The sequence below is a fragment of the Triticum urartu genome, chromosome 6A, assembly GCF_056163025.1.
Source record: "Triticum urartu cultivar PI428250 chromosome 6A, HENAU_Tu73, whole genome shotgun sequence".
In the NCBI taxonomy this organism is placed as follows: Eukaryota; Viridiplantae; Streptophyta; class Magnoliopsida; order Poales; family Poaceae; genus Triticum; species Triticum urartu.
The window spans coordinates 117,347,476-117,419,564 of record NC_141878.1 but is presented as its reverse complement, the minus strand read 5'-3'; the positions used below and the strand labels follow the sequence as shown (position 1 = coordinate 117,419,564).

Sequence of the window (72,089 nt, the reverse complement as noted above, 5' to 3'; positions counted from 1 at the left end):
CATCGAGGTCCCAATCTTTAGAGTTGCGTTTAATTCTATCCAATAAATTCCATTTAAATTCAATAGTCTTCATCATAAAAGAGCCAGCACAAGAAGTATCTAGCATGGTGCGATTGTTTTCAAAAAGCCAAGCATAAAAATTTTGAATGATCATTTCTCTTGAGAACTCATGATTGGGGCATGAATATAACATTGATTTAAGCCTCGCCCAAGCTTGAGCGATGCTTTCTCCTTCGCGAGGCCAAAAATTATATATATAATTGTGATCACGATGAACAAGATGCATAGGGTAATACTTTTGATGAAATTCCAACTTCAATCTTTTATAGTCCCATGATCTCATATCATCACATAGCCTATACCATATCAATGCGTCTCCCTTCAAAGATAAAGGGAAGACCTTCTTCTTAGCAACATCATCGGGTATACCTGCAAGCTTAAATAATCCACAAACTTCATCCAAATATATTAAGTGCTCATCAGGATGCTTTGTTCCATCTCCTGTAAAAGGGTTAGCTAGCAGTTTTTCCATCATACCCGAAGGAAATTCAAAAGGAGTTTCATTTTCAATAGGTTCAGTAGGTTGAGGAGCAACTCTTTGCTCTACTGGACGGGGTGAAGATACCCCGAACAAGCCCCTCAAAGAATTACTTTCCATAGTAGCAAGTGACAGTAAATTTCAGCACACTATATAAATTTTTCCTTACTAAATTCCACCTACCAAAGGCGCTACACTCCCCGGCAACGGCGCCAGAAAAGAGTCTTGATGACCCACAAGTATAGCGAACGAGGAGCAGAAGGAAATGATAAGCGGTTTTCAGCAAGGTATTCTCTGGAAGTACTGAAATGAGTGGTAAAGATAGTTTTGTGATAAGATAAATTGTAACGAGCAACAAGTAACAAAAGTAAATATAGTGTAGCAAGATGGCCCAATCCTTTTGTAGCAAAGGACAAGCCGGAACAAACTCTTATAATAGGAAAAGCGCTCCCGAGGACACATGGGAATATCGTCAAGCTAGTTTTCATCACGTTCATATGATTCGCGTTCGATACTTTGATAATTTGATATGTGGGTGGACCGGTGCTTGGGTGTTGTTCTTACTTGAACAAGCATCCCACTTATGATTAACCTCTATTGCAAGCATCCGCAACTACAACAAAAGTATTAAGGTAAACCTAACCATAGCATGAAACATGTGGATCCAAATCAGCCCCTTACGAAGCAACGCATAAACTAGGGTTTAAGCTTCTGTCACTCTAGCAACCCATCATCTACTTATTACTTCCCAATGCCTTCCTCTAGGCCCAAATAATGGTGAAGTGTTATGTAGTCGACGTTCACATAACACCACTAGAGGCTACACAACATACATCTTATCAAAATATCAAACGAATACCAAATTCACATGACTACTAATAGCAAGACTTCTCCCTTGTCCTCAGGAACAAATGTAATTACTCACAAAGCATATTCATGTTCATAATCAGAGGGGTAATAATATGCATATAGGATCTGAACATATGATCCTCCACCAAATAAACCAACTAGCATCAACTACAAGGAGTAATCAACACTACTAGCAACCTACTAGCACCAATCCCGGACTTTGAGACAAGAATTGGATACAAGAGATGAACTAGGGTTTGGAGATGAGATGGTGCTGGTGAAGATGTTGATGGAGATTGCCCTCTCCCGATGAGAGGAGCGTTGGTGATGACGATGGTGATGATTTCCCCCTCCCGGAGGGAAGTATCCCTGGCAGAACAGCTCTGCCGGAGCTCTAGATTGGTTCCGCCAAGGTTCCGCCTCGTGGCGGCGGAGTCTCGTCCCGAAAAGTTCCTCCTGATTTTTTTCTCATCGAAAGACTTCATATAGCAGAAGATGGGCGTCGGAGAGCCACCAGGGGGCCCACGAGGTATGGGGGCACGCCCTAGGGGGGGCGCCCCCCACCCTCTTGAGCAGGGTGTGGGCCCCCTGGCCTTCATCTTTGGCGAGGATTTTTCTTTATTTATTTTAAGATGTTCCATGGAGTTTTAGGACTTTTGGAGTTGCGCAGAATAGGTCTCTAATTTTTGCTCCTTTTCCAGCCCAGAATTCCAGCTGCCGGCATTCTCCCTCCTTATGTAAACCTTGTAAAATAAGAGAGAATAGCCATAAGTATTGTGACATAAAGTGAAATAACAATCCATAATGCAATAAATATTGATATAAAAGCATGATGCAAAATGGACGTATCAGGTATCATTATAAGATGATCTCTCACTAAATTTCAAGGTATAAGTGTTCTCCCTGAGTACGCACCGTTGCTACAGTTCGTCGTGCCGAGACACCACGTGATGATCGGGTATGATAAGCTCTACGTTCACATACAATGGGTGCAAGCCAGTTTTGCACACGTAGAATACTTGGGTTAAACTTGACGAGCCTAGCATATGCAGATATGGCCTCGGAACACTGGAGACCGAAAGGTCGAGCGTGAATCATATAGTAGATATGATCAACATAGTGATGTTCACCATTGAAAACTACTCCATCTCACGTGATGATCGGACATGGTTTAGTTGATATGGATCACGTGATCACTTAGATGATTAGAGGGATGTCTATCTAAGTGGGAGTTCTTAAGTAATTTGATTAATTAAACTTTAATTTATCATGAACTTAGTACCTGATAGTATTTTACATGTCTGTCTTGTTGTAGATAGATGGCCTGTGTTGTTGTTCCATTGAATTTTAAAGCGTTCCTAGAGAAAGCTAAGTTGAAAGATGATGGTAGCAACTACACGGACTGGGTCCGTAACTTGAGGATTATCCTCATTGCTGCACAGAAAAATTATGTCCTGGAAGCACTGCTAGGTGACAAACCCGCTGCAGGAGCAACGCCCGATGTTATAAACACCTGGCAGAGCAAAGCTGATGACTACTCGATAGTTCAGTGTGCCATGCTTTACGGCTTAGAAGCGGGACTTCAACGACGTTTTGAACGTCATGGAGCATATGAGATGTTCCAGGAGTTGAAGTTAATATTTTAAGCAAATGCCCGAATTGAGAGATATGAAGTCTCCAATAAGTTCTACAGCTGCAAGATGGAGGAGAATAGTTCTGTCAGTGAACATATACTCAGAATGTCTGGGTACCACAACCACTTGACTCAACTGGGAGTTAATCTTCCTGATGATAGTGTCATTGACAGAGTTCTTCAATCACTGCCACCAAGCTACAAGAACTTCGTGATGAACTACAATATGCAAGGGATGGATAAGACGATTCCCAAGCTCTTCACAATGCTAAAGGCTGCGGAGGTAGAAATCAAGAAGGAGCATCAAGTATTGATGGTCAACAAGACCACCAGTTTCAAGAAAAAGTGTAAAGGGAAGAAGGGGAACTTCAAGAAGAACAGCAGGCTAGTTGCTGCTCAAGTGAAGAAACCCAAGTCTGGACCTAAGCCTGAGACTGGGTGTTTCTACTGCAAAGGAACTGGTCACTGGAAGCGGAACTGCCCCAAGTATTTGGCGGAGAAGAAGGATGGCAAAGTGAAAGGTATATTTGATATACATGTTATTGATGTGTACCTTACTAATGCTCGAAGTAGTGCCTGGGTATTTGATACTGGTTCAGTTGCTAACATTTGCAACTCGAAACAAGGGCTACGGATTAAGCGAAGATTGGCTAAGGATGAGGTGACGATGCGCGTGGGAAATGGTTCCAAAGTCGATGTGATCGACGTCGGCACGCTACCTCTACATCTACCTTCGGGATTAGTATTAGACCTAAATAATTGTTATCTGGTGCCAGCGTTGAGCATGAACATTATATCTAGATCTTGTATGATGTGAGACGGTTATTCATTTAAATTAGAGAATAATGGTTGTTCTATTTATATGAGTAATATCTTTTATGGTCATGCACCCCTGATGAGTGGTCTATTTTTACTAAATCTTGATAGTAGTGATACACATGTTCATAGTATTGAAGCCAAAAGATGCAGAGTTGATAATGATAGTGCAAATTATTTGTGGCACTGCCGCTTAGGTCATATTGGTGTAAAGCGCATGAAGAAACTCCATTCTGATGGACTTCTGGAATCACTTGATTATGAATCACTTGGTACTTGTGAACCATACCTCATGGGCAAGATGACTAAAACTCCGTTCTCCGGAACAATGGAGCGAGCAACAGAGTTATTGGAAATCATACATACTGATGTGTGTGGTCCAATGAACATTGAAGCTCGCGGTAGATATCATTATTTTCTCACCTTCACAGATGATTTGAGCAGATATGGGTATATCTACTTAATGAAACATAAATCTGAAACAATTGAAAAGTTCAAAGAATTTCAGAGTGAAGTGGAAAATCATCGTAACAAGAAAATCAAGTTTCTACGATCTCATCGTGGAGGCGAATATTTGAGTTATGAGTTTGGACTTCATTTGAAACAATGCAGAATAGTTTCGCAACTCACGCCACCTGGAACACCACAGTGTAATGGTGTGTCCGAACATCGTAATCGTACTTTACTAGATATGGTGCGATCTATGATGTCTCTCATTGATTTACCGCTATCGTTTTGGGGTTACGCTTTAGAGACAGCTGCATTGACGTTAAATAGGGCACCATCTAAATCCGTTGAGACGACACCTTATGAACTGTGGTTTGGCAAGAAACCCAAGTTGTCGTTTCTTAAAGTTTGGGGTTGCGATGCTTATGTGAAAAAGCTTCAACCTGATAAGCTCGAACCCAAATCGGAGAAATGTGTCTTCATAGGATACCCAAAGGAGACTGTTGGGTACACCTTCTATCACAGATCCGAAGGCAAGATATTCGTTGCTAAGAATGGATCCTTTCTAGAGAAGGAGTTTCTCTCGAAAGAAGTGAGTGGGAGGAAAGTAGAACTTGACGAGGTAATTGTACCTTCTCCATTATTGGAAAGTAGTTCATCACTGAAATCAGTTCCAGTGATTCCTACACCAGTAAGTGAGGAAGCTAATGATGATGATCATGAAACTTCTGATCAAGTTACTACCGAATCTCGTAGGTCAACTAGAGTAAGATCAGCACCAGAGTGGTACGGTAATCCTGTTCTGGAAGTCATGTTACTTGACCATGACGAACCTACGAACTATGAGGAAGCGATGATGAGCCCAGATTCCGCAAAATGGCTTGAAGCCATGAAATCTGAGATGGGATCCATGTATGAGAACAAAGTATGGACTTTGGTTGACTTGCTCGATGATCAGCAGGCCATAGAGAATAAATTGATCTTCAAGAAGAAGACTGACGCTGATGGTAATGTTACTGTCTACAAAGCTCGACTTGTTGCGAAAGGTTTTCGACAAGTTCAAGGAGTTGACTACGATGAGACCTTCTCACCCGTTGCGATGCATAAGTCCGTTCAAATCATGTTAGCAATTGCCGCATTTTATGATTATGAAATTTGGCAAATGGATGTCAAAACTACATTCCTTAATGGATATCTTAAATAAGAGTTGTATATGATGTAACCAGAAGGTTTTGTCGATCCAAAAGGTGCTAACAAAGTGTGCAAGCTCCAGCGATCCATTTATGGACTGGTGCAAGCCTCTCGGAGTTGGAATATACGCTTTGATAGTGTGATCAAAGCATATGGTTTTATACAGACTTTTGGAGAAGCCTGTATTTGCAAGAAAGTGAGTGGGAGCTCCGTAGCATTTCTGATATTATATGTAGATGACATACTATTAATCGGAAATGATACTAAATTTCTGAATAGCATAAAAGGATACTTGAATAAGAATTTTTCAATGAAAGACCTCAGTGAAGCTACTTATATATTGGGCATCAAGATCTATAGAGATAGATCAAGACGCTTAATTGGACTTTCACAAAGCACATACCTTGATAAAGTTTTGAAGAAGTTCAAAATGGATCAGGCAAAGAAAGGGTTCTTGCCTGTATTACAAGGTGTGAAGTTGAGTCAGACTCAATGCCCGACCACTGAAGAAGATAGAGATAAAATGAAAGGTGTTCCCTATGCTTCAGCCATGGGCTCTATCATGTATGCAATGTTGTGTACCAGACTTGATGTGTGCCTTGCTATAAGTTTAGCAGGGAGATACCAAAGTAATGCAGGAGTGGATCACTGGACAGTGGTCAAGAACATCCTAAAATACCTGAAAAGGACTAAGGATATGTTTCTCGTATATGGAGGTGACAAAGAGCTCGTCGTAAATGGTTACGTCGAAGCAAGCTTTGACACTGATCCGGATGACTCTAAGTCATAGACCGGATACATGTTTTTATTAAATGGAGGAGCTGTCAGTTGGTGCAGTTCCAAGCAGAGCATCGTGGCAGGATCTACATGTGAAGCGGAATACATAGCTGCTTCGGAAGCAGCAAATGAAGGAGTCTGGATGAAGGAGTTCATATCCGATCTCGGTGTCATTCCTAGTGCATCGGGTCCAATGAAAATCATTTGTGACAATACTGGAGCAATTGCCTTGGCAAAGGAATCCAGATTTCACAAGAGAACCAAGCACATCAATAGACGCTTCAATTCCATCCGCGATCAAGTCAAGGAGGGAGACATAGAGATTTGCAAGATACATACAGATCTGAATGTTGCAGACCCGTTGACTAAGCCTCTCTCACAAGCAAAACATGATCAGCACCAAGACTCCATGGGTGTTAGAATCATTACAATGTAATCTAGATTATTGACTCTAGTGCAAGTGGGAGACTAAAGAAAATATGCCCTAGAGGCAATAATAAAGTTGTTATTTATATTTCCTTATATCATGATAAATGTTTATTATTCATGCTAGAATTGTATTAACCGGAAACTTAGTACATGTGTGAATACATAGACAAACAAAGTGTCACTAGTTTGCCTCTACTTGACTAGCTCGTTGAATCAATGATGGTTATGCTTCCTAACCATAGACATGAGTTATCATTTGATTAACGGGATCACATCATTAGAGAATGATGTGGTTGACTTGACCCATCCGTTAGCTTAGCACGATGATCGTTTAGTTTGTTGCTATTGCTTTCTCCATAACTATACATGTTCCTATAACTATGAGATCATGCAACTCCCGAATACCGGAGGAACACTTTCTGTGCTACCAAACATCACAACGTAACTAAGTGATTATAAAGGTGCTCTAAAGGTGTCTTCGATGGTGTTTGTTGAGTTGGCATGGATCAAGATTAGGATTTGTCACTTCGATTGTCGGAGAGGTATCTCTGGGCCCTCTCGGTAATGTACATCACAATAAGCCTTGCAAGCAATGTAGCTAATGACTTAGTTAGGGGATGTAGCATTACATAACGAGTAAAGAGACTTGCTAGTAACGATATTGAACTAGGTATTGAGATACCGACGATCAAATCTCAGGCAAGTAACATACCGATGACAAAGGGAACAGTGTCTACCGTTATGCGGTTTGACCGATAAAGATCTTCGTAGAATATGTAGGAGCCAATATGAGCATCCAGGTTCCGCTGTTGGTTATTGACCGGAGACATGTCTCGGTTATGTCTACATAGTTCTCGAACCCGTAGGGTCCACACGCTTAACGTTCGGTGATGATCAGTATTATGAGTTTATGTGTTTTGATGTACCGAAGGTAGTTAGGAGTCCCGGATTTGATCACGGACATGACTAGGAGTCTCGGAATGGTTGAGACGTAAAGATCGACATATTAGAAGCCTATATTTGGACATCAGAATAGTTCCGAGTGGTTCGGGCATTTTTCTGGAGTACCGGGAGGTTATCGGAACCCCCCGGGGAGTATATGGGCCTTATTGGGCCTTAGTGGAATAGAGGAGAGGGAAGGGAAAAGAGGGAGGCGCGCCCCCCAAGCCCAATCCAAATTGGGAGGGGGGCCGGCCCCCCTTTCCTTCCTCCCTCTCTCCTCCTTCCTTCCTCTCCTACTCCTACTTGGAAGGGGGCGAATCCTACTCCCGGAGGGAGTAGGACTCCCCTAGGGCGCGCCATAGAGAGGGCCAGCCCTCCCCTCCTCCACTCCTTTATATACGGGGGAGTGGGGCACCCCATAGACACACAAGTTGATCATTGATCTTTTAGCCGTGTGCGGTGCCCCCCTCCACCATAATCCACCTCGGTTATATCGTAGCGGTGCTTAGGTGAAGCCCTGTTCCGGTAGCAACATCATCACCGTCATCACGCCGTCGTGCTGATAAAACTCTCCCTCGAAGCTCTACTGGATCGTGAGTTCGTGGGGTGTCACTGAGCCGAACGTGTGCAGATCACGGAGGTGCCGTACCTTCGGTGCTAGATCGGTCGATCGTGAAGACGTACGACTACATCAACCGCGTTGTCATAACGCTTCCGCTTACGGTCTATGAGGGTACGTAGACGATACTCTCCCCTCTCGTTGCTATGCATCACCATGATCTTGCGTGTGTGTAGGAATTTTTTTTGAAATTACTGCGTTCCCAACATGTCTACATCATGTCATCGTTCTTATTGCATACTCCATTTCCCCATGAACTTAATACATTAGATGCATGCTGGATAGCGGTCGATGTGTGGAGTAATAGTAGTAGATGCAGGCAGGAGTCGGTCTACTAATCTTGGACGTGATGCCTATATAATGATCATTGCCTGGATATCATCATGATTATTTGAAGTTCTATCAATTGCCCAACAGTAATTCGTTTACCCACCGTTCGCTATTTTCCTCGAGAGAAGCCACTAGTGAAAACTATGGCCCCTAGGTCTCTTCTTTAATATATTTGCCTTTGTGATCTATTTCCCTTTGCTTTTATTTTCAAATCTATTAAACCAAAAATAACAAAATATCTTGCTGCAATTTATTTGATACGATATCTATTTATCATATCTATCATATTTTTATCACGTCCGTTTGCCAATTTTTGGCGCCGTTACTCGAAAGGGATTGACAGCCACTTTTACACGTTGGGTTGCGAGTATTTGTTATTTGTGTGCATTTGTTGTTTACGTAGTGTTTCTTGGTTCTCCTACTGGCTCGATAACCTTGGTGTCATCACTTAGGGAAATACCTACCGTCGTTGTGCTGCATCACCCCTTCCTCTTTGGGGAAATACCGACGTAGTCTAGTAGACATCAGTTATCCTTGCCAGATGTCCAGTTTTGGCAGAACGTAGCGGTGGCAGGTCCTGCTCGGTGCTCGCCAGTGGTAGGTTAAAGAACTTGTGGCGGGCGTGGGTAGCACCCGCCACTTCAACTAATTTTTTCAAATATCAGCGCGGGACTAGACAAAAATTACGTCTGCGTGGTCGGCCGCAAAAGCTACCCATGCCTACCAAATTCACAGTGAGCGCCCCCCCCCCAACGCCATCGGGCTCCACCAGCCCCCCGCAAGCACCGGCAACGCACGCAACCGCCGTGGCCCCTCGCACGCTCCGCCACTCCCCCTATCCCTCTTCCTTCTCCACCCAACGGTGCCCCACGCGCCATCGGCTGCCCCTGCTCCTCGACCCTCTCTCCACGGACCCCTCTGCCGGTGCGCCTCCGCTCGCACCAACGGACAACCGCGTCAGCCATCTCCACATACACATCCGCCGGCGCGCCTCCGCCCGCACCAATAGCTCCTCGACCATCTACACACTACTGCCCTTGGTTGCTTGAATTCATTGCTTTCGCACACACACACACGCATAAACACTATTCTGATCAGGAGATGAGAATAATATTCTGATAACTACCTAACCTGTACTAGCAGTACTAGTTGAACCTCCCTGGTGCTAGGTTGAACTTCCACAAACATTGTCCAAATGGGTCTTGTGATATACCGTTGGAAATCTGTGGACACAAGTAGATCTAAGTTAAATTTTTGGCAAAATCTAAGCGATTTAAGAGCAGTTTTGAAAACTATTTTTTCTTCATACAAAAAACATGAATCGTATTTTTGATGCTATTTCTAAACCGTTTATTGGAATGAGGCAAATAATACGACATTGGACAGCTACTTCAAATCCGCTCCTTCCACATGTAGAAAGTTTTCTTTAATTCCATATGGTTAAAGAGTAATTTCAAAAATCATAGAATTTCACAAATCGAACAGCCGAGTGCGTATTTTCGAGGCCATTTCTAAACGGCTAATACAATTAAGGCAAATGATATAACGTTGGAAAGCTTATGAAAATGTGCTTCTTTTTCATGTACAAAGTTTTTTAAATTTTTTGAACAGTTTAAGAGTAATTTAGAAAAGGGTCAAAGTTGCACTGAGTTAGTATTTTCGAGTTAATTTTTCAACCGTCAGTGGGAATGCAGCAAATGATATGGCGTGGGAAAGCTTGCAGAAATGCTAAATGTTTTCATATATAATGTTTCTCCCAATTCTTTACGGTTTTAAGTATATTTTGAAAATGGTTAAAAACATTTCTGGACGTAATTTTTGCAAACTTTGTCAGAATGGGCAAATAATATATCGTTGGAAAGCTATTGAAAATCCGAAACATTTTAGTATATAAGGTTTTCTCTAATTCCCTCGGGTTTTTAAGTAATTTAGAAAGTGGCAAAATCATGTTTTCTGCCTTCATCGCGAATAGACATGCAGTGCGTGAAGTAGTTGAACTTCTGGGGCAAGTCTGTTTGAACTTCACTCTATTTTTGACATGTTGTTTTTTGACCGTAACTTCAAAACCACTTACCGGAATTAGGCAAATGATATACCAACGCAAAGTTGTTGAAAACACGCAACTTTTCCGTGTTGATCAGTTTTTCATGCTAACAACGGTTCAAAAGAATTTTTTTAATACAGGTATACATGAAAATTTTTAACCGTTCATCGAAATGTAGCATATAATATACGGTTGGAAAGCTTATGAATGGGAGCAATTTTTTTATGTAGACAGGTGTTACAAATTTGTTGCCGTTTAAGAGCAGTTTTAAAAATGGCAAACACGATGTTGTTTTTGCCACTCCTTTTTAACATGTAACTGAAGGTCGAAGTCACATAATATAATTTTTGAACCATGCAGGGTGGAGCACGTGAACTTCTTGCAACTAACATTTTAGTCTTTTATTTTTTTTGACCAAAGAACAGTAGGGTAAATTCCCTACTGTGAGTCATTTTCATTTATAAAGAGAGTATCCAAATTACATAATCAATTGGTTGTTGGGGGGCAACCAAGAAGATACAATCTAGGGGGAGGAAAGTAAGGAAATTATTGAAAAAATAAATATTGTCTACCCATGAAGACATGCCCTCTTTTAGAGTGGGTTTAGCCCTCAGCATCGTCATTTTGAAATATCTGACAAAGTCAATCTTGCAATCATTTATTGAGCAAGGTATCCCTTCAAAGACCATGGTCATCTAGCCCGGCCACATTTTAGTCTTTTAGTTTTCTATTCTTTTATTCTCATCTAAAACGCATTCTGTATAGTAGTTGAACTGCTCGCTATTTTCATATTGAACTTCGGACACATATTTTTTGTTTGTAATTCCTCACCCATTCCTCGGAGTTCCACAAATGATAAATCATTATAAACTTGTTGAAAATACGTACAAAAAATTAATACGGTTAAACTTTTCTTTTCGAACAACATACACCAATTTATTTTAACCATTTATTTTTCAAATAGAGCATACAATATACCCTTGGAAAGTTGTTGAATAGAGAACAGCTTTTTTCATGTTGAGTATTTTTGTTCCAAATTCGTAATGGATTGAAAGAATTAAAACATGGCACACAACATCTTTTTTGTGCTTTTTGAACATGTAAACACATGATGAACCTCTCTAACAAGAATTTTTTACTTCCGAAGGAAGAGCACCTGAACTTCTAGCAACAAATTTTTTTAACATTGCCTTTTTTACTTATTTTCTCGTACGAAACACACACCATGCAGTATGTGAACTTCTGGCTGTTATCACTTTGAACTTCTCTCTGTTTCACTTTAGTAACGGAATAAATCTAAGTTTTTATAAATATCGAACCGCTCTAACTTTTTTATTTGAACTTCTTTGTGTGTTTTTTATAAATGTGAAAATTGGAGTTTTGTTAGAAACATCGAACTTCTTCATTATTTCAAATAGATCTTATTGGTCTTATTATTTAGTAACCAGGAAAAGAACCGAGTTTTCAAATAAATATCAAAGTGCTCTCCTTTTAAAATTGAACTTTTTGGCTTTATTATTCAGTAACGAGAAAAACTGAGTTTTTAATATGCATTGAACTGCTCTGTTTTTAAAAATTGAACTTCTTGGTTTTAATCTTCAGTATCAGGGAAAATCTAAGATTTTTTATAAACATCAAACGGCTTCATTTTTAATTAGGACTTCTTGTGTTATTCATTAGTAAATGGAAAAGTCCTAGTTATGTAGTAAACATCGAACTGCTCACTTCTTTAAATTTGAACTTCCAGATCTTAAAAAAACAAGGTAAATCCACGTTTACAAACTTTGTGAACTGCTCAGTTTTTTATTTGACCTTCTTGGTTTTGGAATAAACCCTTCGAACTTCTATGTTATTTAAATTTGAACTTCTACATTTTTTTAGTAAAATGTAGAAACACCATTTTTGATAAACTTTTCAAACTGCCCCATTTTTTATTTTTGTACTTCTTGGTTTATTTTATAGTAATGGGAAAAATCACAGGTTTGTAATAAACATTGAACCGCCCTATTATTTAAATTTGAACTTCAAGGTAATAAATATTGAAACGTTTGTTATTGAAATTTGAACTTCTAGAGTTTTTTTATTTAGAAATGGTGAAAATATACACTTCAAAGTGTTATGTTATTTTTAAACTTTCGTGTTATTTTTGCTTGAACTTCTTATGATCTCCTCGCCAGCAAATTTGGATTTTCCAATTTTTATTCATCGAACTACCGTGTTATTTTATTTTCAAATTTTTGTTTCCATTCTTTAATAATGAGTAAAATATGATTTTATATAATCATAGGACTGCTCCATCTTTTCAACTTGGACTTCTTAGTTTTATTTCTTAGTAACAGAAAAAATCCTAGTTCTGTAGTAAACATAGAACAACTCCTCTATTTTAATTTGAACTTCTAGTTTGTTATAAGTTGGAAAAATCCATGGGAATTGTTTGAACTTTTTTGGATTCTCATTTTCTTTGACCTCTCCATTTTATTAATTTTTAACTTCTAGAGTTGAAGATTTTTCTGGATAAGGACTGACTTTCTTCTTCGTTTACACACATAGTACTGCTCCTTTTTTAAGTTGAACTTCTGGATTTTCCTCAGTGAAATGGCTTTCCTTCTTATTTTGTAAACTCAGCTTCGGGGTGGACTGTTGCGACGCTCAATGAGCAGGCAAGCATCCATGCAGTGGGGCAATGCCCCTCTGCCTGTTATAGCGAGCATCAACAGTTTACTAGTAGTAGCAATAGCTTGTGCTTTGAGAACAAGAAGCCACGAAGTGGAGACAGGGCTTGAGGTCTGCAACCCCTGCTCCATTTTTCTTTTGCATTTTTTCTAGAGGATTTTTGAAACTGAAACCAACATATCAAAACCCCAGTTTTTTGCCCCCACTGGTACTATTGAACTTCTATGTGCCAAACTATTTTGTTTACCTGGCTGGTGAACCTTGGTCAAAGCTAAAGTGGAATTGGCAGAACACACAAACAGACATACACACATATGTGGAGAGGGAAATTATATGTGCACACACTTAGTAATACATGAACCTTATGAGAAGTAATACATGAACTTCTTTGTACAGACTTTTTTCTCACGTTCACATGCACATTTGTTTTTCAAAACAAAAGCTCAAGAGAATACAATTTGGCAAAAATGGAAACATGCACACATATATATGTGGTTGGGCAAAATAACAAATTGCGTGGATATGGTCATGAAAAGCCGCAAGTAACTCTCAAGAAGCGGAGAGGTTCTTGAGGAGGTGAATGGTGACTAGCACCCAAGTCTTTTGTGTGCTCTATTTTTGTGGTGACAACGGGAACAAAAGGTCTCGCAGCTGGGGATGGCGACAGAAACAGCGCCATGGGCATCTTTTGTTTGACCTGCCATGAGAACTCTGCTTAACTTGTCGATGAGTAAAATCTCGATGACCCAAGAAAATCAAGAGAAGCAAAGATAATGAAGGAGTTCCTCTTGTAACATGTGGGGAAAACATCTCTTCAGAATACTTTTTTTCAGAAGCCAAATATACAGAACCAATTTTTGGGCAAATTCGAAGAAGTTCAAATCCTCATGGGGGAAGAGTTCAGTGTAGAGATGGAGGGGCAATACTTCACACTGAAGAGGAGCCGCGTGGCTTGAGTGGAATGCCATGGTTGTCCTTCATAGGGGCGGCGTCGATTGAGGACCGGGAGGGGTGAGGGCATTGCTAGTGGAGCGCCGGGCTGGGTGGGGTGTCGAAGGAGGAGCGCTGGGAGGAGAGTTGTCTGCTCGCAGGGAGGAAAGGCTCGATGGAGAAAGAGGAGCCCGAGGCAGGAGAGAGGAGTCGTCGCCAGGTCCAGGTCAAGCACGGGCGGTGCCAGCCGGATCCAGGCCGCGGTGGAGCGGCTGTACTAGGATGATGCCGACTCCTGGCGCGGGGTCCGGTTCAGGCGTCCGGGTGGCGTGCGGCAGGTCCAGTGAGGGGTGGTCCAAAACAGCGGGGGCTAGGCAGCGGGAGGGTGCGGGCGTCGCCGGCGGGTCGATCCGTATGCGACGGCTGCTTCGCGCGGAGGCCTGGGACGACCCCGGGAAAGAAGGCAGGGGAAGAGGAGGAAGGCGGGGAGGGGAAGCGGGAGGCGGGGCGAGGGGTAGGGTAGGGGCAGGGCGTGGGGAGGGCGCGCGATGGTGGGGATTCCTGGGGAGGGCGCGTGGCGGCGGGGAGGTCCGGGGAGGGCACGTGGCGGCGGGGAGGTCCAAGGAGTGGGCAGGACGACTGTTGTAGGGTTGAGACGCGAGGAGTGGGGAGGTTGGGGAAGAGTCGGGCTGGGTGCGTTTTCCTTTTCTTTTAATTGGGTGCTCGGTTCAGGTTTTCAGATTTTGGAAGAACCTCCGCGCCTCCTATATAGGGCGTTGTGATCAGAATAGTCATTCTTTTTATATTAAACCCATTAAGCGTCGCATGAAGGGTGGCCAACCAGCTATCCCATGTGGCGCAAGCTGGTTGGCCGTGGTGAGAAATCTTTTTGATTTTTTAGATGAAGGTGAGGATTATTTTTTAAATATATTTTTTCTTTTTAGATGGAGTTGAGGCCCTATGATATTTTTTAAATGGAGGGCTATGCAAAGTGGCGCTCGCTGGTAGGCTGCGGTGTTTTTTTTGTTCTTTTTTTCTTTCCTTTTAGATGAAGGTGAGGATTTTTTTTTCTGGGATGTTGATGTAGACCGAACCTCGTGGCGAGATCCCATCCATTGTTGCGGCCCGACTTTTCACGACACTCCTCCTTCAGCGGTAGTAACCTCTCGCCCACGCACGCGATGTAGGTGAAGTAGGGGGGTTGAACCTTACGGTCCAGCACGAGAAAACCATTCTCGATGATGGTACTCACGCACAAAATAATTTCCTTGCAGAAATCGCAACAAAGAGGTTTTCTAAAGCTTTCTCAAAACTTAGGGATTTTTAGACAGCTTCCCCCAAAACTCGATACGGGTATTTACCCTAAAGACACATCGTGTTTATTCATAAAATATAACCTGCTTTCAATGCATTTTGGCTTTATATACTAGCCGACCATCTAACTTGTCTTGAAAAGCAAACCGACATTCTATCTCTAACTCAAATAAAATCCGGACTCTCCTAAAACGGAAAAGTACTTTCCTTTTACATCTCAGCAAGTTATTTATTTCTATCTATAACTAACAAACCGATTGTAGAATTAAGTGTGCCATATTTTCTGCCTGCATGGCTGGTGGGCCTCAGCCAATTTTCTTCAAAAAAATAGACTCCACGCGTCCCACGTTCTGCATGCACCTTCGTTGAATTTCTTTTTGCACGGCAAGAATAAAAATAGTATATCTGCACATTTTCCCTTAACTTCTTGATCACCTACTAAAAAATAGGAATCTTGAAATACACCAATATCATGCAAACTGAACCCTCCAAAATAGTATTTGTACGTGTGGGAGTCTTGTGATTTGTTTCTCTGGCTAACCAACATGCATACGTCCACCCGATCCTTCTTTGCTTGATTTGTACCTAAGACATGCAAGGCATCAACATACGTGCATCTATCTTCAGCTAGAGTTGCAACCTCCTGCTCGTGGTTCTCCTCAGATCTAATGTTTTTTGCTATGTACACACCTCTGGCCTCTAAACCATAGACCTGTGGGGAAAAGTATCAAGAACATTGGAAACGCTCATATTAGCCCTGGCCGTATCATCTTCTCCCTCTTGAAACGAACCGTCCTCGGTTTTGGCTCAATCTCCGCACTAATATTTTGATGTACGGATTGAACGTTAACCATAGAATTTTTTGTAGTCTCGATCATATTCTCTTCTGCATCTTTCTCTTCTTTCAACTTCTTCTGATGGTCTCTCCTCCAAGCAGTAAAACGATCCTTACCCATGGGCACGAGGACATACTTCTTACCCATCTTGACGGTATATGTCTGTGTTTGGCAATCGTACGCAATATCGTGCTCTTTGTACCATGGCTTTCCCAACAATAAGTGACATGAAACCATGGGTGCCGGAATCACGTCACACAAAACCGTGCAAAAATATTTTCCCAGCAAAAACGGTATCTTTGTTTGATGTGTGACACTGAGCTCTTCATGACCCCAACGAAACAAGTATGGTTGCACTCGCGGTGTCATTGGTAGATCTAGCTTCTCCACCATCTTGATGCTTGCAGCATTGATCAGACTCATGTGGTCAATTGTCATGGCACATGATCTCCCCTGTACCACAACACGAGTATGAAAAAGCCCAGCCCACCGACCTTCCTCCTCCAACTGAAATCCATAGCTTAACTTACTGAATAACGGTGCGCTCGCCATTTTCTCCATAGTGTCGTGAACAACCTGATGCTCTGAATACCACCTGATGTAGACCGAACCTCGTGGCGAGATCCGATCCGTTGTTGCGGCCCGACCTTTCACGACACTCCTCCTTCATCGGCAGTAATCTCTTGCCCGCGCACGCGATGTACGTGAAGTAGGGGGATTGAACCTTACGGTCCAGCACGAGAAAACCAGTCTCGACGATGGTACTCACGCACAAAACAATTTTCTCGCAGAAATCGCAACAAAGAGGTTTTCTAAAACTTCCTCAAAACTTAGGGATTTTTAGACAGCTTCCCACAAAACTCGATACGGGTATTTACCCTAAAAACACATCGTATTTATTCATAAAATATAACCTGAGTTACATTGAACGCATCTTGGCTTTATATACTAGCCAACCATCTAACTTGTCTTGAAAAGCAAACCGACCTTCTATCTCTAACTCAAATAAAATCCGGACTCTCCTAAAACGGAAAAGTACTTTCCTTTTACATCTCGGCAAGTTATTTATTTCTATCTATAACTAACAAACCGACTGTAGAATTAAGTGTGCCATATTTTCTGCCTGCATGGCTGGTGGGCCCCAGCCAATTTCCTTCAAAGAAAATAGACTCCGCGCGTCCAACGTTCTGCATGCACCTTCGTTGAATTTCTCTTTGCACGGTAAGAATAGAAATAGTATATCTGCACCCTTTCCTTTAACTTCTTGATCATCTACTAAAAAATAGGAATCTTGACGTACATATATATCATGCAAACTGAACCCTCCAAAATAGTATTTGTACGTGTGGGAGTCTTGTGATTTTTTTCTCTAGCTAACCAACATGCATACGTCCAGCCGATCCTTCTTTGCTTGATTTGTACCTAAGACATGCAAGGCATCAACATGCGTGGATGTATCTTCAGCTAGAGTTGCAACCTCCTGCTCGTGGTTCTCCTCAAATCTAGCATATTTTGCTACATACACACCTCTGGCCTCTAAACCATAGACCTGTGGAAAAGTATCAAGAACATTGGAAACGCTCACATTAGCCCTGGCCGTATCAGATGTTTTTTAGACGGAGGCGAGGACTCTATGTATTTTTTTAAATGAAAATGTGCGCACAGTTTTCTCAAGCGGCGCCACATGGTGGCGTCCCAACCACTAGTATATGTGTGTGTTTTCATTGATTTCGAACGGTTTACTATAATAGCATGAAACAATAAAAAATTATAGAGACGTTCAAAACGTATCAAACACCCCCAGCGGGCTGCCGACGACACCACCCCACGCCCTTATACACCTTGGTGATCACCGCCCTTGACGGCCTCCATGGTGAGGACCATTCGATGCACGGGCGACGCTTAGTCTGCCTGTCGTCGTGCTCGCCAGCGTCCACCTAAAGATGCTACAAACCACCAATAGAAACAGATGAGGGGCCTTCGAAGCAAGAGATCTAGATCGAAATGAGAGGGAATCCAGTTCCCGCGACACACAATCTGCAACATAAAGCAACAAACTTATATGAAAAAAAAACCGACAACAGAAAATGACAGAATTGCCCAGGAACCGACCTATGAAAAAGGTTGAATCGCCCTTGACGCAACACATGTCAACTACCCTCACGGGCAAGCCAGTCGGGTATGGGTTGCTAGCTCATGCCTCACAAAAAACCTAGGCGTTGGCTGGGTCAGGCGAGTAACCGACACAAACGGGGGCCAATACCGCTGCCAACCAGGCCCGTCTGGCCCCTGCCGGCTCCATGCGCTTGGACAGCCAGCCACACGACTGAGTTGTGTCGCGCGACCACCCTGCCCAGTACCGAGCTGGTAAGACCAGACCAGCCCGCCACTGGGTGTACATGCCGAGACATGGATTGTTGAGCCGTTGCGCGCGGGGCACTGTGAGAAGAGTTGCTCGCGGATGCGCCCAATGACGGTGGCCCCAGGAGGCCACCCAAGGTTCGCCCGTCATTGTCCGGGCAAGCGGGTGAGGCCAGGCGGTCGCGCACAGGCGAGAGAGCATACGACTCGGTCGCCAGCCGCGGACGCGCAATGGTAGTGGCCTCATGTGCGCACACACGGTCCACCCATAATTGACCTACCAGCGGGTCATTCGGGCGCGTGTCGTCCGCTATAGGGCCCTCGCGGGCGCGCCTGACGGCGCCCAATGACGGTGACCCCGAGAGGGCACACGGTCCACCCGTCATGGACCCTCCAGCCAGGTCAATCGAATATAAGCCGTCCGTGCAGATCAGATGGCTTGGAGGAGGCTCTCTCCGCCAGTGAGGTGCCATGGAAGCGGGCATTCCAACATCCTTTATAGTGTAATTTAAGTGCTAGAGTTAGGAATTATTGCTAGATCAATTGGGCGTTGGGGGTGATATGAGCAAAATTGTTGTCCAAGCAAGGAAAGACTTTGACAAGTCTTTCTTTCCGAAAGCTGTGTTTATGGTCTGCTGGAATATTTGGGTACCAAGGAATTCTACAATCTTCATGCATGAGAGTCCCGCTTTCTCCATGTGGAGAAGTGGTTTTCTACACGACATTTCTTCATTGGCTTATGGGATTAAGCCTAGGTTTAGATATGACCTGTTAGATGGGTTTCTTACCTCCCACCTTAAAAGGTAAGTTGTATTAGGGCGGTTCTTGCATCTATGTGAGCATCATACTCTTTGCATATATTGTACATATGATTCTTTTCAATAAAGTTGCAGTCCTGTAGAGGTTTTGGCCTACAGTGAATAGTAAGAAAACACTCTTTGCGGAGTTGGAAGAAGCTCGAGAGTCAACTTTGTGAGCTACCAAAGCAAGTGAATTCAATTGTTTCCCCATATATTGTTCCTCATATAGAACATTATTAAATTCAAGTTGCCACTTAACCCTCGAGTGGAAAAAATTATCTGGTCCAACCTCTCCCGCATGAGTAGGAAGCCACAAGCACGCATCACACATGTGTGTCCCCAATGAGCTTGCTAGGATTTCCCCCCTGATCCCACCCTACCATGACGTCGGTACCTGTCCCGCTTGAGTTGATTGCCCAATCGCCCACGAGCGCGCGCTGGCTGGCACCTTTCTCCTCGTAGCATCCACACATCCCACCGCTTGCTACTCGTGCCTGCCTCTCGCCACCACTCATCCTCCACTCAAGACTGCACCGCCGGTGCTCATCCTCGCCGATCTCAAAGCTTCCCGACCTCCGGGTTATGTGCTTAAAGCCGATGACGACTTCCACCTCCGCATATGTTGCACCACCCTTCCATCTATCTCCAAGCTCGACGCTGACCATCGACTCTACTGCTCGGCCCTTCCACTAGGCCTCTACTCTATCGCACCCCTGCAGCCGCCCCCCACTTCGACGAGGGCACACCTCCTTTGTCTAGTGGATAGTATGATTTCTATCGGCTGTCAATCTATTATTTACATGACCATGGTTTATGTGGTATGTGATAAATTGACTCTATTTTCAAGTATCTCCGTGTGCCGCGTGATTAATTAGACAATGATCATTTCTTTGATCCGTGACAAAGTACTTGTATGTTGTATGTTATAAATTGATCTTATGGTGACTTGATGGCGAGCATTTTGTTCAGGGATATAAATTAGACACTGATATTTTGGTTTGGTGATATAAAGTAGACAATGAACATTGTTTGGTGACACAAACTAGATGATGAGCATTTTGGTGTGATACTTGTAGACGTGGTAGCTCTATATGCTAATTGAAAAATTCATTTTTGGCACATATGATAGATGGAAAAAGCAAAATCGGGGAAAGTAGTTTGTGATTCTATGCCTCATACATTTTTTCTGGATATTGTATCAAAGGAGTCCGGATGGTAATAATTTGTACATGCATTCTTTTACACTAGTAGCGTTTTGTGTTTGCACATACATACTGATCTTCATTGTATTTTTTAATTATCACTATAGAAAAATACTATCTTGTAGACTATGTATATCAAATAAAGTCAGGTGTGTAGCACCATACAAGGGCCACGGTACTATGTACCCGATTTCCGATGAGTACCTCTGCAAGGGAGAAATAAGACCTTTAACCATCAACATTCATCGCTATGGAATATCATCGAAAGATTTGTTTCTGTTCTTAATAAAATGATGAATCCCCTTTGGCATAACATGATACAAAGTCGAGATGCAAAAGATGATAGTTATTACACGCACGTGTCTCACAACTATGTTCATGATAGTAAATTATGTCATGAGCACTTTAACATGGCTGAGCGCGGCTCCTATGTTCATGAGTAGAGCACTTCTCGTGTCAATGCACTCGTAGATGAAACTAATATGGGTGCAATACACGATGCCACTGATTTAAGTGTTTTTTTTCTTGATGATTAATTTTTATTGTGGCTGCTTTTATTGGGAGAACCTTGTAATAACTTGAAGATCTTCCTTTTGTTCCATTTGTTCTCGAGTGTCAATGTCACAACGTTTTATTATAACACTTAGCATTTCGTGATATTCACATTTTTTCTTCCTTGCTCACATGTACACCAAACACATCGAAAAATTACATAGCATTCCTACAAGATAACATGATAGCATTTACATACAATTTTTGTATAATTATTTTCACTGGAGTTTCTGTGAGGCATTTTAGAGAAGCTATTTCAACTACTCGCGAAGTTATTTTTGCAGGAAAGAAAACTACCCTCAAACCAGCTTCTAAAGAAAAAACGTGTTACAAGGGCGACTCCAACACGCAACCTCATTCGGTCCGTGTATGTCTGTTTGGGCTCAATTGAACAGACAACACGGCTCAATGTGCGACCGTGACCGCTCCGCATTTTCTGTCTGTTTGGTGTCCGGCCCGCCCCATTTTCGATGCAAACATGTGCCTAGCTTGCCTCCACACGAACGACAAATAGACGCCCGCCCCGTGTTCGCCTCTGGCCCGCGTGGCAGCCGCCCACCTACCTCCCACCGTCCATATTTACGGCGCACGCGCGGGCGGACCCACCTGGCAGCCACCCCGACTGAGCGGTCATCGTCCTTTTTAATGTGGAAGTCGTGGACCGGTGGGAATCCATATTTCCACTTCCGGGACGCGTGCCTCCTCAAGCCCCGACAACCAAACCCTAGCTTGTTGCTCCTCCACCTTCCTGCCGGCGACAATGGTTGGCTGTTGGTTCCTCGGCCGCAAGATGAAGCACGACCACGAGTCTGGGTCGTCGTCCGGTCGCCGTCGCCGCTCCACCACTCCTCCTCTACCTCCACCCGCATTCCATATCTCGTTGCACGGCGCCGCACCTCGTCAGCGGCCGTAGCGGAGATCTGCAAGTGGTACTGGGAGATGCGCACGTCGCTACCATGGAGCAGCGTGCACCTTCCCAACAATTGGCACCTCTCCGCGGATCGGGTGCCCATTCCCCCGATCCCGGTGAGCGGCAGCGCCTGTCGGGAGGAGATTAATCGACACCGTGCCCACCTGCTGCCGGACCTCATTGACGACCGGAGGTATGCCACCGACTCCCCTCTCTAGGATACGTGGCTCCCCAACGAGCACGACATCCGCCGGCAATCTTTCTTTGCCCGCCATCCTCCGAGCCCGCCACGACCGCGCTCTCATCGTTGCGCGCGCTCCCAGCCCGCCCCAGCCCCGCGGGCACAGGCTGGTTCGTGGCCTTACTCCTACGCCGTCGCGGTCCCCGCCACTGCCTGCGACATTGACGGTTGAGGAGGAGGACCACATGAGGCAGGCGATGGAGGACTCCCTCCACACCCACCACGAGTGCCAATGGCAGGGCCTCGAGGAGATGATGGCCCTGTCAGCGGCCGGTGTCGCCGCTTTCCCAGAGCTCGACGCCTACGTCAAGGAGGAGGTCATGGAGGACGTCCGGGCAGAGGCGCCGAGGGAGGAGGAGCCGACAGGATGGAACCCAGCCTTGGTCTGGCAGTCCTGAACATGGACGGAGACCGTGCCGTGCATGCCTGAGGTGAACGCCGACCCGTGGTCACCTTCCGCGCCATGTGAAGAGGTTGTGCACGCGCCACCGCATCCGCCACAACAGACGCCTCCCGCCCGGCAGGGGCCGCCAGCCTACCTCTAGCAGCCACCTCCATACGTCGACCTCACCGGTGATGACGACGGCTACGGAAGACGATGGCGACATTGGCGACGACGACCCCTATCTAGTTTTTTTAATGTCTTTATTAAGTTTATGTTTATATTGATGTGGTGAACCTGACTACCGTGGACGTTTTAATGTTTATATTAATGGCAATGTTTATGTAGGTATTTTTTGTGTTAAATTTTAAAGTTTAAATAATAGGATAATTTGAAATGCGGCGGATCGATTGGACACACCGACGACCGCGCGACCACAAGCGGATATGCGTGTCCGTTTGTTATCCCAAATGCCAAATGGGAGAAATCCAGACAAAACGCGCGTTTGTTTGGGGTTGTGCGTTGGAGTTTTCCTAACGCACGATCAGTGAGTGCACGATCCGACGGCTCGCAGCGCGGCCGACACGGCGCTACAATCAGTCGGCTAGATCTGGGTCGAAACGTTTTCCGATCAGACACAAAAATCTCAGCGCCCAAACCCTAGCTAGCCCCTCCCACCGTCACTCCCTCAATCCAAATGGACGGCGACGGCAGCCTCCGCTTCGACTTCGAGGACGACGTCGACGCTTCGAGCGCTGGATCCGGCTCCGCGTCCTCGGAAGCCCCCATCCTCGCCGTGGGAGGGCCGTCCCGTGGCCGCGGCCACGGAAGCATCGAAATGGACGGCGACGAGGACAGCCTCCGCTTCGACTTCGAGGACGGCCTCGACGCGGCCGGCGCTGGCACCGAATCCTCGGCCTGGCCCTTCGAAGCCCCCATCCCCTCCGCTGGAGGGCCGTCCCATGGCCCTGGCAGCCGCAGCATCCAAATGGACGGCGACGAGGGCAGCCTCCGCTTCGACATCGAGGACTACCTCGACTCCGTCGCCGCTGGATCCGGCTCCGACGAGGAGATCCCGGAGTGCAGAATGTGAGGAACACCTCCATCTCAAATCACTTCTATTTTAGTCCTGCGAAGTTTTTTTTTGACAGACTCCTGCGAAGTTTACAGAGGCTGAGAGAGAGGGAGGGAAACAGAGAGAGAGAGAGAGAGAGAGAGAGAGAGAGAGAGAGAGAGAGAGAGAGAGGCAGGGAGGGAGGGAGCTCCAGCCTCCGCACTACCTCCCCTCCACCCCTGCCACGATCCCCTCCCCCTGCGACCCCTTTTCCCTTTCTCCCGCTACCCCGCTTTCCACTCGTCGCGCCACCCCCTTCCCCCTCCTCCTTCCACCCCCTTTCCCCTCCAGATCTGCTACAGAGTTAGGTTATGTCTAGGGATGCAGAGCAGCGCCCGATCCGCCCCGCTTCCATGTCAAAAAGATTCAAGTTAGTTGTAATTCCTCCATACAGGTTTAGCGAACTAACCTCATGCTTTTGCGGGCTTATGCCAGACTTGCATCCCTAGTTATGTCTATGAAGTTGTGATTTAATTAGCAATCAAATACAAAGTTAGGTTGTGTCTATGATGTTGTCACACCATACGTAATAAGCGTTATAATGTTATGAAGGGGGTCGGTTGCCATAAAATGCATTACGCCATAAAACATTGGTGTTTATGTATTTGCAGCGAATCCGCAACGGATACCGTATCCGATACGGATACTGCTCCAATATGTCCTGGATATGTATCCCCTGAGTATCAGGGAATAGGAGCTAGTTTGGTTTGTGCCCACAAGTTGATGCCTGGTAAAAAATGTTGCCTGGTGTGGACACAAGAAGCTAGCAATTGCTGCCTGGCCAGGCTGGCCTGAAGGAAATGTGTTTGGATGAAGCCTGGCCTGGTGAATAGTTAAATGGATTTGAAAAGGAATCTTGGACTGTACTGCTGACCTACTATAGCTGGAGGAGTGCCGTCGTTTTGTGATTAGTAATTCCCAGGCAGCAATTAGCATCCAGGCCGGCTGCCCAGGCGCTCGAAACTGGACGCCTGGGGTCGCCTCGGTCTGCCTGGACCAGGCTAACAAAAGTGCTCAAGTATCCAGGCCAGGCTGGCTTCCTCAGTCCCAGGACAGCAAGCAAACAGCTTCTCTGAAAATCCTGGCAGGTTCCAGGCCAGGCATGGCACGACGAGGACATGAACCAAACTAACCCTAGATGATTTAAAACAATGCTGATACTTCATGGATACTGGATACTCGGCCGGTGTGTTTCGGATATGGTCCAGCCCAGTTAAGGGGTAAGTAGCGATACAACCCTAGTCCCCCGACGCCTCATATTTTCCGTCCCTGCTGCTTTCCTCCCGAGCTCCACAGCAAGCGGCGTCTGCTCGCCCAGCGGCGGCAGACTGGCGGCGAGCAGACAACGAGCTGCTCCTCTTCTCCTTTCTCTTCTAGTCTTCTTATGATCTCATCTCCTCTGATACTCTCCTCCAGATGGCTCCTCTTGCTGAACCTACCAACCTAAGGGCACCATTGTGGAGCCATGTTACAGTGTTAGTACTCTTCTGATCCTCTCCTATGGACTTCGACCTACCAGCTCAGTATTTTGGTGAATTAAAAAGAAAATTAAAACTTTTCCAAAATGGCGAATTCACGTATCTGCATCGGTCCGATGCTGATACGCGTATCAGTGTCTGTGCATTCTAGGTGCCCATGCTGTATGAATTTCTGGAGTAACCAACTATGATGGATTTAACAATTATCACATAATAGAACATAATTGGTAGGTTTTAATTTAGCTGATTCAGTTTGTTAATTTTTGGCGCCTTCAATTAAACTGGTTTTCGTATTGTTTAATTAGTGATTGATGGAATCTTTAACTTCTGTGACGATTCATATTGTTACTCAAAGTTCTGTCTCCTGTGCTACCCACTAGATCATATAATCTACTGTTTGACTTGGCATTTAAGCCCATTTCAATCTTCAGTGTAGCTGTTGTAAAGAGTGCTGTCAAAACTTTAACATAAACTGTCTTCCTTCCAATCTGAATTGCAGGTTTAGCGTGGGCTTTTGCCTTAATGGATCTAATTGCAAGTGCATGCATGTTAAGCTACCTGGGTCGCCTCCTGTTCAAGAAGTCCTCCAGAAGTTTCAACAGACGAATGCCTATAACTATGGTTCATCAAGCACAACTTATCAGCCTAGAGATAATAACTGTAAGCAGAAGGCGAAACCTCAAGTCCAGCATGAGTCGGTGCTGAAGAACCAAAATTTGGCTGTAAATGCTACTCTTGTACCACAACAACCTGCTGCTCAGCATGTGCAGACAGCAAATCCACCACCACACCTACAGCAGCAGCAAAATGCTCAGGTTCAAGGTGTCCATAATGGGTCATCTATCCAAAAACTACCGCAACTGCAAGCCCACTTCCACAAGGGCAATCAAGGTGGGAGCTTCTAGAAAGTTTTGTGAAGCTTTCAACAGATATTATATGAAAACTATAAACATAGCTGTATTACCTGTACCTGTCTTCAGGGATAATGAGTTCCCTGACTTGTTGTTCCTTATGCTTCCCGTCTTCTTGATAGAATGATGGGCTTACTTTTCAAAACTTGTTATGCAGTGTTCTTAACTGTCCTTTAGCAAGAGTCATAATTCGCTATTGTATTATGCTAGAAAAAACTAATTTTCTCTGAATAATTAGACAAATTAATCTATGGCTAAGCAATCAAGATGATTCCTATTAAACTAACATTATTGATTAGATGTACGTGTTCCTTGCATATTGATTAGATGTACGTGTTCCTTGCATAAAATGGTTTGGCGAGGAGAACATGAAATTGAGTCACTTGGCTGTTTACCTCTTTATGTAATTTGGAACTATGCCAATGGAATCTTGTGAGCACATTAAAGCAATATATGAGTTTTGGAATTATGCTCATAGCATTGTTTGAGCACATTAATACACAAATTTATTGCCTAGATACTTGTGACATTTGTATCTTCTAGGGACCACATAGGAAGTGATTTCCATGTTATTTTATGGCATAATCTGAAGCCAAAAGTGTTGTTGTAGTCTTTGTCCTTAGTAATAATCTAGAGGACAGAGGGCTGAGATGATCTGCCTTGTTGACTTGTCAAGACAATTTTAATGATCTCTCTTGCATTCCAAAATTTCATTATTTCTGTTCCATGCACATGCTTCCTTTTACAGAATAAAAAAATCAATGTTGAAGTGGTTCTAAGTTCTAACAGATTTTATGTTAACATGTTAAAAAACTAGGTACTTGGTTATTAAATGTTGCAACCAGGAGAATCTGGATTTTGGTTCAGTGGGGTGTTTGTGCCCCTCAAAAAGGATTAATGAGGTGAACTTGACGAAGCATGTCCATGGAGAGTGTCATTTCAATATTCCCCATCTCTAGAACTCATCATTTCCAGGTAAATCATACATTCCTCTTAGGCTCTCAGCTAGCAATAGCTAATACAATTACACATACACCTCTGTTACACAATATATGCTATAATTTACTTTTAGGGGAAACTATTTATGTGTCTTCTATATATGGTTGTAGATTAATTGTAGTATTTATTGCTGTTGAGAATAGAGCACGAAATTAACTTAGTCTAGTTATTAAGGGAGTTAATTAATGGTACAGGTGGATCGGTAATCATGAGTTTTTTTTTGACGTAATCATGACTTCATCTCATTTATACCTTTTGGTATTTTTCTTTGTCATTTAGCTCTAAGCACACGGAACACGGATTTAATGGCCTAGCTTCCAAACTCAAACGTCAGTTCTAAAAAAAAGGACATTAAGTGGAAGAAAATATTGCCTCCAAAACAAGTGACAAGTATTTATATACAGACAAGACAAACTTCTAACCTACATGTATTTTGGACGAAGGTGGCAATCTAGTATAATATCATTTGTTTTGGAACAGAGTAGTTGAAAAGTAAAATAGTGCTATTCTGTTGGATACATCAAATTATAGCTGAACACACTTTCTTCAGTGTCTGTGCAAAACTTCTAGAATTAGTGGCGGAATTTAGAAATATGCTCACAGAAGCCCATTGTGGTCAGAACTTCTCTCCAGTGGCTTATCCATACTTTCTTTATGGTTTATCCATACTTATTTTAATTTGTCATCATTCCACATTATATCTTTCCAGTGGTGGATAGTACTACTCTTTCTCACTGATGGAATATAGCATCTCATAGCAGATTAGATGACATAAGCTTGTGTATTCACACCATACTGCATTGCATGCTAATATTTATTGATTCTGTTAACTGTGAAAGAACTACACCGAGTTTCTCCTCGCATAATACTTCGTATTTAACAACAGATCTTATGCTATAGACATTTCCACTAATTTATGCTTAAAGGGGAAATATTTATGTCTTCTAAGGGGACTAAAGGCTTTGTTGTTGTTGTTGATAGTAGAGCATGTAAATAGCTTCTTAGTTTAGTTATTTATAAGGAAGTTGGTTGATGGTAGAGATGCTCTGGTAATCATGAGTCATTTTTCTCTTTTTTAATTTTTAATGGTATCATGACTAAATGAACCATTCATTAACATGTTTTTTTTATCTTCTATTGTACCTCCAGTTTGGTACATTTTTGTCATTTAGCTCCAAGCTATGGGACAAGAAGCATTTAATGACTTAGTTTTTAAAAAGAGATTGACTCAATTGTATGCCCAACTCACATCAGCACCCAAAGAATGTTAATAGGAGCATTTAGTAGAAAATATTGCCGCCAAAACTAGAGTAACAAACAAGTATGTAACACAACATATATTCTGCTTTGATGGTTGTAATTTGGTAATAATATAATTTGTTTTGTAATACAGTAGTCTAAAAGTAAAATTATGCTATTCAGTTGGATACTAAATTATTGTTAAATTCACCTTTTTCAAGGGCTCTTGAAAGGTTACTTCTAAGTTTGGTGGCTACACTCGTGGTTGGATTTGGAAATTTACTTACAGAAGTTCATTATGGTTAGAATTTCTCTCCATTGGCTCAAGGTACAACAAATTATGGAAATCCGCCCGCCCGAGTACTAGGAACTGGCTGCCGCGGCCCCACATCGAAGCATGCCTGCCCCGCCACGTGTCTCGCTCGTCAGCCGCCGACCCACCCTAGCCACCACCGTCCCAGAGCGAAGCATCCGCGCCCCGCCACCTGTCGTCCTCACTAGCTGCTGGCCTCCATTGCGGTCTTTGCGATGATCCTGATGTTGTTGTCAGGTGTTGGCTGCTAGTGCCCCTGCTTGCTGATTTTCAGCGCCTCTGTCGCTGCTTGGTGGGTCGGTCCTTTCTCTGTTCCATGCTCATCGACATCATTTGATTTTGCTTGGTTCCCTTTGAGCATTGTAAAAAGAAGGCAATTTCTTTGTCACCGGGCTTCGTTTCCATCCCTTGCTACCCGTAGATTTTTGACGATGTTGATTGCACTGACTTCATTTCCCACATGGGCATTCACTTGCGTGGTCTGCGTCTCTGGGCATACTCTCTGGCGAGGTTTCTTATCTGTTGTGCCCTGTTGCCCCTGTGGAATCTTCACCACTCCCTATGACTGTTGTTGATAAGGCTGTCGCTCATGCTGCTAAGGTTGCTGATGATGTCACATGATGCCTAAGATCAAAACGTAAACTATCAAGGGCTTGACTAGGCAGCGGTGCTGCACGTAGGTCCTACCATGCGGTGGCTACTACACGCAGCAACCACGACCCGTAAATGCGAGCACATGGCGAAAGACAGAAGAGAGCAATAGCCGGTAGGGCCGTAGGCTGGTGCGCACATGCATCCCGATTCCGATCCCAAACACTAATGGGTCACGACTACCCCACCTCTCTTGCTGCTTTCATCCCTATCATGTGATTCTTCTCCCAAAAAAGCACAAGTCGTGAAATCCACACCAGATATAGTTACAACTGTACAACTGCCCCCAGAAAACTCCAAGGAGAGACAAAAAAAGGACACAGAGAAGTCTTTGGTCGAGTAAAACAAGATCTAATATTCAGGCAATGCATGATTCAGCAGTGGATGTATTAAGTCTAGTTGCTAGTTTGGTTTCATGCCTGGGAGGTCGACCATGGAAGCCATTTTCTTGGTACGACAACTTATGGAGAGATACAAGGAGCAAAAGAAGGACTTGCATATGGTGTTCATTGACTTGGAGAAGGCCTATGATAAGATACCGCGGAATGTCATGTGGTGGGTCTTGGAGAAACACAAAGTCCCAGCAAAGTACATTACCCTCACCAAGGACATGTACGATAATGTTGTGACAAGTGTTCGAACAAGTGATGTCGACACTGATGACTTCCGGATGAAGATAGGACTGCATCAGGGGTCAGCTTTGAGCCCTTATCTTTTTGCCTTGGTGATGGATGAGGTCACAAGGGATATACAAGGAGATATCCAATGGTGTATGCTCTTTGCGGATGATGTGGTGCTAGTTGATGATAGTCGGATGGGGGTAAATAGGAAGTTAGAGTTATGGAGACAAACCTTGGAATCGAAAGGGTTTTGGCTTAGTAGAACTAAAACTGAGTACATGATGTGCGGTTTCAGTACTACTAGGTGTGAGGAGGAGGTTAGCCTTGATGGGCAGGTGGTGCCTCAGAAGGACACCTTTCGATATTTGAGGTCAATGCTGCAGGAGGATGGGGGTATTGATGAAGATGTGAACCATCGAATCAAAGCCGGATGGATGAAGTGGCGCCAAGCTTCTGGCACAAGGGATATACAAGGAGATATCCAATGGTGTATGCTCTTTGCGGATGATGTGGTGCTAGTTGATGATAGTCGGATGGGGGTAAATAGGAAGTTAGAGTTATGGAGACAAACCTTGGAATCGAAAGGGTTTTGGCTTAGTAGAACTAAAACTGAGTACATGATGTGCGGTTTCAGTACTACTAGGTGTGAGGAGGAGGTTAGCCTTGATGGGCAGGTGGTGCCTCAGAAGGACACCTTTCGATATTTGAGGTCAATGCTGCAGGAGGATGGGGGTATTGATGAAGATGTGAACCATCGAATCAAAGCCGGATGGATGAAGTGGCGCCAAGCTTCTGGCATTCTCTGTGACGAGTGCCACAAAAGCTAAAAGGCAAGTTCTACGGGACGTCGCTTCGACCCGCAATGTTGTATGGTGCTGAGTTTTGGCCAACTAAAAGGCGACATGTTCAACAATTAGGTGTGGCGGAGGTGCGTATGTTGAGATGGATGTGTGGCCACACGAGGAATGGATCGAGTCTGGAATGATGATATAAGAGATAGAGTTGGAATTGAAGAGAAGCTTGTCCAACATCGTCTGAGATGGTTTGGGCATATTCAGCGCAGGCCTCCAGAAGCTCCAGTGCATAGCGGACGGCTAAAGCGGGCGGAGAATGTCAAGAGAGGTCGGGGTAGACCGAATTTGACATGGGAGGAGTCTGTTAAGAGACTTGAAGGATTGGAGTATCACCAAAGAACTAGCTATGGACGGGTGCGTGGAAGCTTGCTATTCATGTGCCAGAGCCATGAGTTGCTCGCAAGATCTTATGAGTTTCACCTCTAGCCTACCCCAACTTGTTTGGGACTAAAGGCTTTGTTGTTGTTGCTCTTGCCAGATTAGTAGTATTAATTTGTCACATTAATTGTGCCAAAAATTACGGATGCGATCTGCTGTACATGCCTATTTCCCTTGGTTACCATAATAGCTTCATATGTTTCCAAATTAATTGCCTCAAGTTGCCAAAGATGGATTTGCTATTTTCACCAACACCTAATTTACAGATTAGTTATCTCTAATTGCTAGATTCGCTATATTGGTTTCCGAATTAATTGTCTCAAGTTGTCGAAGATGGATTTGATGTACTCACCTGCACCTAGTTTCCAGATTAGTTATCTCTAATTGGCAGATTGGTTGTACTAATATCCAAATTAATTGTATCAAGTTACCAAAAATGAATTTTGTTGTACACGTAATTTCTAGATTAGTTGTCTCTACTTTCCAGATTTGGTGTATCAGTTGCCATACTGGTTGCCGACCTTGCCATTCTCGTGCCTGTGCCCCCCCCCTCCCTTGTCGAAAATCCCTAGCGCTCGTATACATGTGACTGACTGAGAGATCCCGTGGCACCTCCTAGAGTCCTAGGCCCCATTCTATCCCATCGTCGTCTAGCTCGCTGGCGATTCAGATCACCCCATGAAGTCTGAAAAAAACACTGCAAAAAACAGTGATGCAAAACAGAGGGAGAGGAGCGTGGATGGGGGTGCGCTCACTAGTGTTAGAGTTATATTATAAGTCATGTACCCCTTTGTATTTATCCCATTGTATAAGGGGTTTCCTGCATATGTTTCACATCTGTACATGTATATATATCGGCCTATGGCCTCATGGGAATACAAGTTGCTTTCCTAACATGGTATTAGAGCTTTAGGGTTTTTTTTCGCACGCGCAACTCGTGCTCCTATCGATCCACGCCCTCGTCGATCTCCCTCCTGCTCCAGCGCGCTCGAACTTCTCCAGCCGCCAGGGGTGCCCGGTTCCCCCCATCGCTAGGTCCTCCAGCTCGCCAGGGGCGCCCAATCCCTAGGGCTCCCGATTCCTCTAGTCGCCAGGGGCGCTCGCCTTCTCCCGATTCCTCCAGTCGCCAGGGCTGCCTGATCCAGTCGCCAGAGCCTGATCCAGTCGCCAGAGTCCAAGCCGCGCCTAGCCTTTCTCTGGATCCAGCCGCGCCTGCCTCTCCTGCGATCCAGCACTCCCAGCGGCAGCCTGGGTGCCAGCGCTGATTTTCCTGCAGCCGTCCCCTGCTGCTGGCGACGGCTGTCTGCGGTTCTCGTCGGGATCGTCTCGTACTTGTTTCCTAAAAAAATGTCTGCTGCATCTGGCTATGTTGCTGTCCCTCGCTGTCCGATGATTTTCGATGGTACTAACTACACCGAGTTCACTGGCTTTATGCGCATTCACATGCGTGGCATCCGTCTCTGGGGTGTTCTTTCTGGCGAGGTCTGCTGTCCGCCACGTCCGGTTCCTCCGGTGGCCCCTACTCCGCCGACTCCACTGGTTCTTGCTCCGGATGCTAATCAGGCCGCCAAGGATGCGGCTAAGCTTGTTGATGAGGCTGCTGATCGTGCTTATGATGAGAAGATTTTGGCTTATGAGGAGGCTCTTCAGATTTATCATGGTGCTCTGTCTGCTTACACCCAGTGGCTTGATGATGATGCTCGTGCTGCAGCTGTTCTCACTGCTAGTGTTCTGCCTCAGTTTGCTTCTGAGTTTCTGGGTCTTCCTACTGTCTTTGAGATGTGGACCCGTCTTCGTCAGCGCTATCAGCCCTCTGGTGATGCCTTATACCTTTCTGTGGTCCGTCAGGAGCATGTTCTTCAGCAGGGTGACTCTACTGTTGATGACTTCTATGCACAGAGTTTTGCTATCTGGCGCCAGCTTGATTCTCTCCGCAGTGCTGGTTGTCGTACCTGCCCCTGTTGCCAGGCTGTCCAGGCCAATTTGGAGTTTCATCGCGTCTATGAGTTCCTGTCTCGGCTTCGTAAGGAGTTTGAGCCCCGGCGTGCTCAGTTGTTTGCTCGTGGCTGTATTTCTCTCATGAAGGCGCTTTCTGAGATTCGTGCTAAGGTGACTCGCTTACGTGGTGCTGGTTTGCTGGAGGTTCCCTCTGTGCTCGCTACTCGGGCTCCTACGCCACCTACTGCACCGACCCCTTCTCGCTCGAGTGCATCGCCGCTTTTGCCCACTCCTTCTGAAGGCTCAGGTTGCCCCCGTCCACATTACGACTACTGCAACAATGATGGTCATCTTGAGTCTCAGTGCTACACGAAGAAGAAACACCTGCGCAAGGCGCGATCATCATCTTCAGGGACTTCGTCATCCACCTCGACAGCTTCAGCCATTGCTTTGACTGAGCAGGATATTCTGAGACTTAAGTGTCTGCTCGTGGCTTCAGGTTCTTCCTCGACGGGTACTGCTGGTTCTGTGACTGATGCTTCCCGCACTGAGCAATCACCCTCTACACAGTCAGGTACATCTCCATGGGTTCTGGACTCTGGAGCTTCTTTTCATATGTCTTCTCATACTTCCTTCCATTTTGTCCTCTCTTCGCTCGCTGGATTCTCCTGTTCATGTCCTCACTGCTGATGGTACTCCACTTTCTGTTGTTAGTAGAGGCACTCTTACCACTCCTTACTCTGTTCCTGATGTTGCTCATGTTCCTCGACTTACCATGAATCTATTTTCTGCTGGTCAACTTACTGATTCTGGTTGTCGCGTCATCCTTGACGTTGACTCTTGTTCTGTCCAGGACCGTCGCACGCACACTCTGGTTGGGGCTGGCCCTCGCCGTCGTGATTCTCAGGGTCTTTGGGAGTTGGACTAGCTTCATGTTCCTTCTGCTGCCACCACTATCGCCAGTTCCTCCGCTTCAGTCGCCTTTGTTATTGGTTCCTTCAAGCAGTGGCATCATTGACTTGGTCATCTGTGTGGCTCTCGGTTGTCGTCTTTAGTTCGTCGAGGCCTTCTGGGGTCTGTCTCAAGAGATGTCTCTTTAGAGTGTCAGGGTTGTCGTCTTGGCAAGCAGATTCAGTTACCATATTCACATAGTGAGTCAGTGTCTAAGCGTCCTTTTGATTTAGTCCATTCTGATGTATGGGGTCCGGCTCCTTTCGCTTCGAAAGGTGGTCATAAATACTACATTATTTTCATAGATGACTTCTCTCGTTACACATGGCTTTATTTCATGACTTCTCGTAGTGAGGTGTTGTCTATTTATAAGCGTTTTGCTGCCATGGTTCATACTCAGTTCTCTTCACCCATTCGTGTTTTTCGTGCTGACTCTGCTGGCGAGTATATCTCTAAGATGTTGTGTGGTGTTCTTGCTGAGGAAGGCACTCTCTCTCAATTCTCTTGTCCTGGTGCTCATGCTTAGAATGGTGTGGCTGAGCGAAAGCATCGTCATCTTCTTGAGACGGCTCGTGCATTGCTGATTGCTGCCTCTCTCCCGCCTCATTTTTGGCTGAGGCCGTCTCCACCTCCACCTATCTTATCAATCTCCAGCCTTCCGCTGCTCTACAGGGTGGTGTTCCTTTCGAGCGTCTTTTTGATCGTTCTCCTGATTATTCGATGCTTCGCTTGTTTGGTTGTGTTTGCTATGTTCTTCTTGCTCCTCGCGAACGCACCAAACTGACCGCTCAGTCTGTTGAGTGTGTCTTCTTAGGCTACAGTGATGAGCATAAAGGCTATCGTTGTTGGGATCCTATCGGTCGTCGGATGCGTATCTCTCGAGACGTGACTTTTGATGAGTCTCGTCCCTTCTACCCACGCCCATCTTCCTCGACCTTTTCAGTGGAGGATATCTCTTTCCTCACTTTTCCTGACTCACCTATCACCCCTGTCGAGCCTGTGCCTATTTGTTCCGCTCCCTCTGCTTCCCCACCTCTAGTCGATTTGCTGCCACCATCTTCCACGGTCTCCTCGTCTAGCATGTCACCGGATTCTACACCTTCATCTCCGATGACTTCTTCGTCGCCACCCCATGATTCTACCTTGGCGATTCCTCCTTCTATTGTTCCATCTTTTCCTCAGTATTACACTCGTCGTTCACGTCCTGTGGATGCCTCCGTGGATGTGTCGTCATCTTCCTCTCAGCCTACTTATGGCTTGCGTTCTCGTCCTCGTCCGCCTGTTGATCGCTTTGGATTTCCCACCGTTGGTGCTGCTGTTCTTGAGCCGACTTCTTATCGTCAGGCTGTTGTTCATCCTGAATGGCAGTTTGCGATGGCAGAGGAGATTGCTGCTCTTGAACGCACTGGTACCTGGGATCTTGTTTCCCTTCCTCCCGGAGTCCGTCCCATCACTTGTAAGTGGGTCTACAAGGTTAAGACTCACTCCGATGATTCTCTTGAGCGTCACAAAGCTCGTCTTGTGGCTCGTGGTTTTCAGCAGGAGCATGGTCGTGATTATGACAAGACTTTTGATCCTGTGGCCCATATGACCACTGTTCGTACACTTCTTGCCGTTGCCTCTGCACGCCACTGCTCTATATCTCAGCTTGATGTTAAGAATGCTTTTCTTAATGGTGAGCTGCGTGAGGAGGTGTACATGCAGCCACCACCTGGGTATTCTGTTCCTGATGGCATGGTCTGTCGTCTTCGTCGCTCTCTCTATGGCCTTAAGCAAGCCCCCCGTGCCTGGTTTGAGCGTTTTGCCTCTGTGGTCACTGCTGCTGGTTTTTCAGCAAGTGCTCATGATCCAGCATTGTTTATTCACCTTTCTCCTCGTGGTCGGACTCTTCTTCTTCTCTATGTTGATGACATGGTCATCACTGGGGATGACCCCGAGTATATTGCCTTTGTAAAGGCCCGTCTTAGTGAGCAGTTTCTTATGTTTGATCTTGGCCCTCTTCGCTACTTTCTTGGGATTGAAGTCTCTTCTACCTCTGATGGCTTTTTTATATCCCAGGAAAAGTATATCCAGGATCTTCTTGCTCGTGCTGCTCTTACTGACGAATGCATTGTTGAGACTCCTATGGAGCTCAATGTTCACCTCCGTGCTACTGATGGTGATCCCCTCCCTGACCCGACGCGTTATCGTCATCTTGTTGGCAGTCTTGTCTATCTAGCTGTCACTCGTCCGGATATCTCTTATCCGGTTCATATTCCGAGTCAGTTCGTCTCCGCTCCCACATCGGTCCACTATAGTCATCTCCTTCGTGTTCTCCGATATCTTCGGGGCACAATCTCTCACCGTCTATTCTTTCCTTGCTCCAGTTCTTTACAACTTTAGGCTTATTCGGATGCTACGTGGGCTAGTGATCCTTCAGGTCGCCGTTCACTTTCTGCTTACTGTGTTTTTCTTGGTGGTTCTCTCATTGCCTGGAAGACGAAGAAACAGATTGCAGTTTCCCGTTCGAGTGCCGAGGCTGAGTTGCGAGCAATGGCTCTTTTGACGGCAGAGGTGACTTGGTTACGGTGGTTACTTCAGGATTTTGGTGTTTCTGTCACTACACCGACTCCGCTCTTATCTGACAGTACAGGTGCTATTAGCATTGCGCGCGATCCTGTGAAGCATGAGCTCACCAAGCATATTGGTGTTGATGCTTTCTATGTACGCGCTGGTGTGCAGGATTAGGTTATTGCTCTTAGTATGTGCCTTCCGAGTTACAGTTGACGGATTTCCTGACGAAGGCCCAGACTAGAGCACAACATGGCTTTTATCTCTCCAAACTCAGTGTTGTTCATCCACCATGAGTTTGAGGGGGGGTGTTAGAGTTATACTATAAGTCATGTACCCCTTTGTATTTATCCCGTTGTATAAGGGGTTTCCTGCATATGTTTCACATCTGTACATGTATATATATCGGCCTATGGCCTCATGGGAATACAAGTTGCTTTCCTAACAACTAGAAGCCGAGGCGCTCTAGCGTCGGAGCAGGCCCGCAACAAGGAGCGACACGAGCTACCTCCGGTATGGAGGAGCGATCTTGCTGAAGAAATAAAGGGATAGAGGGGGGGGGGAGCGGCGGAGAAGAAAATGCTACATACTAAGAATCCCTTGGGCTTGATGTGTGCGCTACTTTCGTTTCGCTGAACTGCGCGATGTGCAGGCATGGATCTCAGCGCCCCGCCGCACGGGAGGGTGAGGATGCACACGCCCCTTGTTAGATTTTCCCAACTATGAAAAAAGATTCGCACTCTTGCGGTGATTAGTGATCAATTGATTGCCTAGTCTTAGTGGAGGCCGTGGACTCTTACCGCGACCAGCTAACTGCCTACACTCTGTGGCTTGATGGTGATGCTCTGGCTCGTGTTGTGTCCGTCCTCATCGCGAATGTCCTGCCTCAGCTTTCTTATGAAATTGTGGGACTCTTTCAGCCTTCATCATATGGACTCACCTTTGTCAGCAATACCAACAGTCTGGTGATGCCATTTACCAGTCCGCAGGGGTAAAACTTCAGCAGGAAGATGCCGCTGTTGATGAGTTCTACGCTTAAGAGTTCTGCTATTCAACGTCAGCTGGATTATCTTTGCATTGCTGGTTGTCACACATGCTTTTGTTGCGTGGTTGTTTGTGTTGACCTGTAGTTCCAACGAATTCCTAAGTTCTTGATGTGGCTCTGTAAGGAGTTTGAGCCATGACATGCCCAACTCTTTGTGAATGTGCTCCATGTCTCTTCTGAAGGCACTCACATAGATACACGTAGAGGAGACTCATCTGCATGGTGCTGGTTTAATAGAGCTTCCTCTAGTGCTACACTGAATACTACTAGCTACCTGCCCATGTGTTGCAACGGGGCATACATGTTCTATTGGTTCAATAACAATCATGTCCGACATATACCTTACGCCCATCATATTCTAGATTTTGTAAGATTTGATTTGATTTGAGTATGGGTAGGGGATGGTAAGGAAAGATTTGATTTAGTCGAGGTCTTGTTAAGATTTGATTTTAGTTGGATATGGGCAAGGGAAGGCAAGGTAAGTTTTGATTTAGTTCAGGTTTTGATAAGATTTGATTTGATTGAGTTGATGCGGGACATGGTTACGGTAAGATTTGATTGAGTTAATGCATGATATGGTTTCCAATAGGAAAAGGAAAGGAAAGTATCGTTGTGGTTTTGATTATTCCAAACTAAGGAGGGCATGAAGAGGAAACACCAATGTAAGGGGGCGAGGGAGGAGGTGAGGAGAACGTACCAACTCCGCAATATCGCTTGCACCTCCTAGAGCATCTACAACCGGGCTCCTCAAACCCTCGCTAAACGTTCGAGGGGACAACCTGGCCACTGCCCGGTCACGAATTCGCCACCCAACCGCTCGCCTATACCCTGCCCAAACGATCGAGCCGACCGGCACCCTCATACCTAGTCCAAATGTGGGGCGGTCCGAACGCGGCCCCCACGTCGGGCTGGCCTAGTCTGACCCCACAAATACCCCACCCTGGACAAAACCTCAGAGTCCACTCTTGACTGCACCGCTCCATTGCCTGTCTCCTTTCGTAGTTTCGTCCACTCTGCAGCCCCTCCCCTTGCCACACCATGTCCAACTCCAGCAACGGATCCATCAACGAGTCAGACTTCATTGTCTAGGGGGCGCTCAAGGAGGTATCTAACTCCTCCGCCTCGGACGACGAGGAGCACATCCTCCGCATTGCCCTTCGCCGTTCGTGGATGGATAGGGGCGGGAACTCAAGCTCCGCGGCCTCGGTGGCCCGAAGGGGAAGCTCCGCATTGGCCTGAAGCCACACATCGTTGTCCGCGCCCTCCCCTGTCATGTGGCGGGGCGACTAGTGGTGCTTGGCACATCTAGCCGTTGCTTCTCCCGAGCGGCGCTGGGTGCTCGTGCTCGCACTGCAGAGCCTGCTGCCATGGCTGCCTGAGTTGAAGGCGCGGGTCGATCGTCATGCAAGGCAGAGGGCCGTGCAGGCCTTCAGCCGGCCCGATTGTGGGTCGTGCAGATCCATGCTCGAGCCCCCCCTCCCCCTCCCCACCGATCTCCTCCGCGACGCATCTGCCGGTCCTTCACATCGGTGGAGACGGACACTCGCCGCCGCCGCTGTCGCAAAAATGCGAAGGTGCTCCGTATTGGCATCGAGAAGTCCGAGCGCCTCGTGAAGCAGAAGGCGGCGGCCATGGCAAAAGCCGCTCGACTCACTAAGGAGCAGCCCCACGCCGCTAGGCGTCTGGCTGGGTCCGTTCCGCACATCCGCATGGTTGAGCAGAAGCTCTGCCGTCCCTGCCGACGAGGCGTGAGCTTTGGCTTGTCAACAACCATGAATATTCGGCAGCCATAGCCATGGGAACAAGATTCTGCACATCTGCCATGGCCGCCATGAGCTTGTATTGCCCCATTCATGTGAGGTGGAGGGGGTATTCAAGGAGAGACCCGCGTTAATGGAGCGACGCAAGTTCTGGTGTTGAGGGGATCAGGTGATCTAGACAAAGCAACTGTTTTTTCTTTTCCTATTTTTGTTCTGCTCGGTTTATTTCCTAAGGAAATGCTCGGTGGACTGGTGCGTTATGGGCTTGGTTGGCGTAATGGTCTGCTGATGGTGTTTATACACTCTTAATAATACATATACCAGACTAACACATATACAGGCTCAGGACACCAACCAAACATCTGTCCATCAGGAGTTCAGGACTGCCTGACCAGGCAAAAAATCATCAACATCTCAGGCTGAGGATTTTCTCCAGGCATGAAGCTGAGGACAGTAACCAAACTAGTGATAAGTCTGGCATCCCCTCCGTATCTACTAGCATCTACTAGTAGTTTGCTATCATATTTTGCTATGTAGCTATGTTGAAGATGCTACCGAACAATCTATGTCTTGCTATGTCGAACTTGGTATGTCCTGTCCTGTTTATATGTTGATCTACGTCTTGCTATTTTCATGTTGCATGCATTGCATGGATTTGGGGGTTTGCATATGAGGGGGACGGCTGTGGACGCGGACATTTGAGGTTTGAGGGGTGATTGGACACGTCCGAGGATATATAGGGGTTCAAATTAGTACTACCTCCCTTCCAAATTATAAGATGTTTTGGATATTTCAATATGGTCTACATAGACTGAAATGAGTGAACAAACACACTAAAACGCGTCTATATACATCTGATTCTCATTTTTTTTATAAGATCTTATAATTTGGAATGGAGGGAGTACATTCTGGTTGTAGATGCTCTAAAGTGTTAGGGTTGTAAACTTGGTAAACAGATTCAGTTATCTTAATGTTCACCTCCGAGCTTCTGATGGTGAGCCTCTTTATGGTCTGACTCACTAATGTCATCTTGTTAGTTGCCTTGTCTAACTAGCATCTCCTATCCAGTTCGCGTTCTGGGTCACCTCCTTCGGGTTCTACATATCGTTCGCATCTCTAGCCACTTTCTGCTTAATGTGTCTTTTCTTAGTTTCTCATTGCCAGCAAGACAAAGAGACATATTGCAATTTCCTGTTTGAGCAGAGGCCGAGGTTGCAAGCTATGGCTCTTGTGACAGAGGTGACTTGATTACGGTGGTCACTTGAGGATTTTTGTCTTTCTGTTACTACATCGACTCCTCTTTTGTCTAACAACTCATGTGCTATTGGTATTTCTTGAGATTTGGTAAAAGCAATAGCTCAACAAACATATTGGTATTGACGCTTATATGAGATAATAGGTACAAGATCAGGTTGCTCTTCGGTATGTGCCTTCGGAGCTTCAGTTGGAGGCCTTGGGAATAGATCAGGATATTTCCCTCGTAAAAGTAAGTTTGTATATTCACGCTATTGTGCACTGCATCCTAAAACTTATTAATTGCCTAAGAAATTGTTATAAGTTTCTTACAGATCTTATGCTAAAGACATTCCCACTTATTTATATTTCCTTGGCCTTGAACTTGAATTAACTCAATTGAACTCACATTCCAAATGGATCTTATCTTTTTGTAGCAAGTCAGTTAAGGAGAGCAAGCCAATTAAGAAAATATTTCAATCATGGTCTTTAGGGTGTGTGTGAGGTAGTTACGGGAGATGTGTAGAGACTAGAGAGTAAGCCAATTCAGGAATCTTATCATTGCAGTCTGAATACATGGTTGCTATTATCTTGGGCCTATTTTTACGTATCATCTCCCTCCTTTCCTTTATGTGGTCATCTTGACCAGGCGTCAAAAATGAGACAACAGTATACAATACTACTCCCTCCGTTCCAGTTTATAGTGCGCATAAGTTTTTTAGAGTTATTCCACTATGTAGTGCGTATAAGCAACTTTGTGCTCTTCTGGACAAAAGTAACCCCGGAACTGCATGGAGGCACCCATGGCCTTTATCCCCTTCCTCCCGCACACAACATGCATCGCAGGTGGCCGGGAGTCGGGATTGGACCAGCAGCGACGTGGACCACGCCAATGCCTCCCGTTCCCCTGCTCCGGCGACAAGGAGCAACGACCGAGGAGCACGGCGGCTGGATCTTGGAGCGGACATAGCGGCGACACCTAAGCTGGGCAGCTCCACGAGGACATGCTTGAGCGCGTCCTGGCTTCTTCAGTCTCCGGTGCGTGTGCCGGTAGTGGCGCGAGGCCGCGGGGTCGCCTGCCTTCCTTGCCGCCTGCGCATGCCTCTCCGCCCGGCCGGATCCAGGAAATTGTTGTGGCGAGGCGGTCAGGTGCCGCCGAAGACCTCCTGTGAGCTCGGGGTTGGCCTCCTTTCCTCTGTGTCGGCCGGATCCAAGAGATTGTGGTGGCGAGGCGGCCGGTGTCACCGCGTCCTTGGCCGCCTTCTCCGCGTTCTCCACTGGCGGCCGGCGTCCACCGCAAGCGGGCAGCAACACCGCGTCCGTGACGGTGGCTGGTGTCCCCGCTCTGCTTTCTCCGTGTCCATGGTCAGCATCGACGCGTATACTGCCGACGGCCAGCGGCACCGCCTGCGGCCAGCTTCTTCCCTTCCGCCGCCGGCGGCCGGCGTCACCAAGCCCGCGGCTGGCTTCTTCCCTTCCGCCAGCGTCGGCCGGCGTCACCACGCCCGCGGCTGGCCTCTTCCCTTCCGCCGGCGTCGCCCACGCCGGTGTTTGCTAGCTAGTACTAGTACTAGTTGTGTGTGCGAGGGACAGAGAAAGCAGGGTTATTCTCGTCCAAAGCTAGCCTCCAGCACATGCGTTGGTATTAGAGTCTGAATCTACGCGCACTATATTCCGGAACGGAGGGAGTACTAGATTAGGATAACTTGGCGCTTACCATCCAGGTTAGCTAATTGAATTAAGTATTGTATACCACTACATGTACTTTAATTTGTTGGTAGCTGACCAATGAGTACCTCAGAACTGAATGAAGCTAACTGATGGTTTGTAACCATTTAGTACTTAGTTTACCCCAATTTGCGGCTACGAAATTGAAATCCTGGATCTTGTTGCAGGCTGCACTGATCGCTGCTAAGGCACAGGGTGCTGATGACGTCGCTGACAACGAAGGCAAGGGCATCATGCTATTTGTCAGTACAAGGGAAGCGAAGAGAATGGTGAGGACTGTGGCTGATCTACTGAAGGAAGCTGTACGTGATAGTTTATTTCTACGGTGATTGTTTTCTTCCTGCCGATTCCTCAAGAGGATATGGGGCCTCTTCCCATTGAGGCATATATGTATTCCTGAGTATATCTTGCATGTACTGTCTTGTCATAGCAAGCAACTTGGGACCAGCTTCAGACAAATAGTATGTTTCAGTTTTGAACCAAACTAGGCTACTCCTGCAATGAATGAATTTCCGTTTTGGTTTGCACACACAGTGGATTGTACTGCTGTTCTTTTTTTTGGGCAAGTCCCCAGATTGTACTCGTCCACAAATAAATGCATGCAGTGGGTTCATAATTCATGCTAGTATGTATGACAAAAGGCGCAGAATTGACAGCAATTTCATGGTCCATCTGCATCTCCAGCAGAAAGCACTATTCAGCCACAGATTATCGGCCGAGAAGAAGTTGGTAAACTGACACAGTACAACTGTTGGCAAACATCTGGAAGAAGCACAGATTTCAGTTCCCCATTGTGGAGAAAACCAGGCCAGGTTGCAAGGGGTGATCTGGGTCCAAATCCGGGTCTGAACTGAAGATCTGAAAGAGATGGGAATCACTAGACAGAAATCATAATGGGGCTAAGGAAAATGCACGTATCTTTGAAAAGTGGTGGTGGTGTGCATGTGCGCCTTTGTGATCCAACTTCAAATTTGTCGCAATCCACAACCAAACAAACCCAAAACCAAACCAAACCTGTTGTAGACATGATGTTGAAACGCTGGGGCAAGCACTAGGATCACAACAGGCACGAGGGCCTGAAGAAACTGATATGTGATCGGTTGAGGCGTCACATTCACCCTCTAGATCGCTGACCTCAGGAAAAGGAGATCATCTTTATTTCAGCTATTAATTCATTGAGTGGGCACTCAAAATGGTCAGTCAGATGGGGACCCAAAAGGCAGATGAGGCTGGCCCATATCAAACCTCTTTCTACTGAGAACAACATTGCAAATTGCTACCACCTCCGTTTCAAAATATAAGATATTACGTTTTGGTAGGCCTCATGTGAACGTCTTATATTTTGAAACATAGGCAATACTTGTCGTGCTACCTGTTCTTACTGAGAACGGCACGGGTAAATGCTATAGTTGCTTAACATTGGGAATGCAATAAATTTGCAAGAGGGATGTAGTTGGTTCGCTAACACAGTCTAACATAATATCATGTAATGATCTACTAAAATGTAGAGTTTTACCACTGCATAAAGGCTTATCCTCTGTTGCCATTTGCCAATAGTATCAATGTATAACCTACATAGAAATAGGGTTGTGAATGGCAAATAAACGGCGCCCGCGAGTCTTGTTTAGTTAGTTTTAGCTAGCTCGATTGTTCATTTTCCCTGGAAAAATCAACTTTATTGAACTGTTAGAATATAAGTGGTGGATTAAACGGCCCCGGTTTACATCCTTACATAGAATACGACCAAAACAGGCATTAGGCAGCACGGGTAAATGAGTTATATTAGAGGCCCTACACCAACAGCATTGGTATTCTGCAAAACAAAGTGTAGGCGTGCATACCAAATATGTCTAGTTACTATTAAAAAGGTTATCAGAACGCTGACAACTTTGAGCTAAACTTGATCTATGTGCTTTGGTTCCAGTTCACAGAACTAGGATGAGCTGCAGAAACATACTACCTCCGTGCGGAATTAACTGGCCAGCCTAGAGCCGAGGGCTGGTGGGCTCCATATCTTCAGAACTCTACAGAATCCACCGATGCGATTCCAGTGCTTATGTTTCTTTTAGAGAGGCCATCTATCTTGGTTGCGGAGAGCGCCTGACCCCCGCGTCGCACCCCGCTCGGGCGACAAGGGTGGTACTCCAACCCTAGCCGTTGTCGGGGCCGGCCCACCTTCCTTCCTCCCTCCCGCCTCGGCAACGACGGCGGAGGCCACTCCTGCCTCGCGGCAGGCGGTCTATGCTGCGTTGGCGCGTCATCCGGCTATGGATCGGCGGCGGTGTCGCGTCATCCGACTATGGATCGGCGGCGGTGTCGAGGGCCTGGTGGACTGCTTGGTGGCACCTCCGGCCAGATCTAATCTGGCCGGTGCAACCGGCGATGGTGGTCATCTTCTCCGTCACAGGTGGCCGGCCAGAGGCTGGGTGGTCGGATCTCGAGATCCGTCATCTAGTCCCGGCTGCGAGTTGGAGAGTCAGAGTTGCCGGTGAAAACCGAGCCGACGGCAGGCGATGGCGGTGTTCTGCGATCGTTACCTTGATGAAGGCTTCGTTGTGTAACTGTTGTCGACCCACTCGTGCTGCTCCGGAGGAAACCCTAGGATCTGGTTCTCCAGATCAGACGATGGCGGCACTGCGGTGTCGTTCCTCTTTTGGGAGCATCTTTTGTGAAGCAGCGTTGGAAGTCAGAGGTAGGAGGTGGAGCGGCTTCGTCTTGCACGGAGTTCAGTGGAGATGTCAAGTCATGCCTGGCCGACACGTGCTACACTTTGTCATGTCTGGTCGGCAGGTGCTACGCACGACAGCAGAGACTTCATGTTGTGTCGGCTGGTGGTACTTGGCGGTATGGTGCTGAGGTGTACCGGCGGCGACCGCGATGTGCTCAACAGTTCACGCGCAGGGAGGTGATGGCGTCGACGGTAGCTAGATCGGGCAAGGATGTTGCGTCAGTAGAGCTCTGAAGATGGAGTGGTGGTAGTTGGTGGCGGCAGCCTCTGAGAGCGCACCGGACCGGTGTGTGCCCATACCCGGCAAGTGGCTTGGTTGCGGCCTCAGGTCTTAGATGTTAGCTTGGCTGCGAGGTGTGTGATATTAGGTCCGAACTATCAGTATCCCTTCAGTAATTGGATAGGAGTAGCGACAGATGTTGCCTAGATGGCGACTTCAGACTTAATGATGTATTTCTCTGTAAGGTCTTGTGTGAATAATTAATAAAATTGCTGCATGCATCGTCTAGATGCAGGCAGGGGGTCTTCCTCCTTTTCAAAAAAAAAATCACAACTATTGCCGAGCCTCCTCGCAGGAGCTGAGCTTGAGAGGTCAACGCCATGTTGTACGTCCTGCTGCGGAAGTATCTTCCACAGTACTACCAGCTGCACGAGTTACTCGTGCGCCAACTGAGCTAGCAGCACGTTCCCAAGCTCCTTTGCCACCTGACACTATTTCCCAAGCACTCTTGACACAAGACGAGTTGGCAAGATCAGATGAACCTTGTGAGCTTCAACAGCAAGAAGATAGTTGCCGAAGTCAAGTTACAGTTGCATGCTTCTTTATATGTAGTCTCATAGTTTGATGTATACTAACATTTCCTATGTTCGTTGTTGGACTAGCACTTAGGCGCAAGAAGAAACAAACATCAGGGATAATGCTTGATAGGTTAACTAAATCTAGAGGAGGAAGAATGGAGATCCGTTTTGAGGCAGGTTTAAAAAGGCCACGTGATGCTACAAAGTCAGCCAAGTTAGTATCAGAGGCAGCGGTTGCCGTTAGGTGTCATGTACGTATCCTCCCAACATGGATTCAGTACAGGAATGACATAGACGAAACCCATTTCAACACCTTCCTTGAGTCTGCTCTGCTGAGGTTCAAGTTTTGAGGCAGGTTTAAAAAGGTCACGTGACAGAGACGAAAGGTTATCAGATGAGGTTCAAGTTGGATAGCCAAGATGATGCAACCAGACAAGTTTGCACCCATGTTTTCAAGTCTGCTCTACGACAGTATCGGTATAACTTGAGGAAAACTCACTTTGAAGGCAAGGCTAACAGTGAACTTTCCCAAACATCTCTAGTGGAAAATATATCGGATGAAGACTGGAGGGGCCTCGTTAAACACTGGTCTGATCCGAAGTGTCTGGTACATTATATATATGTGATCAGATCACATGTTGATGTCCTATTTACACATGTGCCACACAAATCTATCTTCTTGTAGGTGAAATGTTCAAAGAACAAGTCCAACCGTAGAAATTGAAATTCCAACAAACGACAGGATCTCGTAGCTATATTGCACACTGCGAGGCTCTTGTAATTAGCTGCCATTTCACTCTTTTCGCCGTACCATATTATCAGATCTATATTGACTTGTTCCAAATGAAGAGGAAAGCCTGCAAGGACCAAAAAGTACCTGAACCAAATGCTGCGGAAATCTTCAAGGACTGTCACACCAGCAAGAAGAATGGCATGACTACACTAGTCAAAGCCGCTGTTGTAAGTCCTTAATCCTCATGTCTTTTAACTACTACTTACTCTGACTTGTGCCTTGAACTGCATGGTTTGCAACCAATGTATATTACTCTTTTCAATTTTATACACAATTGTCTTAGCGTATCATTGCACCTTACATGGTTTAAAAGAGAGGAGTGTTGTTCCTTTGATCTTGACCTGTAATCTAGTTTCGTGTTGGACTTGCCCACACAACGTTACAATTGCCCGTTTGTCTGTTCTTAGTTGTTTTGTGATATGAATGATGTCATACTATGCTTATCGTATTATAAACTTCGTCTCTTTATCCTTAGCCCTCAATAAAATGTGAAGCAATAGACAATACATTAGTGATGGTACATGGTCATATGTTTGGAACCTGGTTTTATTATGTACTTTGCAATAAAATACAACTAATATTTTACATGGATTCACCAGAATAAGTTCTCTATATAGACCAAAGCTATTTTGTTTGGTTTTGCTGCCTCCTTAATATCTTCTGTTCTGGTACTACTAATGTAAAACCTCAACTTTTCAGCGAGCTATGAAAAAATGGTGGAACCGCCACCTTCTGAAGGTGGCAAGGCAACTATAACCGCAATGTCAGCTCTTGCTGCAGTGGGTTAGTACCTGTCCACTAACAGTGCCAAAAGCACGTTCCCGCGTAATACTGGGTTGCATTGTTAAGGCAATCTCGTCCAAACTGCCTCATGATCAAGATATGCAAGCTCAAAACAATGTTGTATCTGCGCTCCAGACACAAGTCCATTCCCTAACAAAGACCCTTTGTGAAACAAGGAGAGACATTGTTCGATGTTGCCAAGATATGCATGGTTTTGAAATCAGACTATCAGACATTTGCTATATTGTTCAGGAGCCTAGGAGAACTGAGGCGAAGGTTATGGTGCTCCATCGGACAATACAACATGAAAACGTAACAGTCAGGTCAAATGAACTGAGCTTCTGAACTTATGGTGGTGCATTTATCTGCTAGACTGTTAACTTTTATGCCAACCTTCCTTTTGTTTTATAGTTGTAATTTGTTTTGGTGCGATACAAAATTTGTTCTTAACGTGCAGCCACCGGCTGAAGAAAATAGCAAGCCATTTTTGTATAGTGTAGGGTGTTCCCTATATTTGCACTGGTGGCGAATTTTGATGCCCAGTGGATGTAATATGTGTAATAGCCGTGATAGCCTAGCGTAAGTTGCTTGCTTATTTATTTCCTTATTGTCTTATTTATTTGTTTTCTTGTAGTCAGTGCATTTCTCTTTCCGCGGTTTGCTAGTGGCCATAATAACCTATTTTTTAAAACTAGGCCACATTAACCATGGGCTACATATTTACTGTAGTTAACATGGGCCTCCTACGGGTCGTAGAAACAATGGGCCTTCTAAGGGCCGTAGAAACAATGGGCCTTCTAGTGGGTGTAGAAACAATGGGCCTTATACGGTCCGTAGACACAATGAGCCTTCTACGGGCTGTATCATCAATCGGCCTTCTACGGGCCGTATGATCGGTTGGCCAAACATGGGCCAATAACAGACCACATTATGACCGTAAAATGGGCTAGAGTTGAAATCGTCCGTTCATGGGCCGACCATAACGGGCTGTCGTTAATCGGCCATATTTGATGGCACTATGAAAATGGCCCAACGTATTAACGGGCCACAAATGGGCTGACTGTAACCACAGGCTGAATTTGGCCCACAAGCAGAAAATGACAATAACGGGCCAAAAGTAAACGAATGCTGGAAATGAACCCAAGAATAAAGGCCCTGAGAAGGCCGAAAGATAACATGGGCTGGAAACGGCCCAACAGAATAATGAGCCGTTAATGGGTATAAAGTGATACACTATTCATTACGAGCCAGTTTTACCACGGGCCATTAATGGGCCGAGGGTTACTAAGGGCCTCATATGGGCCGAAAGACGTCATGGGCCATACATGGGCCGGAAGTTAAAACGGGATGGAATTATATTGGACGGCCCAGATGACGCTACTGGGCCTAACTCGGATAGGCCGTAAACGGGCCCTAGGTTAGCGGGCTGTAAATGGGCTATATGCGAACATGTCGTTAACAAGCTTGCCGTGGGCCGGCCCGCCACCTTTTGACCAAGTCAAACGGGCCGGCCTTTTCACAGGATTGGGCCTCTGTTGGGCCGTGCCACGTGTCGACGTATCATAGGCGCTTTGGGTCCAATGAGTGGATGACATCTGTCCCAATGGTGAGCCGACATGTGTTTCCTCCAGCTAATGATGATTTTACATGTGGAAAATCCCCATTGGTCAGGGCTGTTAACAGGTTATCGGATCCAAAACCGGACCCGATAGCTTAACGACGTTCCGTTACAATGGATGCCACGTGTCGGTCACCCTTGACGAAAGCACTTCTGTGATGCGTGATTTATCGTCATGGAAGTGGACACTTCCGTGATGATAATTTTGGTAATGTCATGGAACACTTCTATGACAGCACATGTATGACTATCTTGATTCTGTCATAAATTTGTCATGGATGATAGAAAATGTGACCTACTGTGACAAACACGTATCATCACGGAAGTGTATTTTTTTGTAGTGAAGTCAGGGGAACCATACACCCCTATTTGTGTACCCGACAAAGAGCTATCACTGCTTCATTGGATGAACTTGTAACAATGATGTCATCAACATATATGAGCACAAACATGGATGTACAAGACTTATTATAAATGAATAGTGAAGTATCAGATTTTTAAGGAACAAAATCAAGTGATTGTAACTTTGAGCTCAAACAAAAGTACTATGCCCTAGGAGCTTGCTTCAGTCCATAAAGGGATTTTTCAAGCTTGCACACATGAAAGGCTTTATTTTGTTCTCAAAACCAGGAGATTATTTCATGTACATTTCCTCTTCCAGAACACCATGAAGAAACACATTCTGCACATCTAGCTATTTGAGACACCATGATCTAGATACAGCAACAGAAAAAACAAGACAGATGGTGAAAGCTTTAACAACTGGACTAAATGTGTCCTCATAATCTATGCCATATATCTATTTGAATCCTTTAGCAACTAGCCTAGCCTTGTAAAGATCTATAGTGCCATCTGACTTTTTATTTATCTTGTACACCCCTTTACAATCAATCAAATGTTTACCTTGATGGGAAGGAACCAGGTGCCACGTGTTGTTTTTCTGGAGTGCTTGAAATTCTTCTTCCATAGCTTTCCTCCACTTAGGATCTTTGCATGCTTCCTACTATGTGTTGGGTTCTCTTGTGGAACAAGTTAGACCATATTTAACTTTGTAATTCATAGGCTGCATTACCCCTGCTCGTAGCCTCATGCGTGGTGGAGTTGTATGTTGAACTGCAGTGGCGGGGCTGGGCACATAAGATCCTGCAGCAGAATGTCCTGGTGATCCCAAGGTGGAATCACTTACCACATCAACAGGATCCAGTGCAGTTGAGTCTGTGGCCATAGCCACGAAGGACGGCGCAGAAGATATGGCCATGCAAGAGACAGCCACCGAATCCGGGTGGGATCCCGTGTGCTGATAGAGAGGCATGTGCAGCACCGTTGATTGGAGCTGCCCCGCCTAACGTAGACTCGTGGGACTATGACGAACCGGCCAGTCAGTGTGTCCCTTGGCATGGTCGCACACACATGGGCTGGCTAGCCCTCATCCAGACCTGTGTCCATTGTTGATTGGGGCATGGCAGCTCTGTCACAGAATCCCCCTCAGAATCAGCACTGCCAGAGCAGATGCAACCAATCCCGGAGGCAATTGCGTCTGCTCTTGTAGCGTTGATCCCAAGGGGGTGATTCCATGAAAGAGCTGCCATGCACCAGTGGACACATGAAATAATGTCTGTTTTGAGCATTTTCCCCATTGTTTGGCCTCATTTTTTTCGGCTGCTTTGGCATTTGTTCCTGCAACACCACAAAGCTCATGTTCACGGTTAGAAGAGTTAGTCATATGATCAGTACAATTATCGTCCCCGTGATCAAAACTGGACAAATGAGAAGGAAGAAGGAGAATTTCCTTGCGAAGAAGGGCACCGGCATTAGGATGAAGATGAGTGATGTGTACTATGCAACTTTATCCTTGTAGACGTTGTTGGGCCTCCAAGTGCAGGGTTTTGTAGGACAGTAGCAAATTTCCCTCAAGTGGATGACCTAAGGTTTATCAATCCGTGGGACGCGTAGGATGAAGACGGTCTCTCTCAAACAACCCTACAACCAAATAACAGAGAGTCTCTTGTGTCCCCAACACACCCAATACAATGGTAAATTGTATAGGTGCACTAGTTCGGTGAAGAGGTGGTGATACAAGTGCAATATGGATTGTAGGTATAGGTTTTTGTAATCTGAAAATATAAAAATAGCAAGGTAACTAATGATAAAAGTGAGCGAAAATGGTATTGCAATGCTTCGAAACAAGGCCTAGGGTTCATACTTTCACTAGTGCAAGTTCTCTCAACAATGATAACATAATTAGATCATATAACAACCCCTCAACATGCAACAAAGAGTCACTCCAAAGTCACTAATAGAGGAGAACAAACGAAGAGATTATTGTAGGGTACGAAACCACCTCAAAGTTATTCTTTGTGATCGATCTATTGGGCTATTCCTATAAGTGTCACAAACAGCCCTAGAGTTCGTCCTAAAATAACACCTTAAGACACACATCAACCAAAACCCTAATGTCACATAGATACTCCAATGTCACCACAAGTATCCATGGGTTTGATTATACGATATGCATCACACAATCTCAGATTCATCTATTCAAACCAACACAAACAACTTCAAAGAGTGCCCCAAAGTTTCTACCGGAGAGTCAAGACGAAAACGTGTGCCAACCCCTATGCATAAGCTCACATGGTCATAGAACCCGCATGTTGATCACCAAAATATACATCAAGTAGATCATGTGAATATCCCATTGTCACCACAGATAAGCTCATGCAAGGCATACATCAAGTGTTCTCAAATCCTTAAAGACTCAATCCGATAAGATAACTTCAAAGGGAAAACTCAATTCATTACAAAAAGGTAGAGGGGGAGAAACATCATAAGATCCAACTATAATAGCAAAGCTCATGGTACATCAAGAACACGAGAGAGAGAGATCAAACACATAGCTACTGGTACATACCCTCAGCCCCGAGGGTGAACTACTCCCTCCTCGTCGTGGAGAGCATCGGGATGATGAAGATGGCCACCGGTGATGATTCCCCGTTCCGGCAGGGTGCTGGAAAAGGGTCCCGATTGGTTTTTGGTGGCTACAGAGGCTTGCGGCGGCGGGACTCCCGATCTAGGTTTATTTCTGGGGGTTTCTATTTTTATAGGAATTTTTGCGTCGAGAAAAAGTTAGGGGGGGTCCACGAGTCAACCACAAGCTCGGAGGGCGCACCCTCCACCCTTGCGGAGGCCTCGTGGCTCTTCTGGCCCAACTCTTTTGCTTCAGGGGCTTCTTCTGGTCCATAAAAAATCACCATAAATTTTTTAGCTCAATTGGACTCAGTTTGATATTCCTTTTTTGTGAAACTCAAAAACAACGAAAAACAGAAACTGGCACTAGGCTCTAGGTTAATAGGTTAGTCCCGTAAATCATATAAAATAGCATATAAATGCATATAAAACATCCAAGATTGATAATATAATAGCATGAACAATAAAAAATTATAGATACATTGGAGACGTATCAATGAGCAAAAGGGAAAATTGTTTCATCAAACACAACATCCCGGGATATATAGACTCGACCAGTAGCAACATCTAGGCACTTGACACCTTTGTGGTTGGCACTATAACTGAGAATGACACATTGTTTTGAGCGGAACATGAGTTTGTGATTGTTGTAGGGATGAAGGTTGGGCCAACCATGGGCGGAGCCAGGATTTGAACATAGGGGGACGGATTAAAGATATAAATTTTAGCATCCCACAACCGATTATAAACGTCCTCCTTACCAATTATCTTATGTATAGAATCTAAAACTTAGCTCATAAATTACTACATTGGAGATAGATCAAACATACAACTGTTTCTTTTATATAATTAGGGGAAGGATATCAATTAGCAGCATTATTTATTGGTTTTTAAAATGAAATGTCTAATTAGTATCTTAACATACCGTCTTGCATGCTTGATTAATAGACTGATAGGTCGTAATCCATAAGAAAAGAATGAACCAGCTACTAGGGATAGTATATGTGGGTACCTTTCCAACAGAGCCTTGCTGCCTTGGATCATGCAAATATACTCAAGTAACTCGACGGACTCAGTGACACATAGGGCGTTGGATCGATGGCGGAATCAACAGGGCGGCTAACGCCATGAGAGCACCTTTGCGTCTTTGCCTTAGTAGTCTCCTAACGCCGGTGACGGGAGAAGCGCCTGCCGGTTGGCGATCGGGATTGGGGGTGCAACGAGCCATATCGGCGGCAAGAAACCCTAGCGATTAGCGATTGGGAGATCGATCTTGGATTAGACGCACAGACTTACAGAAAGATAGACTTGTAGGCCTCCTGCCTCTACGGATGGGCTACTATTTGGGCTTCGGTTTGCTTCGGTTTGCATGGTCAATACATTAGCGCTATGTTTGGGCTCAATTGCTAAATAAGTTGTCATTATCTCCGGCCAATTAGCACAAATATTAGCATAATACTACTAGGATAGCCCGTGAGACATTGAGGGGGTCCGATCGTTGGGGGGGGGGGTCTAGCCCCTGTTCACCCCTGTCTCCGCCCCTGGGGCCAACACGCACAACCAAAGACACGAAGGGATTGATAATCTGGTCGAGTATTAAGAAGCCTATGCATAGGACTGTCATTATCAATAACACGACTAGGAAGCATATTTATGAGATGAACGATGGTGAGGAATTCTTCATCCCAAAATTTAAGGGGCATAGAAGCTCCGGTAAGAAGAGCTAGGAAAATTTCAACAATATGCCTATGTTTAAGTTCAGCCATCCATTTTGTTGATGTGCATGAGGGCAAGAAACATGATGAGAGTTCCCCAAGCCTTGAAAGAAAGAGTTTAATTTCTCACATTCGCCACCCAATCAGATTGGACAAAGATGATCTTGCTAGTAAATTTACGTTCAACAAGTGCTTGAAAGTGTTGAAAAACTTGGAACACATCGGAACATTTTTTGAGAAGATATATCCAAGTGAATTTACTGTAATCGTCGATGAAGCTAACATAGTAAGTATATCTACCAACATAAGTAGGAGCATGGCCCCATACATCAGAAAAAATAAGTTGTAAAGGCCGGGTAGAAATACTAGTAGACACAGGATATGGCAACTGATGAGAGTTAGCTTGTTGACAAGAATCACAAATAGTTTCAACACTACGCTCACCAACACATGGGAGGTTATTATTTCTAAGAACTTCTTGAACAATAAAAAAAGAAGGATGCCTCAATGTGTATGCCACTGTTCCGAAGAGATTTTGATGACACCACAGACTTGTTTATTGAATCTTCTAAATTGGGGAATCAACGGGTAAAGACCATGCACACATCTACCTCGGTAGAGAATTTTCCCCGTGGCCTGATCACGAATTGTGACAGCCTGATTTTTGGCCCTTTCTTTTTCTTTTGTTTTTCTAAGGTTTTTGCTTGAGTTTCCTTTTTCCGTGGCTATGTGGTCTGGAAACTGAAGAAGATGCCCTCTTGTTTGCTTCCAGAGTGGCTTGTCATACCCAAATCTTTTCCTAGACCCTATCATTTTTCATCCTAGCCAAAATCCCAATATTCTTTTCATTGGGAATATTCCTTTTTTATTAAAGGAATAACTCAAATTGCCCTAGGTTGTGAAGCAACCTTTAGTTCATCACTCTTAAAATCCCCAAATAATTCTCATAAATTTTTTGGGTCATATATTTCTCAAATATGGAAAATATTTCATTTTTCATGTTTATCATCATGCTCAAATAATTCATTTCCTATTCTGCCCTAAATGGCACATTGTGAAGCAAGTGCTATTTTCCTTTTCCCAATTGACCCCAAACTCCTTGGAGACCTTCATTGCCACATGCCAAAATTCAACTTTATTTTCCAAGCCAATCTTCCTCAGTGATTTTTCAAAGTTTCTATCAAACAGAAGCCCCCGTGAAGGAAGTACTAGTTAGGAGCATTCAAATGAGTTGAAATTTGGCATGAATCTTCATGTGTTCATATAATTAGCCTTCTCCAAATTTCAGCTCCATCCTTTGATCTATTTGAGCACAGGACCAAATCTTTGATTCTGGCAATATTTTCAGGTTGTGAAGCAAGTGCAGTTTATATTGCTTCATTAATTCTGAGAAAATACCAGATTATTCTCCTACCCAAATAACAGCTCTCCACCAAATTTGGCACCATTTCACCTAGCCAATAATTCTCCAAAATTCTTGCAAGATTCTGTTCAGTAAAGATGTTTGTGAAGCAAGTACCACTTTGGCTTATCCATTTGGTATGAAATTTTTACAGCATCTTACTATGACCAAATCATTAAGCCTTGCCAAATTTGAGATCAATTTGACACTCCATGTGAGTGCATCATCCAAATCTCATTTCTGACCATATTTGGCAGTTGCAAAGCAACTATATTAAATCTTGATCCTAATCCCCTCAAAGCTACCAGGGTGAAAGTCCTTCTTACCTTAAAACTACCAGACAACTCCTTTGCTTCCAAACCCCTTCCTGTTGATCAGCAGTGCCTGGTCAAGTTTACTGCAGTAAACTTAAGGTGTTAACTACCATTTAACCATGTCACTTTTAGCCAAACTACCACCGCAGTTGCAACCTCCTCAGGAAGGACAAACTCCCAGACATTGTTTGGCCGGCTGTGTGCTGTGTGCACCAGTGCGCGCGGTGACCACCTCTTTGACATGCCATGAACGCGAGCTGGATGATTTCTTGCTCGGGCCCCTCCCCCTCTCGTCGGCTTCGCGCGCGTGAGCGTGTCCAGGAGGTAGCCCTCCTCGTCGCCCACTTACTGGACCCCTCTCCCCCTCCGTCCGCTTGCTCACCGACGCTCACCGCCGTGTGACCACAAGAGAACAGTGGCCATTTGGCTCTGTTCGTCGCTGTCTTCTTCCCCCTGTGCTCCGTGGGCTCCCTCTGCCCTGTGGGCTCCTCCCTACGTCTCCCCGTCGCCTTCCCCCAAGCTCGAGCGCGCGCCGGCCACGCGTCCGCAGCGACGCCAGCGCGATACTCCCTTGCCCGGCTATATATAGGCCTTCCTCGAGCCTTGAGCACACCAGAAGCCTTCCCTCACTCCCAGCTCCCTCCCCAATCACTCTCCCGAGCTTAAAGAGCTCTCTTCGCTGCCCATGGCCACCGTAGCCGCCGCGGTGCTCCGCTCGAATCCGAGCAGCCCTGATCTCCTCCCCTCCTGATTCCACCTCCAGAGGCCCCCATCCACACCCCGGAGCCGCCCGAGCCCCCTCCCTCCTCCTCTGGTGGCTGTTGGCCGTGAGCCCCGTCGGTGCCCGTCGCCACCGTCCGCCATGTCCTCGCTCCCTCTCGCCTCGGTCCTCCCCGGAGCCCGTGCTCTCCGCAGACGGGTGCAGCCACTCCTGCTGAGCTCGCCCATAGGTCGAGCGAGGCGGGGGATGGCCGGAGCCGGCCGGACGAGCCCCCGCGCCGGCGACCTCCTTCTGGACTGCGGGCGAGGCGAAGACGACGTTGACCCCGTCCCTGGGCCCCGCCTGTCGGCCTCTCTGCGCTGACCGGGCCGGCCTGCTAACGTGGTTGAGTGGAGGCGTACTCTGTGGAGTACGTTTTCGCTTAACAAAAGCGTAATCAACTTCTTCGTCGTGCGAGAATGCGTTTTCCCTTCTGGAAAACGTATTTTCAGAAAAGGCGCATTCTGTTTTTCCTGCTGAGGGCCTGTTTGTGATGATTTTATTACAGATAAGTCCCTGGAAGAAAAACCCTTATAATTTTTTGCTCACAACTCCAAATGAGGTGATTCCAAAGCCCATTTATTCGTCTCGTCGAGCCCGTTCTGTTGGTTTCATTTTCACTATGGTTTGACACTGTGAAAATGACCTTTTTGCCCTTGCACGTAAACAGCCCCTCCGAGAGAGAACTGTTTCCGGCAAATCTTTCCGCGGCTTCACCACACTTCTCCCCGGTGCCTTCTTCATCCCCAGGAAAGCCACAATACCCACTTGCATGATGTTCATGTAGTAGCCATGGTTTTCAACTTGAACATTTATTAAATGATTGCTTGTTTAAAATATGGTTATAGTTGTCTCGGTAATGCTTATGGATAAATGCTTACTTTCTTGCTATGTTGTTATGCACCGGATTTGTCATGCCCTACTAGTTGTTAGTATTCCTCTCATATGCTTATGCTTGCTAGTAGTACATATTGATGTTGGTAATGGTCTTCAGTGCATGACTGCCGTCGGTCCCGAGTACCGTTGTTATGCATGTCCCATTGTATCTAGTTGGTTAAATGCTTGCATGGTGGCATTGTTGATATGTTCTTGCATGATATTTATTGTTGATGCTAATGGTCATGCTATGTTTCATAGAAGTATGTACTTATGATGTTCATGCTAGTTCGTATGCCATGTTTCGTTGGATATAATTCATTGTTGATATGGTGGATAGTTATGTGGTTCTCTCATGATTATGTTGATATCATGCTCATGCATTGTAATTGCATCATGTTATTTTATCATGGCTCAGCATTTTGCATTCAAGTTTAACCGGATTAAATTGAACTTGAACAACTGTTGGCTGAGTCATGGTGCCACCATATCGAAACTGACCAGTGCAACCGCACTTGCCGATATGGGAAGGTCCTAACTGGGTCTATTGTCGTGCCTCCCGCCGGTGCCTCCAACTAGGGAAGGTTATGGGCGTGCTTACCCTGATCAGGTAGGCGGACATAACCTTGTGTGCCCGTAGTTTGGATGATAAGCGCTTTTGTCCCCAAGTGGGATCGTTTTGGCCATGACGGTGGTCGGTGTGTCTTTGGTAGACACGGGGCCACCCAGGACTAGCCCATTGGTGATTGGGTCAGAGTGGCCGAGAGAGTGTCATGGAAGTAGACCGGTTCTGTCGGAACGCCGTTGGTCCACCCGAATGGGAGTGCGAGGCCATGGGTTTCGTGGTGTGGGTACAGTGTGCTACCTCTGCAGAGTGTATATTAAATCTATCGATAGCCGCGCCGGCGGATAAGGGCCCAGTTCGTGTCGGTCCCACCATGAGTCAATAGTATTAATAATAACTTGATTAATGACAACCCCGGTTCGATAAGTTGGTGGTGATCGCCGGAAGGATCACGGTTTGAGATAAGTTGGTTGTGATTGCCGGAAGGATCACTGTTTATGATAAGTTGGTTGTGATCGCCGGAAGGATCACAGTTTGAGACCAAGTGTTGGTCATGGTTGTGATCGCCGGAATGATCACCGTTGTATCAAGGATACTGAGTGGTTGGATATTCGTGATGTTGTGCGAGAATCGTGGGTAAAGATCAAGCTCCTTGTGGTCATTTAATAATTACTACGGTATTGTTTATACCAAGCTTGATTTGATCCTGAGATGATCGTGTAATGTCCGAGGTTGGTAAGTGATGCATGTGATGGTTACGAGGCAACCCGAACAGAATAAATGGTGCATGTAGTGCCATCATGTTGCATGCTAGTAGCATCAGATCTATATGTTCATGCCATGCTCATGTTGTTCTATCTGTATCATGTTCATGTTGTTCATGCCATGTTATTCTGATGATCTCATGATAATTCCTGCTTAACCTGTAATTGCCATGCTGTTGTTGTCTTAAATGCTTCTGGTTATTGTGGGCTTGCAAGTACATTCAATGTACTGACCTGGCGTGTCATGCCAGTTTGCAGGTCATGCCGGATTTGAATGCTTGTTTGCTGTGAATTCTTTGTTTGCGATCTAGGATAAGCGTTCCAGCCAGAGTCCCTGTGAAATGGAGTTCACCACCGTCGTTGTTCCGCTGCTAGAGTTATTCCGCTGCTTTGAGTTGTTCTGCTGCTTGTATAGAGCAACCGTGGTTGGCATAGTGTCGCCATGCCGATGTTAGTCATTGTAATATCGGAACCCTTGTATTCATATTCGTGTTGTAATAGAGAGCTAGTTTGTTCTATACTAAGCAGTGCCATATTCCAGAAGACTTCTCCTCGATCTCTGGGCTGGAATATGGGGCGTTCCGGTTTTCTCTGAGCCGGGGTGCCACATGAATCAAAAATAATATGGGTGAAACTCTAGAAAAACTTTCTTATCTATGGCAATACGATGAATAGAAAGAAGGTTCTTTGAGGTTTCTGGAACATGCAAGACATTTTTAAGGTGAATATCACGATGAGGGGTGGTGATAATTGCATATGATTTATCTTCATACCTTCACCGTTTGCATTATGGACTTGATCGTCGCCACGATACTTCTCGCTCATGGTCACCTTCTCGAGCTCATTGGTGATCTGTTCGGTGGCGCCGAAGTCGACATACCAATTTGTGTCAACTCCATATGACATGTCTGCACCTACTACAACTTTTTTTCGCTGAGAATTGTTTTCAGCATAGCGCCAATCACAATCTTTCGTGATATGATTATTTTTCTTACAAATCTGACACTTGTTTTCATATTCCTCATAACCTTGGAAGGGGTGCCCCCTATTGTTGTTGTAGAAGGGATGCCTATTATTTTACCAAAGTTGTTGTTGTGCCACTGTTCTGTCGACCAGATTGGTAGTGCAGGCCGCCATCACCACAGCCGCCGGACTTATTGTAGTAGTTGTTGTCATAGTTGTTGACGCCACCATTGCCACCATGAGATCAACCTCCCCTGCCGCCACCGCCACCATTCTTGCGGTAGCCTTTGAAGGAACCCCCATGACCTCGGGTAGCAGTGTTGGCAGATGATTTGAAGGCGCCTGCTCCTATGCCCTGAAACATCTCGATGGGCTGATCAAAATTGGCCACAATGCAGAAGAGGTCATCTACAGATAGGGGCATGGTGCGAACATCAAGAGCATAAATCAGGGGCTGGTAGTCCATGTCCAGACCCGCAATGATGAGCGAGATGAGCTCACCCTCTATGAGGGGTTTACCAGCAGTAGCGAGTTCGTCAGAGAGTGTCGGATTTCAGGTTCCGGCAAAACCCTTGAGGTTCGAACATTGGGGTGTGCACAAAGATCTCTCCCCCTCTCTAGCTCGCACACTCTACGATCTGATGGCCTAGCTCGATGAACCGAAAGAACATGAGACACAAGATTTATACTGGTTCGGGCCACCGTTGTGGTGTAATACCCTACTCTAGTGTGGTGTGGTGGATTGCCTCTTGGGATGAGGATGAACAGTTACAAGGGAAGAACAGCCTCGTGAGGAGAGGTGTTCTTGTGCTTAGTGAACTTGAGTGGTTGGGGATGATATGGATCCGCTCTTGGTCCGAATCAGATGCCTCCCTATGGTGGTGGCTAGTCCTATTTATAGAGGCCCTGGTCCTCTTCCCAAATATTGAGCGGGAAGGGATCCCACAACGGCCAAATTCTAAGGGACACAACTAGTACAAGCTATCCTGACAAAAGTAGTCTTTGCCTACCAAAGGCTCTGGTGGTGACGCCGTCTTGGGCTCCACGGTGACCTCCGTCCTACCGTCCTGCTGGTCTTGGTCTTGTTGCACCGATATGGAAACCTTTACCTGATGCCTCGGGACTCCTCGTCCGCGCTTGCCCCTTTAGCACCAAAGAGGAAACAAGGACACTACGCGCGCTGGCGCCCGCCTGGCTCCAGTCATCATGGCTTGCATCACAGAAACCTCATGAGGTGCCCCTTGCCTTGATCTCTTCGCCCCTCACGAGCCAGCCTGGTGAGGCCGTCCCTGAGGAGGTCTTGCGTCATTCGCCTCGCGAGGGTCTTGAATGTTTGCTGGTGAATATGGGCCGTACAGGGCCGCTGGTGGAGCCACGCTGCGGGCCGCACACAGGCAAGTCTGGGGACCCCCATTCCCAGAATGCCGACAGTAGCCCCCGAGCCCAAGGCGCGCCCAGGCTTGGCTTCGAGGCGAAGCCAAAGGTCAAGCGCGGAGCGCCACGGGCCCCATCAGCCCGCGGCCACGGTCGGCGCGTGGCGACTGATTGGACGTGGGCGTCTGATAATCCCCAAGTGCAAGGAATCATCGTAGCAATTTCCAAAGGTGGAAGTGATAAGTATGGAGTGTCGACCCCACAAGGAGCTAAAGGTAAGATCAATATTCTCTCAAGCCCTATCTGCCACTGATACGACTCTACGTACACCAGGGTATGAAGAGGATAACTTTGTATGATATCGGAGAGCTAAAATATAAAAGTAGGTGCTGTTATCATGAAGTTAGAATATATCACTAAATATTATAAATAGCGAGTGTGGAATAATGGTGGATCGGTGTGCGGAATTGTCCTAGGCAATCGTTAACAAGACCGGTAATCACTATTGCAGTTTCATATGAGGGAGAGGCATAAGCTAACATACTTTCTCTACTTGGATCATATGCACTTATGATTGGAACTCTAGCAAGCATCCACAACTACTAAAGATCATTAAGGTAAAACCCAACCATAGCATTAAAGCATCAAGTGCTCTTTAATCCCATACGCAACAACCCCCTTACTCGGGTTTGTGTTTCAGTCACTCACCAACCCACTATAAGCGAATCATGAATGTATTGCAACACCCTACAGCGGAAACCCCTCACGCTTGCGTCACACGGAGGGCACCATAGGACACCACAAAAGTAAAACATACAACTCATACCAATCTAGATCATCAATCAACCCAAAGACAAAGGATATCTACTCAAAACATCATAGGATGGCAACACATCATTGGATCATCATATGTGGCATAAAGCACCATGTTCAAGTAGGGATTACAGCAGGGTGCGGGGGAGTGGACCGCGTAAAAGAGATGAGGATGGCGATGATGATGATGATGTTGATGAAGAAGATCACCGCGACGATGATTCCCCTCCCGATGACACTCCGGTGCCACCGAGAGAGAGGAGGAGAGGTTCTCCCCCTTGTAACTCCTCCATGGCCTCCCCCCTAGATGGGGAGAGGTTCTCCCTCTGGTCCTTGGCCTTCATGGTGATGATGGCCCCTTCGGGATCCTCCTCCATGCCCTCCGGTGATGATGGCCCCCTCCGGCAGGGTGCCAGAGAGGGCCTAGATTAGTTTTCGGTGGCTACGGAGGCTTCTGGCGGCGGAACTCCCGATCTAGGTTAATTTTCCTAGGTTTCTATATTTATAGGAATTTTTGGCGTCAGTCTAACGTCAAGGAGGTGCCTGAGGCATCCACGAGGCAGGACCACACGCCTGGGGGGGGTCCCACCCTCGTGGACGCCTCGGGACTCTCCTGGCCTAACTCTTTTACTCCGGGGTCTTCTTTTGGTCCATAAAAAATCATCAAAAATTCGCACGTCAATTGGACTCCGTTTGATATTCCTTTTCTGTAAAACTCAAAAACAAGGAAAAAGCATAAACTGGCACTGGGCACTAGGTTAATAGGTTAGTCCCAAAAAATCATATAGAATAGCGTATAAATGCATATAAAACATCCAAGGTTGATAATATAATAGCATGAATACTTCATAAATTATAGATACGTTGGAGACGTATCAGCATCCCCAAGCTCAATTCCTGCTCGTCATCGAGTAGGTAAATGATAAGAGAAATAATTTATGAAGTGTGAATGCTAGCAAGTGCATACGTTTCATCACTGATAGTTTCAATCACTTTTTATAACATCATTATATATCATAACAGTAGCTCATATTCATAAAACTTTGCATGATCAAGTAACAAGCTATTCACATGTTAAAGTATAGATCATAAACTTTCTTGAAACTAACAAACTATATTCTCAGTCATCAAACAATTGCAATTCATCTTATTTTCAGGAAGGGTCTATGTCAGAGCTTTGGTTTAGCAAACTCCACATACTCAACTATCATTTAATCTTTCGCAATTGCTAACACTCACGTGATATTTATGGGTTCAAAGTTTTAATCGGACACAGAGAAAGATAGGGGCTTATAGATTCGCCTCCCAACCTTTTACCTCAAGGGTAATGTCAACAATAATAGTTCATGATAACTTACATACAATTGGATATATATATATATCAGGATCTTTCCAACACAATGTGCTTGCCAAAGGATAAAATGTAAAAAGGAAAGCTGAAGATCACCATGACTCTTGCATAAGGGTAGAAGATAAAAGTAGAAGATAGGCCCTTCGCAGAGGGAAGCAGAGGTTGTCATGCGCTTTTATGGTTGGATGCACAAAATATTAATGCAAAAGAATGTCACTTTATATTGCCACTTGTGATATGGACCTTTATTATGCAGTCTGTCGCTTTTATTTCTTCCTCATCACAAGATCGTATAAAGCTTATTTTCTCCACATTAATAGATCATACATATTTAGAGGGCAATTTTTATTGCATGCACCGATGACAACTTACTTGAAGGATCTTACTCAATCCATAGGTAGGTATGGTGGACTCTCATGGCAAAACTGGTTTAAGGAATGTTTGGAAGCACAAGTAGTATCTCTACTTGGTGCAAAGAATTTGGCTATCATGAGGGGGGAAATCAAGCTCAACATGTTGGATGATCCAAGACAATATACTTTATTTCGGATATAAGAAAACATAACCCATTACGTTGTCTTCCTTGTCCGACATCAACCTTTTAGCATGTCATATTTTAATGTGTGCTCACAAGTACAAAAGATGTCCAAGATAGTATATTTATATGTGAAATCTCTCTTCCTTCAATATTCTTTCATGAATTGTTCAAGTGACCAATTCTACGTTTGCTAACTTTCAATAAGTTTACTACCTATACTTATTCTATGTGAAGTCATTACTCCCCGTGGTATAAGCATATGAAAAATACATAAATTCAGATTTATGATATTCAATTATTCAACCATTTACTCATAGGATATACGTGAATCACGTGAGTAAATGACAAACTACTCCAAAAGATAATAGTGAAGGACACCGAGTAGTCAAATAATTAACTAGCCATGGGAGGATTCTTTTTCATTTAATAATTCAGATCCAATGATTTTATTCAAACATCAAGTAGAATTGAAAATACGCTCCAAGCAAAACACATATCATGTGACGAATAAAAATATAGCTCCGAGTAAGGTATACCGATAGTTTTGAAGACGAAAGAGGGGATGCCTTCCGGGGCATCCCCAAGCTTAGGCGCTTGAGTCTTCCTTGAATATTACCTTGGGGTGCCTCGGGAATACCCAAGCTTAGGTTCTTTCCACTCCTTATTCTCCTCATATCGATATCTCACCCAAAGCTTGAAAACTTCAATCACACAAAACTTAACGGAACTTCGTGAGATAGGTTAGTATGATAAAGAGTAAACCATTCACTCTGGTACTGTCAAAGACAAGGTTCATAATTGTTCTCACACAATTCCTACTGTACCATATCATTTCTACAATTTATATTGAGAAATATAAGTCATAGAAACTAGAAAACAAACAAACTATGCAATGAAAACAGAATCTGTAAGAAACAGAACAGTCTGTAATGATCTGAACACTAACCATACTTATGCTACTCACAAAATTATGAAATAAATTGGTGGACTTGAGGAATTTGTCTATTAATCTTCTTCAAAAAGAATCAACCTAATCGTACTCTCTAATAAAAAATGGCAGCAAATCTCGTGAGCGCAAAGTTTCTGTTTTTTACAGCAAGATCACATTAACTTTCACCCAAGCCTTCCCAAAGGTCTTACTTGGCACTTTATTGAAACAAAAGCTATAATACATGATTAATACATTAGCTTAATCATGATAACACACAAAACAGTAAGGTTAAATATTGGGTTGTCTCCCAACAAGCGCTTTTCTTTAATGCCTTTTAGCTAGGCATGATGATTTCAATGATGCTCACATAAAAGATAAGAATTGAAACATAAAGAGATCATCATGAAGAATATGACTAGCACATTCAAACCTAACCCACTTCCTATTCCTAGGGATTTTGTGAGCACACAATTTATAGGAACAAGAATCAACTAGCATAGGAAGGCAAAACAAGTATAACTTCACAACTTTAAGCACATAGAGAGGAAACTTGATATTATTGCAACTCCTACAAGCATATATTCCTCCCTAATAATAATTTTCAGTAGATCATGAATGATTTCAACAATATAACCATCACATAAAGCATTCTTTTCATGATCTACAAGCATAGAAATTTTTCTACTCTCCACATAAAAAAATTCTTCTCATTCGGAATAGCGGGATCACTAGTTCCCAGAGTTGACACTCTTCCAAACCCGCTTTAGATGATAGTATTATTCATACTCCAAAATATATAAGTTAAGTTCATGGAGCTTTCTACTATTAATATAAACTAACCAATGTCCAAGCTCAAAATGTATAACTGAAGCACACGAAGCATTCTATAAAACCATACTCAAAAGATTTAAGCGAAGCACAAAGAGCAATTCTATAAGATCATACTTAAAATATATAAGTGAAGCACATGAAGCATTTTATAAATCAATGAAGGTCTATCTCATACTAGGATGGTTCATAAAGGAAGAACAAAAAAAACAAAGGACACAAATCATGTGAACGAAACAAAAACCAAGGTATACCGATAATTGTTGAAGAAGAAAGATGGGATGCCAACCGGGGCATCCCCAAGATTAGATGCTTGAGTATCCTTAGAATATTTACTTGGGGTGCCTTGGGCATCCCCAATCTTGAGATCTTGCATCTCCTTATTCTTCTCACATCGGTAACTCCTCGTTCTTCGAACACTTCATCCACAAAAAACTTAACAAAAACTTTGTGAGATCCGTTAGTATAATAAAGCAAATCACTACCTTTAGGTACTGTTTCAAACTCATTCCAATTTCATATTAGAACTATATCTACTGTATTCCAACTTCACCATGGTTCATACCCCCCGATACTACCCATAGATTCATCAAAATAAGCAAACAACAGACGAAAAACAGAATCTGTCTAAAAGAGGACAGTCTGTAGTAATATGAAGGTTTAGTAAAATTCTGTATCTCCAAAAATTATAAAATAAATTTGAAAATTTTAAAGATTTATACATAAGTAATGAGCAAAAAGTTTCAGACCTATTTGACTTTCCAGTAAAAAATGTAAAATCATGCGCTACAGCCAAAGTTTCTGTTTTTGTTCTGCACATAGTAAACAAGGAATCTAATCATCCTAAAACCAAAGCTTAGCACATTATTTTTATAATACAATGGATATATATAAGAGGATAATAATTTACAGATAAACTTCCATGAAAAATTCTACATTGTTTCCGTGAGCATGAACACGAGTGCTCAAGGTTTGACCCTCACTTCTTCAATGCATAACTTTCCAATCACTTCTCTTTTTGAAAAACTTTTTAGGCATGAGAGGCAAGTATTTTTTGGTATTTTCATTCTTTTAATTTTTTTGTATGTTTCACCCACAACTAAACAGAAACAAAAAGGAAAAACAAAATCTACTTAGTGAAGAAAGCAAACAAGCACACACGAGAATATCAACCCCACGCTATTGCTCCCCGGCAACGGCGCCAGAAAAGAGCTCGATAATCCCCAAGTGCAAGGAATCATCGTAGCAATTTCCAAAGGTGGAAGTGATAAGTATGGAGTGTCAAACCCACAAGAAGCTAAAGGTAACATCAATATTATCTCAAGCCCTATCTGCCATTGATACGACTCTACGTACATCAAACGTTTGCTTCCAACTAGCAACGAGAAATAAGACTATGTTGTGGGTATGAAGAGGATAACTTTGTAAGATATCGGAGAGCTAAAATATAAAAGTAGGTGCTGTTATCATGAAGTTAGAATATAGCACTAAATATTATAAATAGCGAGTGTGGAATAATGGTGGATCGGTGTGCGGAATTGTCCTAGGCAATCGTTAACAAGACCGGTAATCACTATTGCAGTTTCATATGAGGGAGATGCTTAAGCTAACATACTTTCTATAGTTGGATCATATGCACTTATGATTGGAACTCTAGCAAGCATCCACAACTACTAAAGATCATTAAGGTAAAACCCAACCATAGCATTAAAGCATCAAGTCCTCTTTAATCCCATACGCAACAACCCCCTTACTCGGGTTTGTGTTTCAGTCACTCACCAACCCACTATAAGCGAATCATGAACGTATTGCAACACCCTACAGCGGGAACCCCTCATGCTTGCATGACACGGAGGGCACCATAGGACAGCACCAAAGTAAAACATACAACTCATACCAATCTAGATCATCAATCAACCCAAAGACAAAGGATGTCTACTCAAAACATCATAGGATGGCAACACATCATTGGATCATAATATGTGCCATAAAGCACCATGTTCAAGTAGGGATTACAATGGGGTGCGGGAGAGTGGACCGCGTAAAAGAGATGAGGATGGTGATGATGATGGTGATGTTGATGAAGACGATCACCGCGGGGATGATTCCCCTCCCGATGGCACTCCGGTGCCACCGAGAGAGAGGAGGAGAGGTTCTCCCCCTTGTGCTTCCACCTCCATGGCCTCCCCCCTAGATGGGGAGAGGTTCTCCCTCTGGTTCGTGGCCTTCATGGTGATGATGGCCCCTCCGAGATCCTCCTCCATGCCCTCCGGTGATGATGGCCCCCTTCGGCAGGGTGCCAGAGAGGGCCCAGATTGGTTTTCGGTGGCTACGGAGGCTTCTGGTGGCGGAACTCCCGATCTAGGTTAATTTTCCTAGGTTTCTCTATTTATAGGAATTTTAGGCATCGGTCTCACGTCAAGGAGGTGCCCGAGGCGTCCACGAGGCAGGACCACACGCCTAGGGGGGGCGCCCCCCACCCTCGTGGATGCCTCGGGACTCTCCTGGCCTAACTCTTTTAATCCGGGGTCTTCTTTTGGTCCATAAAAAATTGTCAAAAATTCGCACGTCAATTGGACTCCGTTTGATATTCCTTTTCTGTAAAACTCAAAAACAAGGAAAAAACATAAACTGGCACTGGGCACTAGGTTAATAGGTTAGTCCCAAAAAATCATATAGAATAGCATATAAATGCATATAAAACATCCAAGGTTGATAATATAATAGCATGAATACTTCATAAATTATAGATATGTTGGAGACGTATCAGCATCCCCAAGCTTAATTCCTGCTCGTCCTCGAGTAGGTAAATGATAAGAGAAATAATTTATGAAGTGTGAATGCTAGCAAGTGCATATGTTTCATCAATGATAGTTTCAATCACTTTTTATAACATCATTATATATCATAACAGTAGCTCATATTCATAAATTTTTTCCTGATCAAGTAACAAGCTATTCACAGGTTAAAGTATAGATCATAAACTTTCTTGAAACTAACAAACTATATTCTTAGTCATCAAACAATTGCAGTTCATCTTATTTTCAGGAAGGGTCTATGCCAGAGCTTTGGTTTAGCAAACTCCACATACTCAACTATCATTTAATATTTCACAATTGCTAACACTCACGTGATATTTATGGGTTCAAAGTTTTAATCGGACACAGAGAAAGATAGGGGCTTATAGATTCGCCTCCCAACCTTTTACCTCAAGGGTAATGTCAACAATAATAGTTCATGATAACTTACATACAATTGGATATATATATATCAGGATCTTTCCAACACAATGTGCTTTCTAAAGGATGAAATGTAAAAAGGAAAGGTGAAGATCACCATGACTCTTGCATAAGGGTAGAAGATAAAAGTAGAAGATAGGCCCTTCGCAGAGGGAAGTAGAGGTTGTCATGCGCTTTTATGGTTGGATGGACAAAATCTTAATGCAAAAGAACGTCACTTTATATTGCCACTTGTGATATGGACCTTTATTATGCAGTCCGTCGCTTTTATTTCTTCCTCATCACAAGATCGTATAAAGCTTATTTTCTCCACATTAATAGATCATACATATTTAGAGGGCAATTTTTATTGCATGCACCGATGACAACTTACTTGAAGGATCTTACTCAATCCATAGGTAGGTATGGTGGACTCTCATGGCAAAACTGGTTTAAGGAATGTTTGGAAGCACAAGTAGTATCTCTACTTGGTGCAAAGAATTTGGCTAGCATGAGGGTGGAAATCAAGCTCAACATGTTGGATGATCCAAGACAATATACTTTATTTCAGATATAAGAAAACATAACCCATTACGTTGTCATCCTTGTCCGACATCAACCTTTTAGCATGTCATATTTTAATGTGTGCTCACAAGTACAAAAGATGTCCAAGATAGTATATTTATATGTGAAATCTCTCTTCCTTCAATATTCTTTCATGAATTGTTCAAGTGACCAATTCTACGTTTGCTAACTTTCAATAAGTTTACTACCTATACTTATTCTATGTAAAGTCATTACTCCCCGTGGTATAAGCATATGAAAAATACATAAATTCAGATTTATGATATTCAATTATTCAACCATTTACTCATAGCATATACGTGAAGCACGTGAGTAAATGACAAACTACTCCAAAAGATAATAGTGAAGGACACCGAGTAGTCAAATAATTAACTAGACATGGGAGGATTCTTTTTCATTTAATAATTCAGATCCAATGATTTTATTCAAACATCAAGTAGAATTGAAAATACGCTCCAAGCAAAACACATATCATGTGACGAATAAAAATATAGCTCCGATTAAGGTATACCGATAGTTTTGAAGACGAAAGAGGGGATGCCTTCCGGGGCATCCCCAAGCTTAGGCGCTTGAGTCTTCCTTGAATATTACCTTGGGGTGCCTCGGGCATCCCCAAGCTTAGGTTCTTTCCACTCCTTATTCTCCTCATATCGATATCTCACCCAAAGCTTGAAAACTTCAATCACACAAAACTTAACGGAACTTCGTGAGATAGGTTAGTATGATAAAGAGTAAACCATTCACTTTGGTACTGTCAAAAACAAGTTTCATAATTGTTCTCACACAATGCCTACTGTACCATATCATTTCTACAATTTATATTGAGAAATATAAGTCATAGAAACTAGAAAACAAGCAAACTATGCAATGAAAACAGAATCTGTAAGAAACAGAACAGTCTGTAATGATCTGAACACTAACCATACTTATGCCACTCACAAAATTATGAAATAAATTAGTGGACGTGAGGAATTTGTCTATTAATCTTCTGAAAAAAGAATCAACCTAATCGTACTCTTCAATAAAAAATGGCAGCAAATCTCGTCAGCGCAAAGTTTCTGTTTTTTACAGCAAGATCACATTAACTTTCACCCAAGCCTTCCCAAAGGTCTTAGTTGGCACTTTATTGAAACAAAAGATATAATACATGATTAATACAGTAGCTTAATCATGAGAACACACAAAACAGTAAGGTTAAATATTGGGTTGTCTCCCAACAAGCGCTTTTCTTTAATGCCTTTTAGCTAGGCATGATGATTTCAATGATGCTCACATAAAAGATAAGAATTGAAACATAAAGAGAGCATCATGAAGAATATGACTAGCACATTCAAACCTAACCCACTTCCTATGCCTAGGGATTTTGTGAGCACACAATTTATAGGAACAAGAATCAACTAGCATAGGAAGGCAAAACAAGTATAACTTCACAACTTTAAGCACATAGAGAGGAAACTTGATATTATTGCAACTCCTACAAGCATATATTCCTCCCTAATAATAATTTTCAGTACATAATGAATGATTTCAACAATATAACCATCACATAAAGCATTCTTTTCATGATCTACAAGGATAGAAATTTTTCTACTCTCCACATAACAAAATTCTTCTCATTCGGAATAGCGGGATCACTAGTTCCTAGAGTTGACACTCTTCCAAACCCGCTTTAGATGATAGTATTATTCATACTCCAAAATATATAAGTGAAGTTCATGGAGATTTCTACAATTAATATAAACTAACCAATGTCCAAGCTCAAAATGTATAACTGAAGCACACAAAGCATTCTATAAAACCATACTCAAAAGATTTAAGCGAAGCACAAAGAGCAATTCTATAAGATCATACTTAAAAGATATAAGTGAAGCACATGAAGCATTTTATAAATAAATGAAGGTCTATCTCATACTAGCATGGTTCATAAAGGAAGAACAAAAAAAACAAAGGACACAAATCATGTGAACGAAACAAAAACCAAGGTATACCGATAATTGTTGAAGAAGAAAGATGGGATGCCAACCGGGGCATCCCCAAGATTAGATGCTTGAGTATCCTTATAATATTTACTTGGGGTGCCTTGGGCATCCCCAAGCTTGAGATCTTGCCTCTCTTTATTCTTCTCACATCGGTAACTCCTCGTTCTTCGAACACTTCATCCACAAAAAACGTAACAAAAACTTTGTGAGATCCGTTAGTATAATAAAGAAAATCACTACCTTTAGGTACTGTTTCAAACTCATTACAATTTCATATTAGAACTATATCTACTGTATTCCAACTTCACCATGGTTCATACCCCCCGATACTACCCATAGATTCATCAAAATAAGCAAACAACACACGAAAAACAGAATCTGTCTAAAAGAGGACAGTCTGTAGTAATATGAAGGTTTAGTAAACTTCTGTATCTCCAAAAATTATAAAATAAATTTGAAAATTTTAAAGATTTATACAGAAGTAATGTTCAAAAAGTTTCAGACCCATTTGACTTTCCAGTAAAAAAATGTAAAATCACGCGCTACAGCCAAAGTTTCTGTTTTTGTTCTGCACATAGTAAACAAGCAATCTAATCATCCTAAAACCAAAGCTTGGCACATTATTTTTATAATACGATGGATCTATATAAGGGGATAATTATTTACAGATAAACTTCCATGAAAATTCTACATTGTTTCCGTGAGCATGAACACGAGTGCTCAAGGTTCGACCCTCACGTCTTCAATGCATAACTTCCCAATCACTTCTCTTTTTGAAAAACTTTTTAGGCATGAGAGGCAAGTATTTTTTTTGGTATTTTCATTCTTTTAATTTTTTGTATGTTTCACCC

At 44.5% G+C, this 72,089-nt stretch overlaps 2 protein-coding genes and 1 long non-coding RNA gene across 4 annotated transcripts; all 3 read left to right on the top strand.

Annotated features, from left to right (window-relative positions):
- The first annotated feature begins 23,420 nt into the window (after nucleotides 1-23,420).
- LOC125526600 (uncharacterized) lies at nucleotides 23,421-26,491 on the top strand. The gene is made up of 2 exons (XM_087526901.1): nucleotides 23,421-23,905; nucleotides 25,908-26,491. Exons 1-2 carry the CDS (start codon nucleotides 23,514-23,516, stop codon nucleotides 26,311-26,313), a joined length of 798 nt encoding a protein of 265 aa, XP_087383027.1. The 5' UTR covers nucleotides 23,421-23,513; the 3' UTR covers nucleotides 26,314-26,491.
- A 782-nt stretch (nucleotides 26,492-27,273) lies between these two features.
- Nucleotides 27,274-43,107, top strand: LOC125516037 (retrovirus-related Pol polyprotein from transposon RE1). 2 transcript variants are annotated; one of them, XM_087526899.1, is made up of 2 exons: nucleotides 27,274-41,103; nucleotides 42,746-43,107. In XM_087526899.1, the coding sequence occupies exon 1, from the start codon at nucleotides 34,983-34,985 to the stop codon at nucleotides 36,642-36,644; it is 1,662 nt and encodes a 553-aa protein (XP_087383025.1). In that variant the 5' UTR covers nucleotides 27,274-34,982; the 3' UTR covers nucleotides 36,645-41,103; nucleotides 42,746-43,107. Both variants share the same exon structure in this region, with proteins under 2 accessions (XP_087383025.1, XP_087383026.1).
- A 13,058-nt stretch (nucleotides 43,108-56,165) lies between these two features.
- Nucleotides 56,166-59,178, top strand: LOC125517356 (uncharacterized). Its single transcript, XR_007287563.2, has 2 exons — nucleotides 56,166-57,015; nucleotides 57,124-59,178. It is a non-coding gene; the product is annotated as an uncharacterized LOC125517356 (long non-coding RNA).
- Nucleotides 59,179-72,089: the final 12,911 nt, after the last annotated feature.

Coding starts and splice junctions, on each gene's coding strand:
- LOC125516037 (XM_087526899.1), top strand. CDS start 34,983: ATGCTTCGCTTGTTTGGTTGTGTTTGCTATGTTCTTCTTGCTCCTCGC.
- LOC125526600 (XM_087526901.1), top strand. CDS start 23,514: ATGGACGGCGACGGCAGCCTCCGCTTCGACTTCGAGGACGACGTCGAC. Junction 23,906..25,907: donor GAGATCCCGGAGTGCAGAAT/GTGAGGAACACC, acceptor TCTGAATTGCAG/GTTTAGCGTGGGCTTTTGCC.